The sequence below is a fragment of the Camelus ferus genome, chromosome 9, assembly GCF_009834535.1.
Source record: "Camelus ferus isolate YT-003-E chromosome 9, BCGSAC_Cfer_1.0, whole genome shotgun sequence".
In the NCBI taxonomy this organism is placed as follows: Eukaryota; Metazoa; Chordata; class Mammalia; order Artiodactyla; family Camelidae; genus Camelus; species Camelus ferus.
Window position 1 is genome coordinate 15545729 of NC_045704.1, and position 67519 is coordinate 15613247.

Genomic DNA, 67519 nt, shown 5'->3' on the forward strand with positions numbered 1-67519 from the left:
AAAGACCACATTCACATGTTCCAGGGATTTGGGGGTGGACATCCCTTCAACCTACCACAGTGATCAAATCTCCCCCTGCCTCCTCTCATAAGGATACTTTGGGTTGCATTTATGACCCACAGGGATAATCCAGGATAATTCCTCTTCTCAAGATCGTTAACTTCATCACATCTGCAAAGTCCTTTTTGTCGTATAAAGCAAGTTTCTCGAGATCTGGGGACTGGGATATGGGCACTTTTGGGAGCCACTCTTTAATACACTGCATCCACTTTTTTTTATTCTTCAGTCTTTCACTAGTGATTTGTAGGTGCTTTCAAAGAATCTGCATACTACCCTTTTGTCTGAGATGGGGATACTTTTTGGAAAACTTCTTGTCAGAGCCTCAGGGTAAGAAGACTGGCATGGGGGGGGGGTGTGTGTGATCGTTGCTTCCCTGATGGTCCTGAGTGGGCTCAGCATGTTTTCAGCTGTTTACTGGACATTTGAACTCCTGTGAGAAGTGCCTGCCTTAGTTGTCCTCAGTGCTTGCTTGTGGGGTCTTCTGTCCTTTTCCCAAATTTTTTTGATTTTTAATAAGCCAGATTTTCCCATCTTTTCTCTTATGGCTCTTCCTTTTCCTCCCTTGTCTGGGAAGAGCTTCTTTGCCCCAAATTATAAGCATCCTCACCCTTAGAGGACGGGATGACTATAACCCCCATTTTGCAGAGGAGGAAACTGGGGCACAGAAGAAATTAATCTCTTCCAGTTCACATTTCTTAGGTTCCAGGAGCTGTGAGGAGGATTTTACAAGAATTGTATCTTTTTTTTTTAATGAAGTATAGTTGATTTATAATGTTTTGTTAGTTTCTGGTGTACAGCATAGTGATTCAGTTATACAGATATATATTCTTTTTCATATTCTTTTTCATTATAGGTTATTACAGGCTATTGAATATAGTTCCCTGTGCTATAAAGTAGGGTCTTGTCATTTATCTATTTTATATATAGTAGTTAGTATCTGCAAATCCCAAACTCCCAATTTATCCCTCCCCACCCCCTTCCCCCCGGTAACCATAAGTTTGTTTTCTATGTCTGTGAGTCGGTTTCTGTTTTGTAAATAAGTTCATTTGTGTCCTATTTTTATTTTATTTTTTATTTTTTGCAGGTAAAGCAATTTTATTTCACAGTTGTCTTTAAAACCACAAAGACACTGTGTTCTCCATATAAAAACATTAGTACAGATAGCTATACTTTCTACAAAATGGTTATATAGACTCTCTTAAAGAAAAATGCACCCCATTGTATGGTTTCAGTAAAGTTGCTTGGAAAAAATTCACTTCTGGACTGATTCCTAAAACATACCATTCCACCATTCTGCATCTTTTGGTTCAAAGTATAGATTAGTGTCCTCAGTATGTGTTCCTGCATTCTTACATGTTTGATAATCCACATATAGACTGGTCTATCATTAATGTTCCATTGGTTCAACAGCCTTTTCTGCAGCTTCATCAGCAGGTTGAGAAGGCTGTGCCTTTCTCTGTGGTCTTTCTTGAAGACTTTCCAGGAATGGAGACACATCAACATCACCATAAATCGTAAAGTCTTTACCAACAATTCCAATGGAAACGTTCTTTGTAGTTAGGTCCTATTCTGCAAGAAGTGTCTTCTGTAAGGCACGCAGACCATGCTTAACCAATTCATTCAAATTGTACTCCATAAACTCCGACATGTGTCTCTAAGTAAGTACAAGCTGACTGAGAACAGACTCCAATAGACATAGCTCTGCAGTCAAAATAGTTAGCAGACGGACAGGTTTGGAAAATGTGAGAGCCCATATCATCATAACCAGCAATAAGCAACCCAACACCATATGGTCTCTGGCCATATCGTTGCGTTGGTATCTGAGTTTTGCTTCCGATTAGATATACAAGACGAGACACAGGGAGAGGTCTGTCAAATACAAATCTGGAATCCAAACACTCCTGGCACATAAAATTACATAACAGTCTAGCATCAGCAGTAAGTTCCACAATTGAGATACCAATATGGTTATCAACATGGAGAATTTTTTTCTGATGAGCTGCAAGTTCTGACGTGCTCTCTGCAATGCAACCAACACTGCAAGGGTTTTTTATTTCAGACCAACTGTGGCTGAACCGTGTTTGACAGCTTCCATTGCATATTCAATTTGATGAATCCTGCCCTGAGGACTCCAAACAGTAGCTTCATTGTCTTACTGGTTGCAAAACATGGTTCCATTGTGAGCCTGGCTGCAGCCTTCTGTGAACCTGAACCTGCAGATCAAGGAGCACTCCATTTGTGTCCTATTTTTAGATTCCACATATAAGTCATATCACATAATATTTGTCTTTCTGTTTCTGGCTTATTTCACTTAGTATGACAATCTCCAGGTCCGTCCGTATTGCTGCAAATGGCATTATTTTATTCTTTTTATGGCTGAATAGTATTCCCTTGTATATATATACACTACATCTTCTTTATCCAGTCATCTGTCAATCTGACATTTAGGTTGCTTCCATGTCCTGGCTATTGTAAATAGTGCTGAGGCACTATTGGGGTGCATGTATCTTTTCGAATTAGAGTTTCCTCTGGATATATGCCTAGGACTGGGATTGCTGGATTGTATGGTAAATCTATTTTTAGTTTTTTAAGGAATCTCCAGATTGTTTTTCATAGTGGCTGCACCAAATTACATTCCCATCAACAGTACAGAAGGGTTCTTTCTCTCCACACCCTCTCCAGCATTTATCATTTGTGGACTTTTTCGTGATGGCCATTCTGACCTGTGTGATTTGATGCCTCATTGTGAAGAATCATATCATTGAATCCTTGAATCTGCTTGTGTCGGGGTTCCCCCAAACCACTCTCAGACCTGATGATATGCTAAGAAGGACTCACAGGACTCAAAAGGTGATATACACATGGTTATGTTTCATTTCAGTGAAAGGATACAAGTTAAAGTCAACAAAGGGAAAAGGGGCATGGGGCGAGGTCCTGCAGAAACCAGGTGCAAAGGGAGCAGCATGTGCAAAGGTCCAGAGATGAGAGTGAGGAAGGATGTGAAAAACAAATTTTTTTTAAATGACCTTGTCCTGGAGCTCAAGGTGTACAGCATAGTGGGCAAAATGAAGGGTCAGTGACCAGATCACACAGGGCCTGGGGCCGTGGAAAGGAGGGTATGGCTCCAAGCCTTGCGTGATTGAGAGCCGAGGGCTGACCTGGAATTGGAGAAGTGAGTACAGAAAGGAACTCCATTCCGGTCATTTCTTTATTTTCCACAGATTTCCAAACACAGCAGGCTCTCTAGAGAAATCACAGCAAACACTGAAAAACAAAAAATGGAATGAAAAAAATCGTCTGTGATCCCACTACCCAGAGATGATCATTGTTAACTTTTAGCTGTGTTTCATGATCCTAAGCCTGTGTATGTGAAGAGAAAAAAATTATTAATTGTATACATATTGGTCAATGTACCTGTACGTACAAAGTGGGACTTATCCTCTAAAGTGTTCTGTATCTATTTTAAGTGACCAATAAGAAGTCTCGGAGGAGAAGGCATCAGACCCCCCTGGCCAGGTGAGGGTGGATTTATGAGCCACTCTCTTTCATGAGCAGCAGTTTGGGGGGGAAGGGTGTTCCAGTAAAGGGCAGGGCCTGTGCAAAGCTCTGGCTGCCACCAGGAGTGGTCGGTGTGGCTGGAGCAGGGTGGGGTGGGCTGAGATGAGCTGGTGAGGCTGGACTTGTGCAAGACCTCAAGGGCCAGGCTAATGGCCCCCAAGTGCCCTAGGGGGCTGTGTGGGTTTTTCCTGTTTATTTGCTTTGTTCATTTTGTTTATTGAAGAGAGTGCAAGACAGCAGCGTGGGCAGGTGTGGGCAGGCTGAAGGGAGCCAGGGAGGGGCTGAGGCCCCCAGGAACTGGACATAGCAGAGCTGACACCACCCGGAGATCTCAGAAGGAAATCAGGAGCAGGACCCAGATGGGCAGATGCAAGCTGCAGCCAAGCCATGTAGGAGCCGGGGAAACTACCCCAGCTTTACCTTCTCTTGTCCCCCCCTCTTGAGGGCACTGCCCCAAGTCAGTGCCCACCAGAAATAGAGGACAGTGTCTCGGTGATGCCATCCCACGCACTCAGCTTCCTGGGAGCAGAGAAGGGCAGGCAAGAGTGGAGAAGGGTGTCTGGGGACGGAGGGAAGAATTGCAGCCCCAGTGTTCCCCGGCTTTCCAGGGAGCATGAGACCAGGACCCCCAACACCAACCACTCACCAGAGCCATCCCCACTCAGGGGCAGACCCTCGCCAATCATGCTTGCACTGAATATTTAAGCCCAGTCTCCATGCACTTATCTCTGTGATCTTGCAATTTGGGAGCTAAGGTCCCAGGCTTGGTGAGTCACACACTCAAGACATATGGTTGGTTCCAAGGTTTCTGTCTCCCATCCAAGTGCGGCTCAGGTGGCAACAACCCGCTGGACGGTAGGTGGACGGACTGCCCTGCCACGTGGAATACTGCACGTGACTTCAAGTTAGTGCATGATTTGGGGCGGGTTGGGTGAAGGCTCCTGGAAGAGGCTCACTTTTGGATCGATCCACAGAGGTTCTTATTGGAGGACACATGGTGGGCTGGTGACGTGGGTTGGTAAAAAGAATTTATCAGAAACCAAGAGAAATTGAAGAACAAAGGAAAGCTTTTGATAGGTTCCCTGCTTTAGGGAACAGTGAGTCAAACAGAGAATAGGTGCCTGTGTGAGCGCCCGAGTGTGAACGTGCAGGGTTTTTTATTGAAGAAGGGACCGTGAACACAAAGGGACACGGGAAACATGGACTGAGAGAAGTCAGCCAGAGCTACAGTGAATTCAGGGATTTCCCGGGGCCGTTAGTTTTGCTACTCAAACATCTATCGGGCGTTTATCTTCTGAAGAGGAGCAGGTGGATGCTGCCGATGCCTAGGGGCTAGGAAGTCTTGGAGGGTCACAGGGCCTGGGCAGGCACCAGCTGGCACTGTGGTTCTGCTTCTTAGGAGATTGTTCTTGCCCTTTCCTGTTCTGGAACACCTGCTGATTAAATACAATCAGCCAGTAGGAAAAGAAGAAAGTCCCACACTTCCAGCCAGTTAATAGTATGATTTGCTTTTCATCAAAACCAGATCAGAATGTGTGCCCCTCAGTATCAGGCTCGTTCCATCAAGGATATCCTTGCATGAGAACGCACAAAAATCTCATCATCCGTCTTCATTTTGTTTCGTAACATATGGAGAAGAGAAAACCAAACACCCACGTCACCGCCAGCCCAGGTTCAGAGATGGGGCTTCCCCTGACTTTGGCAGTGTCTGTATCTGTGAGACCCTTGCAGGGGGTCAGCAGGCACCACGGCCACGTGGGGACCCTCAGTGATTTCCACCTGGTCATGACTCCCAACAGCCAGGAGCTGAGCCTCTTTCCTTTGCCCCCACCCCGACCCCCGCCGCTGTGGGACATTCTTGTGGGCCTGGGATGGGGCAGGGGCTCAGAGGAGGGCTGAACACAAGAGGGGCGGCCCCTGAAAGCTTGCAGAGAGAACACCCCCTCCTCAGACACAATAAAACCATTCATTGAAAAAAAAAAAGATTAGAAGGGCACATAATTTGCTTTGTGACATACCTCACATGAGTGCTTAGCCAAACCACCGAACCTCTGAGTCATATGCATATTACTGCAAGCACTTACCCTGCCTAACTGACAAAAGGTGGGAAACTAGTATTTGCTGGGTACCTGCCATGTGCATAGGCACTGTAAACGTGCTGATTATTTATTATTTCTATCTTAATACCCACCACAAAACCTTGGGGTTGATTTTTAAACTTATCTTTAATTTTTTATCAAAGTAATTACTAAGAAAAAAGCACACGTAGTTTTACAGATCAAATACACTGCAAGGTTTATAACAAAGCAGGCATTTTCTGCCTGTTCCATTCGTCTGAGTCCCATACCCGAGACAAGTGTTCATTTTAGCTGTTCCTCTTCCCTTTCCCCTTGTATTTACTTGCATATTTCTTAACAGTGTGATTCTATCTCTATTTTTTGACCTTTTTCTTCAATTACCACTTGTCTCCCACTATGGTTTTTGTATCTTGTTGCTCCCGACTCTCCCTTCATCTTCCTAATATAATTGTATCACAACTTTCTTGGTAAAATCAATATTTATTGCTTACACTATTATGATTATAATATGTAATTCACAACTATTTCTATCATTCCTTTTATTAACTCTCTTCCATTTTCTCTCCTTATGGATTTTATCTTTAAAAAAATTATTTTAGGGGGAGGGTATAGCTCAGTGGTAGAGTACATACCTAGCATGCATGAGGCCCTGGGTTTAATACCCACCACCTCCATTAAATAAATAAGTGAGTGAATGAACCTAATTACCTGCCACCCCCAAAAATGTTTTTTTAAGTAATATTTAAAAACAATTGTCACTTCCAGAACTGTGGGAAGGGATCACTTCTGGAACTGTGGGGAGGGACTACAAAAGCCCCAACCCCACCCTGTTTGGCTGAGAAGTTCTTGTGCATATCTGTCACTTGGTGACAGGTAGACTGGGCCCAAAGAGGGCAGGACAGTTGTCCAAGGTCACACAGTGGGAACTGGAACGCAGCTAAGCTATTGGCACAGACGCCCTGTCTGGAAGCAGACAAACCCCTCCACGGAGGGCAGAGGTCCTGGGAAGGAAGGAGAGAGAAAAGAGTCTCTGAGACCCCCCAGAGCAGAAAGGGAAGCTAGCAATGGGGCCAGGACCTACCTAGAGTTTTCTGGGTGTGTGTCCTGCAGTCTTCAGCCTCTGACTTCTCTGGGTCCATGGGGATGATGATGAACTTCCCCCAGGTTTGGCAGCACCTCTGTGTGGGGCGGTGGAAAGGGTAGAAACCTTTGCAGCAGCTCCACTTTCCATCCTTGGGGTCCAGCGCCACGCTGCCACAGAGCTGCCACTTCTCCTTTCTCACCACCAGCACCTCCCCTGAGGGCCAGACAGGGCTCAGCAGGAGGGCCTAGGCACTTGCCCTTCCCCCGTACCTTATCTCTCTTGCATCCGTTCATTTTTTTTAACTTTAAGACTATCATTGGCATAGAATTCACATACCGTACAATTCACCCATTTAAAGCATATGAGTCAATGGTTTTTAGTACTTTTGTGGGGTTGTGCCATCATCCCCACAATTAATTTTAGAACATGTTCTAAAAGGAAACCCCCAGTCCACTGGCATTTGCTCTCCATTTTCTTCGACCTCCCCGCAGCCCCAACCCCGGGGAACCACCAATCTACTTGCCGTCTCTAGATCTGCCTGTTCCGGACATTGTACCATTTTCCATTCCCATCAGCTATATCAGAGTGCTGATTCCTCCACATCCTGCTAACAGTTGTTATATGACTCTTTGATTCTAGCCATCCCCTAATGGATGGACGTGCTATCTCGCTGTGGTTTTGATTTGTATTTCCCTGCATCCATTCATCTTTTACCCAGCACTTAAGTCCGATGGCCAGTTGGCCTCTGTCCCCAAAGCAGTCATGCCCCTCTGCTCTGGCTGCCTTCTTCTCATCAGCCCTCTTCTTGGCCCAGGGGGTCAAGCTCTCAGGCCCTCAGTGAGCTCCTATCCTGTGGGCAAGGTTGCCAGCCACTCACTTTGGGCACCCCAGTCACAGCCGATGAAGTGCAGATAGCCAGTGGTCACACAAGACGATGATCGGCCTCACTCAGGCTCCAGAAAGAGAACTGGACAGCGAGGTGGCCCCGTCCACACATCAGCCTGACCAAAGGATCAGGCTGATGCTGGGTGGGGTCACTAAGGGTGTGAGGAGCACCAGCCCCAAATGTCTCCCGAGGGAGAGCAGGTTGGGCTGGGTAGGCATGAGGTCAGCATCTTTCAACAAACGTACAATGTCCAAGGTTGGTGGGTGGGGCAGGGAGGCTAGCAAAGCTTCAGGGGCAAGGAGATGCAGGTCCACACCCAGCTGTTCTTGCCTCACATCATCTCAGGTGAATTGTGGCACTACATTCCTCACCACCTTCCTCACATCAGAAGAGTCCTCAGCTGATTGTGCCTCCTATGGCTCCTTTCCCGCATTCTGTCCCTCATGCCATGGCTGCACTTACCTGATTTTAGGGCTGAAACTCACATCACTGGGTCAGGGTTTAAGCCCCACTCTCCCCCTCACCTCAGGTAAGTAACTGTGCCCCTCTGAGCCACACTTTGTCCATCTCTAAAATGGGACTGTCTGCTTCACGGGCATAACACCCAGACAGAATCTGGCTGTCAGGTAGTGAGGTTGAAATAAGGGATGGGGGGAGAGTATAGCTCAATGGCAGAGCATCACACGAGGTCCTGGGTTCAATTCCATTACCTCCTCTAATAAACAAACAAACCTAATTACCTCTCCCCACACTGCCCCAAGAAAAAAAAATAAGGGATAATACAACATCTCCCCAGCTGGGTATGTGGGGGGTGGTACTCAACTTTGGCTCTTGACTTGGCCGATCACTGCCCTTCTTCCCAGCTCAGCAGACGCCCCATTTCTGGCACTCCGCCACCCCCAGCACCCACATTCAGCGCAAGGGGCTGGCATGGGGGATCCTCCAGAGGCCATCTCAGAACCTGGGTGTGGGAGGTGGGTCAGAATTCTGCGCTCATGCTGACATTTAAGCTGAGCAGGAGCGTAGAGGTGGGAGTTGAGCCCCTCACTGCCTCCCGGCCACCCCAGAGGGCTCACAGTGCCCTGTCCCCCATGCTCCAGCTCACCTTTGGAGGCTTGGGGCCATCTGAGCACGAGTGGGAACAGCAGGAGGAAGAGAGCTGCAGGAGAGAGAGACGTGAGGGTTGGGGAGCTGGGCCAGAGGAGGAGGGTGAGGCAAGCCCTGTACCTGGTAAGAGAAGAAATCGGGACTTCCAACTGGCACTGGTCCTGGGTTCCGGCTTGCATTGGCGCATGTCCTGGAGGCCCGCAGCACTTGCAGAAGACTGGACAGGTAGGAGATTGAAACTGACTACCATCTTCAGAGTCAGTCACCAATGAGCGCTAGATGCTGATGTCTCAAGTAACTCCTTTATTGGTTAAGAATATATCTAGGCGTTTTCACAATTTCTAAGGCACTGTCAAAATTCTTTTTTTTTTTTTTTGTCAAAATTCTTCATTCCTAATGGTAGGTGTATCTGTTATTGCTAATGAGATGACTCAGATCGGGCCACTCTGAAAGACCCATACAAGATGTAGAGGGTTGTGATTTTAAATTAGCCAACTTCACAATTTGGGGGGGGGGGTAGGTAGTTGGTTTATTTATTTATTTTTAGAGGAAGTTCTGGGTATTGAACTCAGGACCTTGTGGGTACTAAGCCTGCACTCTACCACTTGAGCTATACCTTCTCCCTAAAAATTGTATATATGTATTTATTTTATTTTGGGGGAGGTAACTGGAGTTTTTTTATTTACTTATTTTTAATGGAGGTGTTGGGGATTGAACAAACCCAGGACCGTATGCTCATTAGGTACGCACTTAAAAACTTTTAACTGAAGAACAATGTACATAAAGAAAGTGTACAAATCCTAAGTGTACAGTTTGATAAGCTCTCACAGAATGAACAGGAGACAGAACATAACCAGTCCCCCAGAAACCCTACCATGCACCCCTTCTGGTCATTGTGCCCCCCAGGGGTAACCACCATCCTGACTTGTAACCCCACGGATTGAATTTGCCTGTTTGGGGACTTTATATATACATTGAATCACACAGCATGTGCCCTTGTCTGGCCTCTTTCACTCAACATTGTGAGATTCATTCAACTTGTTGAATGTAGTTGGGGTTCATTTGTTCTCACTGCTGTTGAGTGTTTCACTGTGTGCATCTTTTTTTTTTTTTTTTAAACCAATCCTACTATTGATGGGCATTTGGGTTGTGGTGAGTCTTTTATTCATATCACTGGGGTGAATATGCCAGGACATGTCTTTTGGAGAACCTGTGACAGGTTTCTGTGGGTGTCCTCCCAGGAGCAGAATTGCCAGCTCATAAAGCATCGAATGTTATGTTCAGTAGGCGCTGCCAACCACCTTCCGGAGTGGGTGTTCTTAATTACCTTTTCTGAGTCTGATCCAACTACATCTTTGCCAGCACTTAGCATGTGTGGGTTGTTTATTTCAGCCATTCTGGTGAGTTTATGGTGCTTTCTCTTTGTGACTTTAATTAGTAGTTTCCTGATACGTAGCAGAGGCCAGCACCTCTTCACAAGTCTAGTGGCCTTGTAGATTTTATCCTCTTAGGGGATTCACGTCCTTCTCATTGGGAGGTCTGCTGTTCTCTTATTGACCCAGGAAGTCTTTGCATATCCTGAATCTGAGTTTTTTTGGTCAGATAGGTGTGTTGCAAATGGCTCCCCACAGTCCAGAACTTGCCTTTTCCTTCTCTTGCTGGGATCTTTTGAGGAATGGAAGTTCTCAATTTCAGTGTATTCCAGCATGTCAAACTTTTTCTTTATTGCTAGTCCTTTTAGTGTTTTGTTTAACAAATATTAACAGAAAAAAGATCAAAAGTGGTTAAGCTTTGAGAAATAGGACTAAAGCTGGAGGTGGAAAGATGGACGTCTGTCTCTCAGTATACCCACCTCTGTGTAGTCTAAGTAATCCCCCCAGGTGTATCTGTTACTCTTCTAACTTAAAGGAAGGTACTTCCGTCAGCCCAGCTGTTGTGGAGGACGGTTGGAAGGGGTCAAGTATCAAATGTTTTCAGAAATTCACCCCTTAATGAGCCCAAGGAGGCAGATTTTTCCCATCAGTTCGTGTATCAGTGGATGAATATTAATTATTACTGCAGTGAATCAGGTTTCACCCTCAGCTCTATGTTTATGCTGTGCCTACAAACGATGACAAACAATGCTGATAATCCTTGTTCTCATGAATAAGTGATTAGGTAAAGAAGGAGTTGGCATCAGAGCAGCAGCGCTCCAGCCCTGTGCTCCTTCCAAAGCCCCAAACCCCACAGTGAACGCACTTGAGGACCGGGCCTGGCTGGTCGGCTGTGAGAGGGGCGAGGGAGCAAGCTTTACACCTGCCCTGGATTGTGACCCTCCCCTCTAGAGGTGCGGTCCCCACACTGGACCTCCCCTCTAGGGCAGTCCTTCTCATCCCTGGCGGCTCACCAGAATTTTCTGGACGTTTTCAAAAGATGCCCTCCGGGCTACCCCTGGCCCAGTAATTAATTCGGCATTCCGCGTGTCAGGCCCGATGCGGGTCTTGGTTATGGCGCCCAGTCCCCAGCGCCCGCGATTCTGGCTGCCGCGTCCCCACTGCTCTGATCCAGACGCCGAGGCGTCGAGGGACTGGGCTTGCAGTCCCCAGCAAAGATCCCTGACCCCTCTCTCCCCCGGCAGTGTACCACTGGATGGAGATGCGGACCAAGATGCGCCTCATGGGCTTCAATGCCGAATCCGTCAAGCCGCTGAACGAGGAGGCGGCCGCTGAGCTGGGCGCCGAGCTGCTGGGCGAGGCCACCATCTTCGTCATGGCCTGCAGCTGCCTGGTGCTGGAGTACTGGCGCCACCAGAAGAACCTGCGTCGTAAGAAGGGGGAAGCGGCGCGCCGCCTGGACCGCGATGCGGGACGAGGTGGACCACTTGGCGCTGGCGCTCGAGGCCCTGCAGGCGCAGGTGCAGGCGGCGCCGCCGCGGGGCGCCCTGGAGGAGCTGCAGGCGCAGATGCGAGAGGTGCGCGCCCAGCTCTGCGCCCTGGATCAGCCGCCCGCGCCGGAGGAATAGGAAGCCGCAGGGCCCTGGTCTTGTGAGTGACTGATGTCTGGGCCGCCATGTGTCCAACACGGCCTTCTGTCCTCAGGGTCCCTACCTGAACCCGCCCAGCTAATACCACTAGGTCCCTTTAGGGGCATTAAGTGATCCTGGACTGGGGCTGATGGAACTAGGCTTATTGGTTACCTCCCTACTAACTTGCCCAGTGAGGGGTACCTTTTGCTGGGACTCCCCCATCCACTTATGGAACCTTCCAGCCCCACCCCAACTGCCCCTCCCCCCCCATCCACTGGTTTAGCACTTTGGAATGGAAAAGCAGTGTCTTTCATTGGACCCCCACCCACCCACCACTGGGAGGGCTAGCAGGACACATGGACCATTTCTCATTTTGTCACTCACACTTCCAACTTATCTGAGGAGTGATCTTTTCCCCGGGACCTCATCCATTACACCAGGACAACTTCCCCCTTCTTCACTGGTACAGACCATTGTAATGAAAATGCAGAAACTTCTGATGTACTTGACCACCCCCACCACCTTCCATCTACTTCACTCTTTTGTTGGGGAGTTGGGGACAGGGAATAGAAGGACGGATCTTGGAGCGCATCAGCTCCAGCGAGTCACCCTGTGGCTCCCATCTGTAGTCCATTGGTACCTTCACTGGGGTCCTCCCCTCCTTAAGTGGATCATTCCAACAGAACCTCCTTCTACACATATACAGGCTTTTAGTACGACAAGCAGTGTCTTCCAGTGTAGTTCCACCAGACTGACACCCCCCCCCCCCAATGTTCTGTGGCCCTTTAGAGTGGGAACATTGGCCCTGTCTTGGGCTGAACCATTTTGTGTTTTGTCTCAGCCCCCTGTTTACCTGTCTGAATGTTCTAAACCTTCCCACCATCCTCCCTTGCTGCCCTCATGGGGACCCAGCTGTCCCCCTGCTACATGGGTCATTGTCACAAGCCCTATCTTCCATCCAAATCTGCTCTTCAGAGTACTCAGGGATTCCCCCTTCTTGCCTTTGGACTGGACACCCAGTACCCACCTCCCTCCTTCATGCAAAGGCTTCCTCTAGTGGGACCACCTGCCCCTCACCCCTGAAGTTTCCTACCTCCAACCAAATGGAGTATTCCACCAGGCAGAGTTACCTACCTCACTTACCCCCTGCCAACCAATTGAACCACGAAGGGGGTTTGTATGAGTTCTATGACTTCTGAATTCTATATGTATATGTTTTAGACTGTAAATGTTTTATAATTAAAGGAGTTCTGGGGGAAAGAAATCATCTTAAGAATGTGTCTGAGAACCATGATATACATGCAAAATGGGTACAAGGCTCACTAGAATTAGGGGAAGCTGGGAGGGTTGTGGTGGAAAGGGGCCAGAGTCACCCTTCGAGCCCTTTCTCAGATAGGGAAACTGAGGCCTGGGGAAAGCCAAGGCTCTTGCCCCTGGCTTTCTCTAGGGTGGCGAAGTGCTTGGGCCAGGGTGAGGAGTGAGGAGGCTGCCTGGTGAGAGGTACTGGGAGGAAGAGAGGGAGGCTGAGAGGGGGCAGAGGCCATCCTGGCTGCCGGAGCCTGAGGAAGGAGGTTCAAGTGCGAGGGAGGAAGATGAGAAGGCAGATTACTGGGGGAGGGAGGGGCCCCCTTCCTCATGAGCACAGCCCATCAAAATCACTCCAGAAATCTTAGCATTTATAAAAACTGGCAGATTTATTCTGCAGGGGCCCATTTTCAAGAAGCTAAAGGTGAAGGTGGGAGAGGGGAGGTCTCCTCCCCCTTTTCCTTTCTCCCTCATCTTATTTTCCCCAGAGGGTAAAAATGGTCTGGACCCCAAAACCTACCCAAATAAAAAAATCAAAAAACTGAGGTTCCAAAAAGTTACAGCATCTTAATTCCTCATAGAAAAAGGGAAGGAGCCAGAGGGAAGGGAAGTCCCAGTGTGGGGGGAGGCGCCCCCAGCCTTGGTGGGACATCCCCCCCATTAAATAGCTGTCTCAAATGGGACAAGCCTGGGGCACAGCATTAAAAACTTCCCACACCCTATTTTATCAAAACCAAAGAGAAAAAAATTTCCTCCCCCCAAACCTAAATATATATATATATTTTTTTTCCTTAAAAAAACAAAACTTCAAAGGCATTAAGCATTAAAGTGAATCTAGAACAAGGGAATGTGAACTTCCCTCCTTTCTTCCCCCTCACTGTGGGGTTAATTGGTACATCCCCAGCAGAGGAACCAGCCCCAAGGGGATGGCACAGGGGAAGGACCAAAGGGAGCAAAGGGTGGGGGCCTCCCCAGCCAATCAGCAGCCAGTATGGGTGTGGGCATGGTGCCAGGGAAGCCACACCCCCTTGGAATTTTCCAGGTGAGATGGGGAGTGGGGAAAATGCATTCCTGTGTAGCCTTCAGCCAATTCCAAGTCAAGTTGAGGCAGGGAAAGCAGGTGACAGGCGAGGGGATGTGCGGAAAGGAGAAACTGGATCTTCTGGGGCCCTGTGGTCAGGGGGAACCCCGCTTCCTCAGCTCCTGGACAAAGGCTGGAAGGAAACAAGGGGCAGAGATCAGGGCAGAGCCTCCTCCCTCTTCTCTTCCAAAACAGGATTCTTTCCGAGGGCCATGATGCCTCCAAAATAAATCAACATTTAAAATAAAAAACAATCTCACCTTCAATTATTTCCTCTTTCACTTTCTGCAATTCCTTCCTCACCTCTTCCAGAAGCTCCTGAAAATAATGCGGTGCAACCAATCAGGAAGGGTACCTGGACTTGCAGAAGCGAATCCCCCCTTTCTTAATGACTGAGGGGCCAGAGGAAGGAGGTTCAAGAACCTCATCACACACAGACCATGACATCACAGGCAAGGCCATAGAGTGACTGAGAATTCTAGGGGAGAATTCTGGATCCTTGGAGCCAGAAGAAAAGTACTGGAGAACACCCAGTACCAGGGTTGGCCAAAGACATTCCAGTCTCCTGTCAACTCCGATTGGTGATAAATGTCTGGGGCCAGTGTGCTGAAAATGATTCTGGGTACTCATCAGGAATGAGTGCAGGGTCACAGGCACTGGATAAGGGAGTTATGGTGTCTGTGTCATCACTGATCTTATCCAATCTCTCCATTTCTTAGACCAGAAAACTGAGGTTTCCAAGGCCTTTTCTAGAATCACATGGCAGAGTTTGGACCCAGATCTCCTTTCTTCCTGTAGCCCCTTTCTATCCCCAGAGACCTCACCTCCAGCCCCCTCTCCCCAAGCTACCTGTTTCACCCTTTCCAGGTCTGACTCATCATTGGAGCTGGGCGTAGAGGGGTGGGCCTCGGAAGTGGTCACTGAAGAAGATGACTTCATCCTGGGAGAGTTGGGGTGGTTTGGGGCAGAAATGAGGTTAAAGAGAGGGTCTGCCTCCCCTACCTCCCATTCCTGGTCACACTGTTCCTCTCTACAGATTTGGCAAATCCAACTATTTCTGGGGGTGGGGCCCCAATATTGATGGCCCACCTTGGCAAGGTTGTGCTGTTCTTCTCCCAGGGTCTCCGCACAGATTCTGGGGGACAGGCAATAAATCAAAAAGATCAGGGACAAGGAATGCTCTGCCTCAATCTTTCTCCCCGAGCCTCATCAGCCCCTGTTCAAAGAACCATCTCAGGAGAGTACAATACCCAGCGTTATTTGTACAGACTCTCCCATGAAAGTGTGCTATATGTGAGAAGAGGGCTGGGACTTGTAGTTCCTGTAACTAGAGTGGGCTTATCACACTTACCACAGTGGGCTGGGACTCTGGCCTCTGGCTCCTCCTGCTGGTGGGAAATAAAACTGTCATGCGCCAGGGACCACTGCACCTCGGCTGACTCCTCTAGCTTCAAACCCAGCCCATCCCTATCAAAGCCCCCTCTCCAATACCCCTACCCAAAGGGTACAGCCTAAGGTGTATATGGCAGGAAGAGCCCCTAACTCACATTGGCGGATTCATCCTTGGCGGGTTTCTCTCCAACTTGTGTGGCTTTCCTTCTGCAAGAGAGAAAGTCAAAAACAGAGGGCTTCAGCCACTCAGCATTTCCCCTCTCCAGAGTTCTGGAAAGGTGGATTCTAGGGTGCAGAGTTCTGGAATTGGTCAAGGTTAAGAAAACTTTAGTTTTAGAAGTTAAAGAGTGTGCTGTTCTCAAATTAGGGTGGGGGTTTTAAGATTTCCACATTTGGGAATCACAAAATTCTAAGGGCAGAGGGCTCTATCTTAGACCGCTGAGATTCAAGGAATCAGAGTTCCCAGATTCTGAGGCAGGATCTCCTCAGGTCCTAGAATTCTGGGTTTTAGAACATTCTAGAGGATACCTAGGTGGTTGCAAATCTCAGCTATCTCAGGAGAATGCAGTCCCCATCATTATATCCCAAACCTGGCTATCAAAGGGGGAATTTTCATCCAAAGAAACCAACTAAATGGAAATGTGAACCCTCCTCCCACCTGGCCCTACAGAACTGGAATCTCCAAATGGTAACTGTAGGCCTGAGGATTTGATCCCAGGGCTTTCTATGACCTTTGAGGACTCCAGGCTCAGGCTCACCTCCGGGCCAGCATGGCGTTCATCTCCTCCATAAGCCCCCCGCCCGTGCTTCGACTGCTCTCAGCTTTGGGAGCCAAGGATGCCCCTGGGGCCTCCTCCTGCTGGAGAAATTACAAAGAGGAGGGGGCTTTATGGTTAGGCCTCCTGGCCTCCCAGCCCTCCTGTGAGGCTTCCAAGCAACTCTGGCCTCAGTCTTGTTATTTCTTCAGGCCCTGTCACCCCACACCAGCCATCCTTGGTCCCCTTACCTTGCTGACCTTCCTGAGTTTGGCTCCGGCAATGGCTGTGGCCAGGCCAGGGGCCCCGGTCCCTCCACCACTGGGACCTTGTGCTGCGGGGAGAGGGGGTGCAGGGGGTGGGCCTGCCCCTGCTCCATGGCCCGCAGCCGAGACCCCTGAGGAGGAGATACCAGGGGGTGGGGGAGGACCTGGAGGAGGGGGAGGTCCAGGAGGTGGGGGCGGTCCCCCAGCCGGGGGAGCAGGTGGGCCTCCTGAAAGAAATACAGAAAAGGAGCGGTGCTGAGAGAGAAGCCTCATTCTTTGTTGTCCGGCTGGCCCCCTCCCTCTGCAGCGGTCCCCAGACCCCTGAGGCCAATCGAGCAATCACCTGCATTAGAGACCCTGCGCTCCATGTGCTCTGCCTGCTGCTGCCTGGGGAGGGATGATGAGCTGCCGTCAGTCAGGGCCCCGAGGATGGCCAGCAACCTGCCAGATCGTCCCTCAGAGGATCGGCCCTCAGAGGTCTCCGGCAAGGCTGGCTCCTAAGCCCCCCTTGTGCCTTCCATCCCCCAGGAGCCCACGAAAGGGTTGCAGGGGAGGCCAGGGACAGGGCAGGACCTAGATGCAAGCATTCTAGTCCTCCGACCTTCACCAACACGTGAGTTACAAAATGCCCAAGATCCTTTAAAGCAAGCAAATTCTGGACTCTGGGATTCTGGGGGACCAGGATTTCAAGGGTCAGAAGGTTCTGCAACTCTGGGCATCAGGAGTTTTTTAAACTCCAGGAGGTGGGAGTTTCTGAAAGTTGTCACTTTCTAGTCCCCTGGGAGTTGGAACATTCTGGAAACTGAAAGTTGAAGAGTTCTGAACTCTAGGAGTCAGGGTTTCTGGAACATCCTAGAATTCTGGCAGGGGTAAGGTTCCCCATCCAGGGACTGGCCCCACCTTTTCTGTTGCTCCACCTCCTCTGCGGAGGGGCCATTCTGGACAGACCAAGTAGGAGGTGCTGTAGGTGGTGGCGGGGGCGGAGGCCCTCCTCCTGGAAGGTAAGAGTGAAGGCCGGTGAGTCACCCCAGAACCCAGCCCTACCCCTCGGTGTGATCCCTCAGCTCCCCCAGGCCTCCCAGGAACCCTGACACCCCAGGCTGGGGTGTGAGGTGGGCACTATGAGGATGCCCAGGTTACAGGGGGGACAGGGAAGGTGCAGAGGGAGCAGTCACTTGTCCCGAGTCCAGCAGACTGGGATTTGCAGGAACAAGACTTGAATTCCAGCTGACTCCAGCATCCAGACTCTTACCCACTGTCACAGAAATTCAGAACCCCCACCTGAGAACCCACAGCCTCCTCCACACCTGCCCTCAGGCCTCTGGCTCCCATGTACTTTTCTGTGCCCCACACAAGCAAGCCCCTCCCCACTGGCAGTGAAATTGCTCTAGGAAGCAAGCACACCCCCACCATTTGGTGATCTGAAATTCTACAGCAGCGACCCCAGACCCCAGATGCACAGTCATCACCTAAAGCCTTGCTCCTCAAAGTTCTGTTTGTGGACCAGCAGCCTCAGCATCACTGGAGAACATGCTAGAAATGCAGAGGCTCAGGCCCCAGCCCAACCCAGCTGAATCAGAATGTGTATTTTTCTCAGATGACTCGTGGGCATGTTCAAGTTTAAGAAATACCAACTGGAGTTTTTTCCCCCTGAATAACGTTGCCTGAAAGCTAATTGATGATGACGTAAGTCAGTACAATGGTTACCTGGAGAAAGGGGACAGAGAGCCTTCTAGGGGCTGGAAATACCTAGATGTTGATCTGGGAGGTGGTCACACAGGAGTGTGCATGTGTAAAAATTCATGGGACAGAGTGTACTCTTAGAAACTGTGCATTTTATATGTGGGTGCACACGGGGGCACACTGGAGCCCACAAAATCCTCATAATAGTTCTTCACGGTAGCAGTGAATTAGCCCCGTTTTCAGATGGGTAAACTGAGGCCCAGGTGGTAAAGTGGTGGCCCCAGGTCACAAGGCAGCGCTCAGTGGTCCCCTCTGTCCACTGTCTCTAACCTTCCAGTGCTTCTAGGGCGCTGGCCATGCCGGCGGCGAACTGTGTTGCGTCTTCCTTGCTGCCGAAGTTGAGGCCCCAGACCTGGCGGGCGTCACGCCACTGGTGGAAGTTGGGGGTGGCCTGGTTATACTTGACACCGCGGACGATGGCACAGTTGATGACCACCTGGCAGGAGGGGAAAGGTGGGTGAGAGGTGGTGGGTGCAGCCCACAGAAGGGGAGGGGAGGGAAGCCTCACCTGCTGGTCCGGCTGCATCTTCCGACCGACCACCCGGAAGGAGTTGGCGGTGGGGTTGTGGTAGATCTGGACGCGGCTGAAGGCCTGGGGGCCCGTGCCAGCAGGCATCCATCGCTTGTTGTTGTCATCGTAAAGCATCACAGTGGCCCGGCTGGAGCAGACGACAGTCTCACTGCCGGGAGGGAGAGAAGCGGAGAGGGGCTGTTAGCAGAGGGGAGCCCGGCACCCTCCCTCCAGGGTCCAGTCACCCTCTCCATACAGGTACCCCTGGGAGATTCAAAGACAAAAGACAGTGTGAGAGGAGGAGGGACCCATGGAGAGGCAGAGGCAGACAGACGGATGAGGAGAGAGGGTTGGAGACAGATCCTCGAGATCAGACAGACGAGGAGAAAGACTGGGAGAGAAAAAGAGGCGGGACAGAGAGACAGACAGACTGGGAGAGAGACAGACAAACAGGGGATGTGAGACAGACGCGGAAAGAGAGAGAGACAGTCAAATGGAGAGAAAGAGACAGGAAGAGGAAGAGTCAGACTGGAAGAGACAAACATACAGAGATGTGAGAATGGGAGTCGAATTGACAGAGTGGAGGTTGACTGAAAGACACACAGACAGAGGAATAGTGGGGGTAACCAGGTGGAAAGGCAGGGAGCAGAGAGAAACAGCAGATGGAGAAAGACAGACTGGGACAGTCAGAGAGAGATGCAGAGTGAGAGCCAGAGGAGGGGGAGCTGGGACGAGACAGAAGGGACAGGTCAGGAGCTCGGGGCAGTGCTGGGAACCAGTCCATGCCTGGTGCTCTTGGAGCCTCAGTTTCCCTATCTCTGATGGGGTGCTTGGACCCCCACCCCACCCCCGCCCCCACTCCTCACTGGGTAGGAGGAAGCTGAAGCTTGGAGAGGGGAAGGGTGAGGCTTGCAACTAGCTGGAGACCGAGGTTAGATCTTACTTAGGCTTTTCCACTTCCTGCCGCCCCCCCATCCATCCACCCCGCCTCTTCCCGGGCACCAATGGCCATCAGCAGACACTCCCTGCTCCATGCCAGGCAGTGACCCAGACAGACCCGGCCCCACCCTCCAGTGCAGGAGAGGTCCAGTCTGCAGACAGTGATAACCCAAGGCAGGCTTGGGGTTTTTTTTTTGAGGTGGGGGGATTGTAGTTTATTGAAACTCAACTCAAAAAATACAAGATGCTGTAGTGTACAGTGTATTACACAAAGCCCCCTCGAGTGCACATCTGAGTCAAGTAAGAACCCCATTACCCTTTCCCTAGCCCTCCCACTCTGCCTGCCCCAGCCTGGGGGTCAGAAAGATCTTCCTAGAGGTGACATCTGACTTAGCCTTTGGGGGAGGGGTCAGTAAACTGGTTCAGGGTTCAGGTTTCAAGATCGGACATCCACAGATCTAGGCACAAATTCCCGCTGGGCCACCTACTCCATGTGAGTCAGGCAAGCAACCTTCCCACATGAGAACTCATCTTCTTTGCCTACAAACTGGGGAGATGGCAGACCCCAACTCCCAGGGCAGTGGGAGAAGGAAATGAGTCTGGGCATGTCAAGCACTTGGTGCGCTGCCTGGCATGTGCTGAGGGCTCAGGAAGTATTGGCATCCCCTCTGCGGGCACCCTGAACAGGCACTACTGGGGCCCTGGACAGCCACTTCCCTCCTGCCCCCCTACCAGTCCTTCTGGGGAGGGTCAATGCCCTCCTCCCCAGATGAGGAAACTCAGGCTCCCAGACGGGAAGTGACTTGCCCAAGGTCACACAGACCAGGGGGAAGCATTAGTCCCTGCCCTACCCCACCCCCACTGGACTTTTTCCTGAAAAGAGGAAGTCGGTCGTCAGAGGTTTCCGGGGAGAGAAATTATACCCCACGAAGGCTCTGTCTCTACCAGGGCTGGGGGCTGGGGCATGACACTGACACTGTAAAAGACAAGGCAGGGAAAGCCCCTCAACAGATCCAGATCTGGGTTCCTAGGCCCGGAAGCTGAGTCCCCTGGACCTCTCCCCGCAAGTTTACTTAATTGGGGCCAGCCCCTCTTATCAGGCATTGCAGCTGGTCAGATGCCCTAAGCCCTTTCCTCATAGTCTCTCATTTTAGTCTCACTGCAGCCCTTCTAGATGGGCAGTTTCATCCTCATTCTGCAAGGACTGCAGAGGCCCAGAGAGGTTTGACTCGCCTGTAATCACACAGCTAGTAAGTAGCAGAGCAAGGAGTTGAACCCAGGCCACCTGGCTCCCAAGTCCACAGTCTTAACCACAGGGGACTGTGTGGGTGCTGTTTGCAGACAAGCACAGCTCCAGGGGCTGTTTCTGGCTTCCACTGCCCCTGGAGGGCAGGGGTAAGGCCTCACCCACACCTGCCACCCACACCCAGGGCAGACTCTGGCCAGGTGCCTGGGGCCTTTGTTGCTACCCCACCCTGGCTGCACTTTGCTCTCCCAAGTGACCCTGCCCTGCTGAGTCTCTGATCTGGCCAGAGAGCTAGCACCTGCTGAGTGAACTCAGACTGGTCTTGTCCCTCTCCAACCCATGGTATCCCCATTACAGCAGAAGGATCCTGTTAAAACACAAGTCAGATCGTGTCCCTCCTCTTCTTGGAAGCTCCCATGGTGGCTCCTGCAGCATAAAAGCCATGTTCTTCCGGGGCCTTCATGATCTGTGAGATCTCTGATCTCATCCCTTCCCTCCCTCCAGCTTGCTGTTCCAACCCCACTGGCCTCTAGGCTGCTCCTTCAGTGTGCTAGATACCTTCCAGCCTCAGGCCTGTGCTCTCGTTCTCCCTCAACGTGGATTTTCACCTCCTTCAGTTCTCTGTTTAGACGTCACCTTTTCTGAGAAGCCCTCCCTGGCTACCCTATCTAGAAAAGCTCCTTTCCTTCTCATTGCATATTGCACATTTCGTATCATGGATCCCTGCCCGACAGATACTTGTCTATCTCTCCTACCAAAACGTCAGGACAGCGACGTTTCTGTTCACTGCTGTGTCCATGGAACCTAGAATGGTGCCTACCTAGCACGTAGTAGGTATTCAACTGTTGTTAAATTAGCCACCGGTTAAAAAAAGGGAAAAGATTTTAAAATGGTAGCTGACATTTACTGGTTAGCCTTCCTCCCAGACACTGTTCTAGGTACTAAGCTCTAATTTCTACAATAAACCTTGCAATGACCTCCTGAGATGGACTCCGGTGCTTACCCTTTTTACAGATGGGGTACTGTGGCCACAGAGAGGTGAAGACAGCTATCTCAGGTCACACAGCAAATAAGCCAAGGGGCTCATAATTGAATACAAGTCCCCCCCACGTTCTTAACCTCATTTAAAGAGGAGGAAGCAGCTAAGCTGAATGTTTTTTTAAGGCAGGGTATAAAGTAGTGTGTATCAGAGGTTTATTAAAAAAAAAAAAAGGTGGGGAGGCTATAAATACCTCTGCACACAGAGTGGTGATATATGCAGAGGCTGCTTCTCAGGCGACTAACTGTGGCTGCCTGAGAGGCACTGGGGCACTGGGGGCCTGAAGAAGGAGGGAGGGAGGAAATGGACATTTCATACTGTTTACCCTTTTGAATTGCTTATGTCTTCTCTTTTCATTTTGTTTTGTTTTACCAGGGGCTGGTAAACTAATGCATTACTTAAGTTAAAAAAAATAAATAAATAAGCCAGGGCAAAAGCTGGCACGGGAAATCCCACCACCAGGAAGCAGGGAGTGAGACTGAAATGGGGTCTACCTAATTCCAATGGTCTCTGGGGTCTCATCCCCTCAGTGTGACATGAGAGCCTTAATTTACCCCAGCCAGCCCACAACTCCCCCCCTCCCCCCACGAGTCCACCCATTCTGGAAAACTCTAGCATGTGATAGATAAACAAACGTTCAAGTCACCCTCCTTGCTGTGCAGCTTCCCCTCTCTGAGCCTTAGTTTCTAGCCCTGGAAACCAAAACTCAACAGGTTTGGTAAGAATTGAAAGAGATAAGAAAAGCCCTAAGGGCAGGACCTGGAATTTGGCACAGGCCCACTCCAAGGGTGCCGAGGGGCAAAACAGGAGGGTGAGAGCTCCTCATCACTGGATGCAATCAACATAGTCTCTCTGGTTTACTCAAGGCCTCCAAGATTAGAGGTTTGCCCTTCCCTTTACCCCTTTGTCCTATAGCCCCTTACACCGTAAAACTTGTCATCCAACCTCCGCCCCCCAGCCCCCAGGCACACGCAACCTTTCCAAACTACAAATCTTCTTTGAAGCAACCCTTAATAGAGATCAAATCTAGGGTCCGTGGGGCTTGTGTGGGTTCACTTTAGTCCCTCCTCCCTGAAGGGCCTCAGTTCCCCCTAAGTGAACAGGAAGGTAACTGGGTTTCTTCTTCCTTATCGGCATCATCTTCAGTGTTTGTACAGTGAAAGCACGTTACTAGTTTTTGGTTTTTAAAGACCACTGAAGGTTTAATTTTCCATTTTCTCTAATAGCATAAGAGTCCGGAAAGAGCCCTGGGTTCAAATTCTGGCTTGCCCACTTCCAAACTGACTTTTAATAGGCAATTTGCTTAATTTTTCTGGGCCTACATTTTCCCATCTGGGGAAGGGGGACAGTCATAATAGTATCAATCTCTTAGAATTACTTTGAGAATTAAATTTAATCAGGCACCTAGTACAATGCCTGGTACAAAGTAGATGCTTGATCAAATGGTCTCTCATTATTAAAAAAGAAAATAAAACAACAACAATTACTACTATTGGAAGAGGAAAGAAATGGACCAAATTCTTCTCCAGTCCCTTCTGCCCTGAGATTCTCAGACCTCTGCCCCACTTCCCAGCCTTCCCAGAATCCCAGCTCAGAGTCCTGGACACAGCAGACATTCAACAAATATTTGTTAAACTAGGAGAAAAAGAATTATATCTTGTAATTTTCCATCTTAACATCCTCTCTTCCAACTGCCCCTAGCCAAACCAGCCAGAAATCAGAGGATCCCAGTTCCCTTCCCTCCCTCAACACTGCTTAGGAATGTCTGAGGGGTCTTGGGTCAGGCCATTCTCTCTTTGAGCCTCAGTTTCCCCAGCTGCCACCATACAGAGGTGTGGGTCTTTTTGAGTCCTAGCTGTCCTGGGAGAAGGGGCACAGCCATTTGGGGTCGGGTGTGGCCTTCCTCAGGGAAAACCCCGTCAGGAGGTGGGAGTGGCCCTCTGGTGGGACAGGCATAGGCACGACTTCTGCCACCCCCCAGGAGGTGGGAGGTCTGGCCCGGCCAGCAATAGGGGGGCCTGTGGGAGGGCCAGGGCCTCCGGGATGGGGGGGGCGGGGGGCGGAGGCCGGCTGAGACATTGCTCCTGCCCTTTTACGGTCTCAGTGAGTGAGGCAGCACTAACTCGGACATCCGCCATCCGCCTTCCACCATGCCTGGGACCGGAAACGCAAGGGGGGGGGGGCGGGGCGGGGGGGGCAGTGGGAGAGAAGAGTCCCCCGGGAAGAAGGTGAACGGAGAGAGCCTGACTCCCTGAAACTGACCCCTCTCCAGGACAGGGATGTTGCTATAATGGGGGAAAGGGTAGGCAGGAAGTCTTGTGGGTGCCCCCATGCTCCAAATTTCCCAACAGTCCCTTTACATCAGAAAGAACAAATGTGGGAGACGGATTCTCTAACGGTTGTAAAAAGGAATGCCACACATGTCAGAGGGCAGGGGTAGGAACGTGGGGGAAGTGGGAGTATGTGAGCACCAGGGGGTTAATCCCCAGACGTCCCCAGGGGCCTCCCCCTCAAGCTGGGGGCTTTGGGGCAGGAAGTCCCAGAGAGAGTAGAGGAAGGGAGATAGTATTGTCAGGCTCAGGCCTCAAGGGAGAGATTATGGGGGGCCAAGGGGAGGGGAGTTGGGGGGGCTAGTCGGATCCCCCAGCCCGCACTGGCCCCGCCCTCAGGTGAGCCCCAGGAAAAGACAAAATCCCTGGGTCCCTTGGGCCCCCTTCCCCCAGGATTAAATTCCTGGGAAGATAGCTGGAACTCTCTGGGAAGCCTAGGTCCCAGGGGGAGAGGGCTATGACCTTGAAGCTTTCCAACGCCCCCTCCTCCAACCGCACAACTCCGGACGGCCGGGGAAGGTGGGGGGCGGTGTTGAGAGAAGGCGGAGGCGCCGTGGTGGGGAAAGCTGCCTGTCCACAGTGCTCCTTGCCCGCCCCCCACACCAGCTGTCTCGACAGGTGAGTCAGGAAGACAAAGGCCCCCCTTCCCCCAGCTGCCGCGCCCCCTCCCTCCCTAGGGCCGCGCAGGTGGGGGAGAGGGGCCGCCCTTCTGGCCAGGGGCCGGGGAGCCGCCCTCGGCTCGTAGCGCTCGCTCGGTCCTAGGCACAGCCTGTTTCAAGCAAATTGTAGGTAGGGAGCGGCGGGGGAGGGGAGTCCCAAGCAGACCCTCAAGGCTGCGTCTGGGTCCGTAGATCCGTCCGCACCAACCTCCTCCACAGGATGAGCCCCCCAAATTTAGGTGGTTAAGTACCCCCGAAGTTAAGGAGAAGATCCCTCTTGGGAAGACTTCTTACAGCGCCACGTAAAAGGGGACCCAGAAAACCAAGATCTACGTCTTAATCTCTCCTCCAGGTCCCAGGGACCCCCAAACTGGCCCCCTACAATCCCTCTCGGGGCCAGGTTGAGATTTGGGGAAGTCCGAGCCCTGCCTAAATTCTGGCCTCCTTGCGGGCAGTATCTACCAACTTGGAGGTTCTCTGAAAAAGTCTTTTAAAAATTCGGGAGTCCTCGGAGCGCCCCCAAATCTGAGGGATCCTAGAAGAACCTCACCGGCACCACCTGGAGCCTTGGGACTCAAGGGGAAAGTGGTCAATACCTGGAGCTCGTCCAAGGGGGCTCGGCCTCAAATCCGAGGCTCCCAGTGTCCTGTCCCCAAATTCCAGCCTGGAGCAAGCTGGGGGGAGGGGGACAAAGGCGGGGCGGGAGCCCGCGCCGGGCGGGGAAGGATCTGGAGGCAGTTCGTGGCTCACCTCATGGCTGCTGGGCGGGCGGGCGGAGCGCCCACGGGGTAGGTGCTCCCGGGGCGCCCCTAGCTCGAGGTTCAGGGGTTCAGGGCTGGCTCCAGGTTCTGCTCAGTCTCCCCCGGGGTCCCGCCCCATAGAGTCCGGCTTCCTGGGGGGAACGTGGACAGGGCCGGGGCGGGTCCTCAGGCGCCTCCTCCCTCTGGGGTTGTGATCCGGGGTCCCTGCTGCAGAAAGGGGGTGCAGCGTCCACTCCCCGGCGCGCCCCCTCGGCCGGCGGCGGCTACAATGTTACTCTTACTACTGTACTTCTCTTCGCTACATTTCGTTCCAAAATTCCACTCCCCACACCCACAATGCCCCGCGCCTTAAAGGGGCAGCGGACATCTCCAGGAGGTAGGGTTGGGAGGTGGAGGGTGCTTAACAGGGCAACGCGGAACCTTAGACTTCCGCTATTTCCCTCTTCCCCAATGTTATTGCATAGCTATGCACTCTGGGGGGGGTCACCCCCAAATTAGGGGGGAAGCTTGGTGGAGGGGAAGGGATCCTTCCTTGATCCTTAGTTTACTCCCACGATGGAAATTCTTATGGGAATCTGAATGGGGGTACGATTTCTTCTCACTTTCCCCGTCATCTTCTCCATTTCTTTACATTCTACTCAATTTGGGGGGCGAGGAGGACCCTCTGGTTAAGCATAGATTCTCTCAAATGTTCTCCCTTAAATCCTCCTGCCTTCGGACCCCGTAACGTCTCTCTTCTCTGCCAATTTATGAAGTGTTACTAAAGGGTGAATTCCCTCACCCCCTGCAGAGGAGGGGGATGGGTGGGGAGGGGCCCCACCCCTCTCACTGTCCTCCCCCCGCCCGCCCTGGGAAGGTGAGGAGGAAGTGGGCCGAGGGGGTGCGGCCGGCCGCTGACTCACAGCCGCAGGGTGTGTGTGTGTGGCGAGGGGGGAACGGGTGCGTCGCTGGACCTGGGTGGAAATGGGACTCCCGGTCCCCGAAAGGGTAAGGTCCCTGGCCCCTTCCCGATGCACGCTCCGCCGTGACTCAGTTTCGTCTGAGGAGGATGGCGGGATCATCCAGCAATCGGAGGACACGGAGGCGGGGAGCCCCCTCCCCCACGCGCCGGGGACTCGACTGAGTCCCTACACCCTCCCAGGCTTCCGCAGCGGGTCCTGCCGGCTCCGCCCCACGTGACGTCACTAATATGGTCACGCCCCTCCCGTAGAGCGCCACCTGGCCAGGATAAGATGCCGAAGGCAGGGGCAGGAGTCTGGGAAATCATCAGTTCGACGTTTAGAAATGGGTAAACTGAGGCCTGCCTCGTGCCTGAGCCACCAGAACTCCAGTGGTGCTTGGGTGCAAAGTATGAGTGTAAAACCAACTACTCTCAGGGTTCAACCTTCCCAGCCTTTTTCCAAGCGGAATCCGCTGCCTGCGTGCCGTCCTGAGCTCCTTCACCTCATTTTCCTAGGCCATGCTCTGACATTGTTTTCACAAGAGCTGAGTTATCCTCACCCCTTCTCCACCCCACTCTGGGAGACCTTGAACCGTTGATTTACAGTAGGTTATAATTGTTTCTCTATATGTCTCCTCAGGTAGTGAGGTCTTTGGGGGCAGAGGTAGATTTGATTGATTTTTGGGTCTTACTAACCCAGCCAGGCCCAGAACAGCAGCTCAACACACATTTATCTAGCTGTATGAGAACCCCTGTTCTGTGTAATCATGGGCAAGTCCTTACTCCTCTCTGGGTCTCAGCTTTCCCATCTGTGAAATAGGAGGGGAGGACTTCTGTGTGCCTTTAAAAATGTAAAACTCATTCTTAGCTCAAGTGCTGCACAAAAGATGTAGCAGACCCTTGTACTAGAGAAACTCTTGCATATGGACACAGGAGCCTGATCAAGGATCTTTATGGCAGCAGTGACGTAAGGGCAAGAAATTGAAAACAGCTTAAATGTCCATCAAGAGGATGATGAACGGTGAAACCATTGCACATCTCTTGTCTGAAGTGCTACGCAGCAGCTAAAAAGAATGAGATGTGCAAGTGGCATGAAGAATTCTCCAACACATTACTGAGTAAAAACAAACAAAGAACCCAGACTGCCAAATGATACATAGGGTATGAAAAAAATCAAGGAAACACCTAAGGTACCATATATATGTGTGTGTACATGCCCGATAAAAGATCTGAAAAAAAAAATCACTCCGACTCATTGCAGGGGTGTCCACTGGGGACAGGGGATGGGATCATGGAGTTTGATGGTTGTAATCTCAAGCCTCACCTTGAAAATGCCAAATTCAGTCCTGCCTCTAGGCTTTCACACTGACTGTTCCTTTCACCTTGGGACACTCTTCCCTGGGGTTTTGCATGGTTGGCTACTTCTGTGTTAGGTTCCTGCTCAGTGGTCCCCTCTTCATCCCCAGGTGGAAAATTGAGTGGCTGTTGGATGGGGGATCGAGAGGGACTTTTCATTTTATACCATTTTGTGCCCTTTGAATTTCAAACCAAGTGAACTTATTACCCATTCAAAAAATAAATAATGTAAAAAAACCAAAGTAGCTCCCCTAGACATTGGCTTATCACGTCCTCCAGTTTCATTTTCTTTGAGACATTTGTCAGTGTCTGAAATTACCTTATTTATGGGTTCCCTTGTTTACTGTCCCCCCACCCCACCCCTCACACTAGGAGGTTTTGGGGGTAAGAAACCTCAGTGGGTCTCCTTAGCTGACGGCTATGAGCAGGGCCTTGCAGACAGCAGGTGCCCAATACATAGTTGCCAAAGGACTGGGCAAATAATGTTTGTGTTTCCCCCACCTCCGCAAGAAAAATGTATTTTGAATTATGTAATGAAAATTTAATCAAACTTCCCCCTACCTACCCCCAAACAGATAAAAAATGGAAAGGGAAGAGAAGGTTATTGAACTGTATGATTTCTCAGGGTCCATTCAGCTCTAAATATTTCAGAAACATTTGGTTTGGGGGGTGTTGTGCTTGGGTTTTTTTTGGGGGGGGGGCAGTCTAGCTGACGGGTGCAATTTCCCCTATCTCATAAGACTTCATTTGAGAGGGAAGTAGGAGAAAGGGAAATAAACATTCTGGGATTCCTCCATTGGCTTGCCTTCCTTCCGCTGGTCTACACAGCCGAGGAAGGGGAGTTTTCTTCCTTTATTCTGTTGAGGCCCCAGTGGGGCAGAGGGTCCCCAAAGGATGACAGCTGTGTACATGTCAGGCCTCCAAGTCCAAGGCAGAGCTTGAAAGGGTGCCAGCGGGTGGCCCAGCCCCATTGTGCCCCTTCTGTAACATAAAATGTGGGAATAGGAACCCCTTACATCTTTGCACTTACTCCCCTGTATTCTGGAAGCATCACTCCTATTTTCCTTTTGAGGAACCAGGATTCCCCATCTCTTAGTCCCTCAGTTTTGCCTGGTGTGAACCCCAAGCCCGAGCGAGGGGGGATGGGCCTGTGATCCTAGCCTAGCCAATCAGAGACAGTGACTGGTCAGGCACGTGATCTGGTGTGGCCAATGGGAACCAGCTCTGGAACCACAGCTGCAACTACCGGGAAACTGGCGCGCCCTCTCCACTGGGGATTGTAGGCTCCTGGGATATGAGCCTGAAGGTGCAACTCTGCTATCTCAAGCGGAGACCCTGCCTGGGAATGAAGCCAACTCAGAGAAACTAAAACTAAGAGACGATTCCTGATGACATCATCCGACAACTGGAGCAGTCATGCCTTAAGTCTCTGAACTCTTCAGTTTCATGGCCCAGGAAATCCCCTGGTTTGTTTTCTCAGGTTGAATGGGGGCTTCTGCCTTTCACAACACGAAAGAATCCTGACAAACACCTCCTTTAACTCTTGAGAAACTATCAACAATCCCCCTACCCCCCACCGCCTTCCTCCAATTGGTAATAACCAAACTCCCTTCTCTGCCCTGCAAAGGCTTTCAGGTTTCCTACTTCACATTTCCTCCCTGACTCCCACCCCATACCTCAGTTTATGTGGTTTCGTCCACCACTTCTTTGGACATCTCCAAATAGGCTGTCTGTGCCCAACCTCTCTCATCTAAGACCTGGACCACCCTCAGAGATGTTATGGTGGTCTCTGCAGCGCAATCAGCCTTTGGTATGGGTCATCAACATTCCTTGAATTTTTTTGCCTTATTCTGGGATAGAGTGGGTGGTGCTTGGGATGATAGGGCTTCACAGAGCAATGTAGGGGGTACATTTCTTGGAGGGCAAGCATAGTCTCTTCTCTGCTTCAGCATCCCCCCACCCCCATCATGCCTAGCACAATTTTCAGGACCAGGAGTGAGAATTTATTAATGTATCAGGCAAGGCCCTTCTCCCCCTGGCCTCAATTTCCCCCTCACTTAAGGAGGTGGGGCAGTGTGAGGGGGCTGGATTACATGTTTCTAAGAGAAAGATTATGGAACACAGGGTCCTTACCACCCAGCGCTCTGCTGAGGCCTGGCAGAACTCAGAATAAGCTTCAGCAATGACTGTGGCCCTGCAGAGCAAAGGAAGGCCCTCAGGAGGAGACCCTCCTCCCATTCCACCCTACCACCCCTCCTCCCATTCCACCCTACCCCACCCCAACCTACTTGCAGTAGAGCCCTCCCCCAGGAGGCAAATCTGGGATGTCCTCAGAGGCCAGAGTCCTGAAAACTGTGTTCAGGCTGGGAGGCTCCTGGGTAGAGGTACATAGCTCTGAGAAGGAAGCAAGAGTTATGGGGGTGCCCCTCCTTGGCGACCACCCCTTCTGCTGGGCTCCTGGCACCTGCTCACCTGCAACCCTGTGTCCCAGAGCTGCGTCCAGTGCTAGCTCCTTCCTGATGGCCTCCTCACAAGGCCTGGGGGCCCCCGGGAAGCAGACCAGGATGCAGGTCATGTTGTCCAGGCTGCCCTGGAGAAGGTGGAGAAAAGAGGGCCTGGTGGGACACGGTTGGATGCCCTTGGAAATAGAGTTTCCCAACATTCCCTGGGTTCTAGTGCCTCTTCCCAATCTGGTTACATCCATTTCTCTCAAATCCCAACTTTCTGCCAGTCTAAACCAGGCCTCTCACAAGGACCAGTCCCTGAGACTATGCCCTCTCACTGTCCTAGCCCCACTCTATTAAAGAGAACCACTTCCCTTCACCAAAGCTCCTCCCACTTTGCTGTTTAGCTGCTCCTCTTTCAGCCACTGATCATACCTTAGGGCCCACTCCTAAGTCTAAGGGCTGTCCCATTCCAAAAAACCCAGGCCCTTTCTCTTAAACCCCACCCACTTGCCTATCTAACACTACTACTCTCCCATCTTGCCACAAGTCTTCCCTCAGTCTCCGCCCTCTGCATATTTTGGCCCTGCCCCTTAGTGGAGCTCCACTCCTTTTCTAGTTTTATTCCTGCCTCTCCATCAAAGCTCCTCCTCCGCTAAAATCCCTTAGGTTCTTTCTTCAAAGATCTCAAGCCCCGCCCTCAGGACCTTACATAGACACGTGTCCAACAGCTGCGCGCAGAGAAGCTCTGGAGCCAAGTCCAAGCAGAGGCGCGATGCCACCAGTCCCGCCAGGGCAGTGCCAGACATCGCGTCCCACACTCCATCAGAGGCCAGGAGCATGAACTCATCCTCGGCCTGGCGTGCCAGGGCAGTCACCTCAGGCTCCGCGGAAACGAGCTGCAGTTCAGGGGGCCTTCCTGGAGCCTCTTTGTAAGCAAAGTCTCCTAGTGCTCGCGATACTGCTAGAGAACCCTCGAGGCGCCGGCGGAGGATGGTGCCGCCTGCGTCGTGGATGCGCTCGCGTTCCCTGGGATGGAGAGGCCGGTGGTCCTCGGTGCTGAAGGCCACGGCGCCGGCGCGACTCAGCACCGCGCGGGAGTCACCACAGTGCGTCAGGTACAGAAAGCACGGGGAAATCAGCAATGCCACAGCGGTGGAGCCGCCGAGCTCGCCGCGGGGCCAGAGCGCGTGCAGGCGTGCGTCTGCGCTCAGGAAGGCGTGGCGCAGCGCTTTGCACACGCCCTCCGGCTCGTGGGGCGCGGGGCCCAGAGCATCGAGCACGTGGCCCGGCAGGTGGCGCGCGCCAAAGAGGGCGGCTCGCGCCCCGCCGTGGCCGTCAAGGACTGCGAAGAAAGACCAGCCTGGGGGCACCCCAGGTAGCGCGAGCCAAGCGCAATGAGCGTCCTCCATGTGTGCTCGCCAGCCTTGCACTGAGCTCGCCCCGAAGCTCAGGGCACACGACGCCGCCACACCCCCATGAGGCCGCTGGGCGCAGCGCGGCGCGTCCAGAAGGGATTGAGGCCCGTCCGGAGACCTCCCCTCCTCTTCCTCCTCCTCCTCCGCCTCTTCTTCCTTGCGAGATGGCCAGAGAAGACGCTCCAGCAGGCGGGCAAGGGCCTCCATCCTTCGGCCTGGGGATCGGGAAGACTCCACCCTCTGCACCTGCTAACCGCTCCCTCACCCTCGTCACCTCCACTAATCCCCTCCACCGTTGAGATTTTAAACCACCTAAATCTTCCTATGCCCTTGACTTACACTCAAGTCGAGTCACTAGAAGGGATTGAACTCCTCGTTCTCCTCTCTCGCACCTTCAAAGCGAGATTTGAAGTTTGGGTCAGGGAAAAATAATAACACACTAGCACTTATCATGAGCTACACACTATTTTATATCATCTTCTCCAGTTTACTGAAGAGGAAACTGGGTCACAGAAGTAAACAAGGGTTACAGAGAAACGATCTCTAGAATTCGTATTCTCAGTACAACCCTAGGCTTCGGGTCCTCAGCCCTGCTTTGTCCAAGCTCCGCTCATAATCAGTGGTCCCGTCCCCGGTTTCAAAAGCTTTAAATCCTTAATTGTTTTAGTTCGTCCCCTCCCTTCTTGGTTTCAGTTGCTTCTCTTCCAGGTTCCGCCCATTCATTCAAACCCACAGCCTCACAAGCTTCTAATATTGGGACAGTCCTGGACCCGCCTCTAGCTCCGCCTCTTAACTGCAGGCCCAGCCCCCTACTCCAGGTTACGCCCATCTTCTGTGCCGCGCCTCCTCCCTTGCCTGTTCTGCGCTACTCTCGATAAGGTTGCGCCTCTACCTTCTCTGTCTCTAACTGACCCCGCCCAACCTGAATAAGTCTAAATTGGCTTAAGCCCCACTCATGTCTGAGCTCTTCCCCTTGTCTCAAACTTTGAGTAGTTTCCTCCCGCCCCATTTCTCACTCCCTTTGAGAATCTAGGCTCATACTCTACCTCTCAGCAGTAGAATCTTTATACCGTCCCCTCAGTGCCACCTCTAGCTCCACCCCAAACCACTCTGAGATCCACGGCCCCATCTTCTCTACCTAGGCTGTTTCATCATTCTCTCCCTGAGCCCCTCACCCTACCCTAGGCCTGGCGCCTCTTCCATAAAGGCCCCACCCTCTTCTCTTTAGACCCCGCCCTTCAGGCCGCCTTCCATGCCTTCTTGGCCCAGCAGCCTACGGTCCTAGCTCAGCCCCTCTATTAGAAAGGCCACGCCCCCTCCATCCTCTCGGGTTTCCCCGCCCCCTCGCCATCCCTCAGGTTCCGCCCCTCCGTTCTCTGGCCCCGCCCCCGGCCCTCGCGCTGCAGTGCCCTCCCCCCACCAGCGGCCCCGCCCGCCTCCGCCAAGCCGAGCTGAGGGCGGCGGCAGCAGCGGCGGCGGTGGCTGCTGGAGCGGCCCGGGAGGAGGAGTCGGCGAGGATGGCGGCGGCGGCGTCCTGGGCGCGGCGGAGATGAGCGCCCGCGGCCCCAGGCCCAGGGCGGCGTGGCCGGAGTGGGCGGGGGTCCCGATGCAGGCCCGAGGTGGGCCATGGGGCAGGTCCTGCCGGTCTTCGCCCACTGCAGTGAGTAGGGGGAGGCTCAGGCCTGGTGTGGGGCCCAGAGGCCCGGGTGGGCTCCTCCCGGGTTTCTCCTCAGCCTCTGGCCGGGGGAGAGAAGAGATGGGGGAGGAGGCGAAGGAGACAAAGGAAGCTCTCCCTTCCCCCCCCCCCGTGTTCTAGAGGCGATGGGGGCCACTTGACCAGGAGAACCTGAATGAGACAGGGCAGAAGTGGGGGGCACGGAGATAGCAGGCGGTGGGCGCGCTGGGCGCTGGGATGTGCCGCAGGGCTCCGCCGGGGGTTGAGAATGTTCTCCGGGAGCTGTCCCCTCGCCCTGGTGCTGGCCGCCGCCGGCGGGGAGGGGATTTGAATGGAGGGGTAGAGCCAGGGTGGAGAAGAGGGGTCTGAATCCCCCACTCCCACATCACCCATCTTTGCATCCCACCTCCGTTTTCTGCCCACACTCAGAGGAAGCTCCGACCTCGCCCAAAATGCCCAATGCCCTGTCCCCGGGAAACAGCCATCCCTGGTTTAGGGCTAGGACACCTGGGTCCTTAGCGGGCTTTAATACCATTGATTAGCAGTGGCTTTACCTAGGAGGAGACCCACTCCGCTCCCTGCCTCTGATTCCTGGCCTCCTATTTCCCAGCTGAAGAAACGAAGTGGGGGTGGGGGACATCTGATTTCACTTTCCAAGGGGTATTGAGCATCTCCTGTAGGCAAAGCTAGCTCCAAGGAGCGGGATTCCACAAATGAAAATGTCTTATCTGATCCTCATGATCTCCGAGCCCAGGGCTATAACAGTCCTTGTCTAACATTCTCTGTCTCACACCCTCACAGCCGGGGATTTCAACGCTGACTAGGCCACTTGCATGTCTTGAGAGTCCAGATGCCAAAATCCTGAGAATTTGTTACTTCAACATTTTAGAGTATCATCCCAACATTCTAAGATATTTTCCTTACCTGGGCTTACAAAGGAAGGCCCTACTTGATCTCGCTACCTGCCTCTGCCACCCTGGCCTTACTTCTCTGTCCTCATGTCCCATCCCTCTCTCCCTCAGTCACTCTGCTTCACTCACATCTGCACACTTCTCTGTTCCTCAAATATGCAAAACATAGTGCTTGCAGTAGCTTTTCCTTCTGCCTGGAAGACGGTTCTCTTGACATCCTGCGGCTTCCCCACATGATTCAGGTTTCTACTCAAGTGTTATCAGAGAAGACTTCCTCACCACCCTGACTGAAATAACACCCGCTTACTTTCTCCTCCCTTGTCTTGATTTTTCTCCCCAAGCTTAGCACCCAGTACCATAAATTGGTTGTTTATTGTCTGTCTTTCCTATAGAGTATAAGCTCTATGGGAGTAGGGATTTTGTCTGTTTTATTCACAGTTGTATCCTCAGGATCTAAAACAGTGCCTGCCATATAGTAGGCACTTAATTAATGGTTGTTGAAATAATTAATTAATTGAAACCTCCTAAAATCCCTAATTTGAAGATCGAGATTCCTGGACTGGAACATCTAAGACTGAGCTTCTTGATAGCAAGGATACTAAAGTTTTACAGTCTGTATGCAGAATGTTCTAAGGGTCCTATGATTAAAATTTTAAGATTCCTTATTTTGGACAAGTTTCCACGACTGGCACACTACTTCTGTAATTCGGGCAGTCTAAGCTTCTAAGAGTCCTTGATTCTTTCCTTCTCGCAGAAGAAGCTCCATCTACAGCGTCCTCTACCCCTGACTCTACAGAAGGTAAGTAGAGAGGGAGGATGTGAGAGTGGGACTTGAGGAGGCTCAAAGCTGGGTAAACGGATTAAGGGGAATGGGTCAGGGTCTTGGTCAGAGGAGTTCATGCCCTCCTTTGCTCACGGCAGGAGGGAATGACGACTCGGATTTTCGTGAGCTGCACACAGCCCGGGAATTCTCAGAGGATGACGAGGAAGAGACCACATCGCAGGACTGGGGCACTCCCCGGGAGCTGACCTTCTCCTACATTGCCTTTGATGGCGTGGTGGGCTCTGCGGCCCGCAGGGATTCAGCTGCCCGCCGCCCAAGGCCCCAGGGCCGCTCAGTCTCGGAGCCGCGAGACCCACCCCCTCAGCCTGGCCTGGGCGATAGCTTGGAGAGCATCCCCAGCCTGAGCCAATCCCCGGAGCCTGGGCGCCGTGGTGACCCCAATTCTGCCCCTCCGGCGGAGCGTCCCCTGGAGGACCTGGGTCTCAAGCTGGACCAGCTGGGCTGGGCGGCCCGGGGAGCAGGGTCCGGGGAGGACTCTGCCACAAGTAGCTCCACCCCACTAGAAGACGAGGAGCCGGATGGATCGGAGGCTGGAGAGGCTAGGAAAGGTGAGATGTCCCAGGTGCTGGAACCGAAGCCACAAGGGGTGGGTGGTCTATCCTTCGGGCACCTCCAAGGTGAAAGCTTACAGCCTTCTCTCTCTAACGCACCAGAACTGGACCTACAAATTGGACTCGCTCAGTCTTCACCGCCCGAAGTCTTGACTCCGCAGCCCAGCCCTGGCTCTGGGACCCCTCAGGCCCGCACTCCATCCCCTCCCCGATCCCGGGATTCAAACTCTTGGCCGGATGAGTCCTCGCTGGTCGAGAAGGAAGAGCTGTGGGGGCAGCTGGAGCGGGAGCCAATCACGGGGCAGTGCCTCCATAGCACGGACCAATCAGAATTCACATTGGAACCATACCTTCTAGGTAAACTGCGTCAGGGAAAGTGCTCCTTTGGACTACAGCGAGGGTGGAGGATTGGAATTTTAAGGGACCAGCCTCGCGAAGGAACGGAGGAGAGTGGAGAAGGGAGGAGGTATTGCTATTGGCAAGACATCATAAACTCCGCCCTTAAATTTTTTTCCTGTTACCTAAGATTACCATTGGCTCTTTTTATACAGTTCCCCCGCCCATTTGAGAAGTTAGCCCTCCTTGGAGTATTAGCATTGGCTGATTGCTGAAAAAAAAAAAAAAAATCCCTCTTTTGGAGTGCTCCCCCTAGAGGCTGATTTTGGAGAGGCCAAATCCCTGGGGGAGGAAAAAAAAGGCTCTCTTCTGAATGTGGCCATGGGGCATTTAAAGGTAAACTCTACACTTTTTAAAAACTCTCCTCTTTCCTAACCACATGCATTGGCCAGTTGTAAATAGACCCCGCCTTATTTTAAAGTATGCTCAGCCTCCACAAACGGTTCCTGTAGGTTAGTTGTAGACATCACTGATTTTGGCTGTTTACAAAGACAGCCATCCCATTTTGGAATTGTTCCCACCTCTGTGGAGAGCCATTGGCTGGGTACAGAGGGGCCCCGCCCCCTTACTCCCTCCCTCTGGTTCCACTGAAGTGGGCAAAATCCCTGAGAAGCAGCGGTGTCCGTAGCCTCTCATTCGGAGCCGAGATGGGGAGTAAAGGTGGGCCTTCGGGGCGGGCCGGGACGGGGGTGCTGGGGGATCGCGGAAAGGGGTCCAGATTAGGTCTTATCTCCCTCAAGTCTGGGGGATGTTTCCTATTGGTCCCAAATTCCCCAGAGCTGCAGGCTGGGGCTGAGGGGCTGCAGGGGTGTCTAAGGAGTGCGTGGAGAGGGTGTGGGGTCCCCTCCCTCTCGAGCTGGAGCTTTGGGACCGAAGAGCGGGGAGGCCCCCTCCCCCAGCCTCAGGCCCAGGCGGCGCTGTCACTCAGGAGCTAGACGAGCCAGCACAGCTGCGGGTGAGGCTCCCTCCCCCCAGCTGCCTAAACTTAGCCCCCGCCTCGGGCGACCCCGTCCCTCCCCCATTCACTGGCTCTAGGTGTTGTAGGGGAGCCTGTAGGGAAGGGGTTACGGGGGAGGTCTGCCCTAGTTAGAGGCAGGTGGGAGGATGTGATAGGGAGGATACAAAAGTGAGGGGAGTCAGACTCTAAGGGGGACTGGCTGGGATGGATCAGTTTGATTGGAGTAAGGGTCGGAGGATGGAGACTAGAAGTAGATGGAAGAATACTGGGCTCTCAGTTCAGGTCTCAAAGGGGAGTGGATTACAGGGAGGGCTGTTCAAAGTTTAGATGAGTGAGATGAAAAACTTTGGGGTCCCCAGGTCACTGGTCAGGGGTTAGGCTGGGCTTGGGAGAATTTAATTTAAACGTGCATGAATACAAAAAGAAAAAAAAGGGAGATGAGTCTCAGAAAGATATCAAAAATTTGAGTTAAGGCCTAGGAAGGAGGATAGTGTTATTAACATATTTTAGACTTAGATAAATGTGTTGGTAGGAGTATCAAGGAGCTAACTACACTGGTCAGGGTGCAAAAAATAAAAAGAACAATAACACCCATTGCTGGGCAGGATGCTGGGAAAAAATCACTTTCATGTTACTCATGAAAATAAGGATTGTTAGAGTCTTTCTAGTAAGCGATCTGGTAATATTTATGACATTTGAAAATACATAATTAGTCCACCCAGTGATGATTCCACCCTTTGGATTCTATCTCAGAAATAGAACCTCTTGGAGGTAAGAATATCTGTAGGAGGCTGGTATTTGCAATACTGCTGGGGAAGGGGATGGGGGGAGGAAACAAAGTAAATGACCCAGCAATAGATACGTGGTTGAATAAAATGAATGATGGTGAAGTCACACCATGGAATAGCATGTAGCCTTTAAAAAGAATGAATTAAAAGCTAGTCCATATAAAATAGATAAACAACAAGGCCCTACTGTATAGCACAGGGAACTATATTCAATATCTTGTAATAACTTACAATGAAAAAGGATTTGAAAAGGAATGTATATATAATTAAATCACTATGCTGTCCATCAGAAACTAATACAACATTGTAAACCAATTATACTTCAATTATATACAAAGAATAGAACAGGAAAAAAAAGAGCTATTCCAGTTGACCAAGAGGGAATTCTAGGAGAAAAAGTAGAGTGAGATATGCAGGATGTAGAAGAGTATATATATGGTACCATCTTAACCCCCAAATTGTGCCCACACATAATCTATGGGCAGAAGTAAGCTTAAGGGGACTTACTAGACAGTTAACTTGGGTTTTCCAGGAGGAGAAGAGAGGAGGCAAGAATGGAATAAAAGACGACAAATAAAAATCGGGTAATTGGATTAAGGCTCAGACAGGTGCATCAAGAGGTCATGGTTTAGCCCTGAGACAGGAAATAGGTCAAGAGGTCAGCCAGACAAGCTCCAAACCCCAGCCTGATCGCCACCCCCTCCCTCCACAGTGGCGGACCTGCTGTACTGGAAGGACACGAGGACGTCGGGAGTGGTCTTCACGGGCCTCATGGTCTCCCTGCTCTGCCTCCTGCATTTTAGCATCGTGTCCGTGGCCGCCCACGTGGCCCTGTTGCTGCTCTGCAGCACCATCTCTCTCAGGGTTTACCGAAAAGTGCTGCAGGCCGTGCACCGGGGGGACGGCGCCAACCCTTTCCAGTGAGAACCCCCGGCCCAGACCCTAGCACTGGACCTAAGTCAGGACCCATGACCTCAAGTCAGGCTCTGACTTCTCACCCTGGCCCTGACGCATCCCATCTCCGCTTCTATCTCCCACATGATCCCTGACTTCCAGCCCTAACCTCTGACCCTTAATCCTTGATCCTGTCTCTTGACCCCCAACTCCATCTAGGCCTGGCCTTCTCCCCAACCCTCATTTCTTGCCCTTGTCCCAGCCACCCGCTGAGTCACCTCCCACACCTTGGTTATCTCAGGGCCTACCTGGATGTGGATCTGACCCTGACTCGGGAGCAGACAGAACGTTTGTCCCAGCAGATGGCCTCCCACGTGGTCTCTGTGGCCATGCAGCTGCGGCATTTCTTCCTGGTAGAAGACCTCGTGGACTCCCTCAAGGTGCCTGGAAGCCCCTGCTCCCTCCTGGGTTCCCAATATTCACGTCCCTGCCCCTGGTGGGTAGGAGGGCCATTGCTGGGGAAGTTCCCAGCCTGGGGAGCACCCCGTCGGCTCTGCTGACCCTGCCCCTCACCCTCAGCTGGCCCTTCTCTTCTACATCTTGACCTTCGTGGGTGCCGTCTTCAATGGTTTGACTCTCCTCATTCTGGGTGAGCTGGGAAGGCTGTGGCGGGGGTGGGGGTGGGTGCGTGGGTCACTGAGGGGTTGGTGGGGGACAGGGCTCTGGATGGAGCTATTAAACTCCTGGGAGAACCCTGATCCCTATTACTGTGCCCACAGGAGTGATTGGCTTATTCACAGTTCCTCTGCTGTACCGACAGCACCAGGTGAGTGTGACAGGCCCTCAGCTGGTAGCATCCTAGCCAAACATGAGTGGTCTGACTGCCCCTCGCTACAGCCAGGATCCCATGATAGATGTCCCAGCCAGAGACAGGAGGATAAGCCGATGTGCCCCCTCCGTGACAGAGTCAGGGTCTGATGGACACATGCCCCAGCTGGGCACAGGTGGTCTGCCTGCTGCCCCTCCTCGATACAACTGGAGTCAAAATAAGATATTTCAACAGCCAGAGACAGGCAATTCGATTGGTGTCCTGTGGCAGAGCCAGGATCTGACTGACATGTCCCAGCACAAGGCAGGTGGTCTATCTGATACTCCTCCCTGACAGTGACCCAAGGTCCAATGTGACATATTCTAGACGCAGCCTGACTGGTGTCTTCTCTCCCTGACACAGTGTGAGACTGAGTAACACTCATCCTAGCCAGAAACAGGCAGACAGATGAATGCCTTCTCCTGATACCCTGATACCCCTGGAGACTGACAAACACATATTCCATTTGCAGACAGACAGACAGACTGATGCCATTTATCCCTACACATAGTCTGGGTCTGACACCCATCCCAGCCAATCAGGTGGACTGACTGATGCCCTCACTCCCTGAAACTGCAAGGGACTGACATTTCAGTTAAATCAGGTGGGATGTCTGTTACCCAGAACACTGGCGGAAACAGGGCCAACTGACATATATCCTATCCAGAGACAGGCAGATGGACTGGGATTCCATTTATGACATTCTCCAGCACAGCTGAGAGCCAAATGTTACACGTCTCTGCCAAAGAGATTGTCTTAACTAACTCCCTCACATGCCAGAATCACTGAGACTCACAGAGTCAACTAACACTGTGTATTAAACTAGTATTTAAATTCAATCCACCCAGGGACTCAATACCAATGTCCTCTAAATACACACACAGGCAACTCACTCAAAAAGTAACAATAATGTCCAGGACACAAACTCACTTGCAGATTCCTGTGTCTCTACCTGACATTGCTTCCTACACAGTGTGGTCAAATGAACTTCTGACTTCAACTTGATCTTCTGACTTCCAAGGGTATTTTATTAGGTTTAGAGTTGAAGACTGTGTGGTGGGCCACTCCCTCAACTCCTGATTTGAGGATGGGGAAGGGAAAAGCCTCCTGAATGAATTAGGGAGAAGAACCCCTTCCAATCTCTCCCTTCACCCCTTCTTGGTCTCCCCAGGCCCAGATTGACCAGTATGTGGGATTGGTGACCAATCAGTTGAGCCACATCAAAGCTAAGTAAGGGCATGTGGTGGAGATGGATGGGATGGGGAATGGAATGGGGAAACTTGGGAATGCTCTCCAACCCCCAATATTTCCTGTCCCTAAACCTCCTGGGGCTGAATGCCTCCTTCTTAAAGGGTGAGAGACAATTCCATCTCAGGCCAGTAGGTGGAGAGCAGGAGCTGGCTTGGGCACTCAGTTCCTCCATCCCGTTTCCCCCTTAGTTCTCACAGACTTATCCTATTTCTTGCCCCACCCTTTGACTCCACCTGTTTCTCCCTCAGGATCCGAGCTAAGATCCCAGGGACCGGAGCCCTTGCCTCGGCAGCAGCCGCAGTCTCCGGATCCAAAGCCAAAGCCGAATGAAAGCGGTGTCTCTGCCCGCGGGACGCCTGCCCCCACCCTCTGTACCCCTCTGTCCCTCTCCATCTCCCTTCCATCCCCACCCTCTCCCCGCCTCAGCCGGAGCGGTTTCCGGGTGGATGTCAGGATCACTCACACCTGGGAGTTTGCGCAAATTGCCTGAGCGGCCAGGACTACATTTCCCAAGAGGCTCTGCTCTAGGAGCCTGGGAAAGGCGAGGCACCTTGGCCGCGGGGCCTGCTGGGACTTGTAGTTGCCTAGATAGGGCACCCGCCCTACACTTCCGTGACCCCGCCGCTGGAGGCGCCGTGAGGGATTGGTGTCTCCTGGACGCCAGTAGCCCCAACGCCGGGGCTTTGCATGGGGCCCAGGGGAGGCCTGAGCTTGGATTTACACTGTAATAAAGACTTCTGTGGAAAACGCAAGGCCTCCTGTGCTTCCAGCCCCCTCCAGCTTTCACTTTCCCGCACTGAAAAGCAGCTGAGTGATACTCAGGGAGTAAACTTACCCTCTACTACCTAAGAGATGGCCAATCCCAGGGCTAGCCAACCTTCACAGCCACTTTCCATGCCTGTGCTCAAGACAGACATCACTAGTCGATCCCCACACTCTGCCTGCTGTCCCTCCATCTCACCTGAGTCCCAGACCCGTGTATCCAGCTGTCTTTTGGACTACTCCCCCGACAAACTCACTCAAACCTCTTCCTTGTCCTACCTGATTTCCAACTCAGGGATGTCCTCTCTGCCCACGTCGTCACCCGGCCAGAGACCCAGGTATGGCCCTGGACTCCTCCTGCACCCCCTTATATCTAACCATGTCTATCTTCTCACCCACGCACTTCTTTCCATTTCAGCTGCTTTGGGAGTAAGCACAGGCCCTCATGGCCTCTTTGGGCTTCAGGTTCTAAAACTGTAAGCTGGAGGAGGAGGAGGCAGGGAATTGGAGTCTAAAGACTCCTAGGCCTTGATTTGAATCAACTTCACTAATTTTTAGCTGCGTGACCTTGAGCAAGTGACTTCATCTCTTACAGCCTCAGTTTCCTCAAATGGAAAATATTCACCATAAGCTGCCTACATGTAAAGCCCCTGTCACTGGCATAGAATAAATGTCCAATAAACAGAAGTTGCTATTCTTAGCTGTGACACCATTTCCCAAACCTCAGTCATCTCCTCACGACCTGGTTGATCTTTATATCACCTATTCCGCTATTTATCTAATTTTTTTTTCTTTAAGTTGGCTTATTAAAAAATAATAAAACAAATTTCTTTTAAAAGAAAATGTCACTTCACCACCAGGGAAGTCAGCATCGCTTGCCAGAAATAGAATGTAACAGTTAAAATAAACACAAAACCATTACCATTTAATCTGTTTGTGCATCACCTAAAATCTTGCCTCTAATGATGGATGTCACATTTTAGAAGATAGATAATGATGTTACAGGAGTAATAGTTACAGCCCCAGACTTTGTATACAAGAGTTGTCTAGCAGCAGCAAGCTAACTAACAGAGGGAGGACTTAAGGGGGCTTCTCTTGAATCCAGATTTGCCAAGCAGGATTTGCTTGTTATGATTCCTCCTAGTGGGGCTAGTCTTGTTTTCCGGATGGGGAAACTGAGGCTCAGAGAAGGATACTGATAATATTCTTGCATTCATCCTAAAACATTTAGTGAACATCTGCTAAGTGCGCAAGCACTGTTTAGGTCAGAGACACAGAAATGAACCAAAACAAAATCTATGCTTTCATGGAGCTGATATTCTAGTGGGAGCAGCGAGACAATAAGCAAATACACATAGAATATGGCAGGTGGTGATCAGGGTGATGGAGAAAAGTCCATCAGGGAAAGGGGACACGGTGACAGGGCTTGCTATTTTAAACTGGGTGGTCAGGGAAGGCCTCGTTAAGTGGTGATATTTAAGCAGAAGCCAGAGGTAAGGGAAGCAGTGAGTCATGTAAACATGTAGATGAAATGAGATTCAGGCACGGGGAAGAATAAACGCCATGGCCTCGAGAAGGGAGCATGCCTAGTGTGTGCAGGAAGGAATCTATCTGCCTGAAGCCAAGTATATGAGGAGAGAGGAGTAGGAGATAGGGTCAGAGGAGTGAAAGGGACTAGACCATAGGGACTGTAAGGCTGTCGTGAGAATTTTGACTCTGAGATGGAGCCATGGGAGATTTCCGGGGAATGATATTGTCATCAAAGGGTCACTTGCTTGGGTTATGAAAAGATCACCTTTTTTTTGTAATAATAATTATGACACAGGTATGAGTCTCCCAAGTGGATGGGCTGTGTGAACTACGGTACAGTACTCTCCGTTCCTACGCCTCACTTTCCTCAGTATAAAATTCAGGTGCAAAAATCGATGATCCCTAGTGTCTAAGATCAATGGGGACAGAAATCCTGTCATCCATTGACAGTACCTATGGCAGTGCCTGGGATTCAATAGGTGCTCACTGAACTTTTGCATGAACATAGGGCTCCGTAGGTAGCTGAAGTTCCCAAAAAAGAGCAGCAGGTGTCGCACCAGCCCTATAACCGCCAGCCCGGAGCCTACGGGGCTGGGCTAAGTCAGACTCTAGCAGGCACCTACTCACTCGAATTCGGATTTTTCAAGGAAGGGGCTTCTGAATGCCGAAGTATGAGTCTCTTCTGTTAAAAACATTGGCTTCTCGCTTGGAAAAGGTGGCTCTTCTCTTTAAGAGCTAGAAGCTAGGGCGCTGGTCCTCCGGCGCGCCGTTTCCCAGAATACGAGGCGCTATGCAAATGAAGAGGTTTCCAAATTGACAATGATTCAATCAATATAAAGCAAAGACAACATTTGAAAGACATACTACGTAATAAATAGCTAGAGAGAATTTATATATATTGATTTCGACAGTCTTATATCCCACCAAATTATGCAGCCATGAGTATAAAAAGATAGAATTTTTGGCTTTTATATAGCTGTAGAGGGGACCTGTTTCTCTGCCCGGATGATCCTCAGTGGTCTGGGGTGCAGGCTTCAAACCTGTAGCTGTCTAGCGACAGAGTGGTTCAATTCCACCTTTCGGGCGTGCAACGCTTCTCTTTTCTCCAAACTTAATATTAGAATGCGGTTTATCCCGAAGGACCTCGGACCCGTCCCTAGAGATGTCGCCGTACTCCTCTGCATCACAATTTATCCTACGCCACGCGTATCTCTTCCTGTGGTTACATTTTCCCCCCCGGCAATATCGAAGAACTCCAAAAGATGAACAACTCATCTACACTCTCAGTTCTAGGATATTTACAGCTTGAGAGTGATCCTGGATTCCTCCTCTTCGTTTGCTTACTCACTTACTCAGTCATTTACTCACTCGTGTACTTAACCACGCATGCACTTATTAATCAGTTAAATATTCATTTGATCACTCATTCATTTACTCATTCAACAAGCATCTGCTCAGTGGTTGCTGGGTGCCCAGCCCGACACCGAGCTGCGTTGGGGGTAGAGTCGTGACGATAAAACCTTGACTCTGGCCTCGTGGTTCTCCCAGTCCAGTGAAGGAGACAAACATTAAACCACCACTAATTACACATTTAATTAACCACTACAAAAGTGATAACTACTGGGAAAGCAGGTACAAAACCTATGAGGACATCTTATAAGGAGAACTGAGTTCAGGTAGGGTGTCAGCAACACTTGAGCTTGCACCTGAAGGATGAGCGTGGATAAGCCAGCAGAAGGGGAGAATATTCCAGGCGAAGAATCAGTCTGGCCCCAGTAACAGCGATGAGGATGGTGATAACTGCAACTTTACTCTGTGCTCAGCGCTACCAGGTAGGAGCTCACTGCTTCCCTTAGCCCCATTCTACAGCTGAGGAAACGGGTTCAGAAAGGTGAAGTCTCTTCTCCAAGGTCACCCAGCTTTGGTACGCTTCAGCCGCTCGGCTCTCAGACTTCTGGCTTATGCTATTTACCACTGCCCTGTGCTGTCGTTACCAAGCCAGCTACTCACGAAGTTCTGCCTGTCCTGCCTTCTAAATGTCTTTTTTTTTTTTAATTGAAGTATAGGTGATTTACGATGTATTAGTTTCTGGTGTAAAGCATAGAGATTCACATATATATATATATATATATATTTTTATATATATTTAATATATATGTATAAATTTTCATGTTCCTTTTCATTATAGGTTACTACAAGATATTGAATATAGTTCCCTGTGCTATACAGCAGGACACTGTTGTCTATTTATTTTATATATAGCAGTGTGTATTTGCTAATCCCAAACTCCCAATTTACCCCTTCCCACCCTCCTTCCCCCCTGGTAACCATAAGTTTGTTTTCTAAGTCTGTGAGTCTCTTTCTATTTTGTAAATAAGTTCATTTGTGTCATTTTTGTAGATGACACATATAAGAGATACCATATGATATTTGTCTTTCTCTGACTTACTTCACTTAGTACGATAATCTCCAGGTCCACTTATGTTGCTGCAAATGGTATTATTTTATTCTTTTTTTTTTATAACTGAGTAGTATTTCATTGTGTCTTTTTCCATTTTAATTTATTTTTTTATTGCAGTATAGTCAGTTTACAATGTTGTATTAATTTCTGGTATACAGCATAGTGATTCAGTTACACATATATGTGTGTATGTATATTCCTTTTCATATTCTTTTTCATTATAGGCTATTACAAGGTATTGAATATAGTTCTCTGTGCTAGACAGTAGGACCTTGTAGATAAGCTATTTTATATATAGTAGCTAGTATATGCAAATCCCAGAATCCCACTTTATCCCTTCCTCATCTTTCCCCCCGGTAACCATACATTTGTTTTCTATGTCTGTGAGTCTCTTTCTGTTTTGTAAATAAATTCATTTGTGTCCTTTTTTTAGGTTCCACATATGAGTGATATCATATGGTATTTTTCTTTCTCTGTCTGGCTTACTTCACTTAGTATGATGATTTCCAGATCATTCCCATGTTGCTGCAAATGACATTATTTTATTCTTTTTTATGGCTGAGTAGTATGCCATTATATATATACCACAACTCTTTTTTTTTTTTAACACTTTTTATTGATTTATAATCATTTTACAATGTTGGGTCAAATTCCAGTGTAGAGCACAATTTTTCAGTTATACATGAACATATATATATTCATTGTCACATTTTTTTTCTCTGTGAGCTACCATAAGATCTTGTATATATTTCCCTGTGCTATACAGTATAATCTTGTTTATCTATTCTACAATTTTGAAATCCCAGTCTATCTGTTCCCACCCCCCACCCCCTTGGCAACCACAAGTTTGTGTTCTATGTCTGTGAGTCTATTTCTGTTTTGTATTTATGCTTTTTTTTTTTTTTTTTTTTTTTTTAGATTCCACATATGAGTGATCTCATATGGTATTTTTCTTTCTCTTTCTGGCTTACTTCACTTCGAATGACATTCTCCAGGAGCATCCATGTTGCTGCAAATGGCGTTATGTTGTCGGTTCTTATGGCTGAGTAGTATTCCATTGTATAAATATATCACATCTTCTTTATCCAGTCATCTGTTGATGGACATTTAGGCTGTTTCCATGTCTTGGCTATTGTAAATAGTGCTGCTATGAACACTGGGGTGCATGTATCTTTCTGAATTGGAGTTTTCTCCAGATATATGAACAGGAATGAGATTGCTGGATCATATAGTAAGTCTACTTTCAGTTTTTTCAGGAATCTCAATACTGCTTTTCATAATGGCTGGACCAAATTACATTGCCACCAACAGTGTAGGAGGGTTCCCTTTTCTCCACACCCTCTCTAGTATTTATCGTTTGTGAACTTTTTAATGATGGCCATTCTGACTGGTGTAAGGTGATACCTCATTGTCATTTTTTTTCCTCATTGTAGTTTTGATTTGCATTTCTTTGATAATTAGTGATACTGAGCATTTCTTCATGTGCCTCTTGGCCATTTGTATGTCTTCATTGCAGAAATGTCTGTTTAGGTCTTCTGCCCATTTTTGGATTGGGTTGTTTGCTGTTGTTGTTGCTGGTACTGAGTTGTATGAGCTGTTTGTATATTCTGCAAGGTAAGCCCTTGTCAGTTTCATTGTTTACCAATATTTTCTCCCAGTCCATAGGTTGTCTTTTCATTTTGTTTATAGTTTTCTTTGCTGTGCAAAAGCTTATAAGTTTAACTAGGTCCCATTTGTTTATTTTTGCTTTTATTTCTATTGCTTGGGAGACAGACCTAGGAGAACATTGCTACAATTTATGTCAGAAAATGTTTTGCCTATGTTCTCTTCTAGGAGATTTGTGGTTTCTTGTCTTATGTTTAAGTCTTTAAGCCTTTTGGGGTTTTGTGTATGGTATGAGGGAGTGTTCTAACTTCGTTGATGTACATGGAGCTGTCCAGCTTTCTCAATACCACTTGCCTAAGAGACTGTCTTTTCTCCATTGTATATTCTTGCCTCCTTGGTCAAAGATTAATTGACTGTAAGTGTGTGGGTTTATTTCTGGGCTCTGTTTCTGTTCCTTTGATCCATATGTCTGTTTTTGTGCCAATGCCATGCCGTTTTGATTACTGTAGCTCTGTAGTATTGTCTGAAGTCTGGGAGGATTATGCTTCCAGCTTCATTCTTTTTTCTTCAGTATTGCTTTTGCAATTCTGAGTCTTTTATGATTCCATATAAATTTTAGGGTTATCCTAGTTCTGTGAAAAATGTCCTGGGTATTTTGATAGGGATTACTTTAAATCTGTAGATTACTTTGGGTTGTAGGGCCATTTTAACAATGTTATTCCAATCTAAGAGCATGGGATATCTTTTTATTTCTTTAACTCATCTTTAATTTCCTTTAACAGTGTTTTATAGTTCTCGGTATATAAATCTTTCACCTCCTTAGTCAAGTTTATTGCTAAGTATTTTTCTGATGCAATTTAAAAAGGGATTGTTTTCTTTCCTATTCTGATATTTCATTGTTAGTGTAAAGAAATGCCATGCATTTATGTATGTTAATCTTGTAACCTGCTACCTTGCTGAATTCGTTTATGAGCTCTAGTAGTTTTTATGTGGAATCTTTAGGGTTTTCTGTATATAGTATCATATCATCTGCATATAGTGACAACTTTACTTCTTCCCTTCCAATCTGGATCCCTTATATTTCTTTTTCTTTTCTGATTGCTATGGCTAGGACTTCCAATATTATGTTGAATTGAAGTGGGGAGAGTGGGCATCCTTGTCTTGTTTCAGATTTTAGCGGGAAGGCTTTCAACTTTTCACTATTGAGCATTATGTTGGCTGTGTGTTTGTCATAAACAGCTTTTATTATGTTGCTATATGTTCCCTCCATATCCACTTTGGTAAGAGTTTTTTTTTTTTTTTTTTTTATCACGAATTGATACTGAATATTATCCAATGCCTTTTCTGCATCTATTGAGATGATCATCAAAAGAAGGTTTTGGTCATTCCTTTTATTGATGTGGTGTATCACATTGATTGATTTGCATGAGTTGAACCCTATTTGTGATACTGGGATGAATCCAACTTGATCATAGTGTATGATCTTTTTTAATGTGTTGTTGGATTTGGCTTGCTAATATTTTGTTGAGCATTTTTGCATCTATGTTCATTGAAGATATTTGTCTGTAATTTTCTTTTTTGATAGTCTGGTTTTGGTATCAGGGTAATGGTGGCTTCATAGAATGAGTTTAAGAGTGTTCCCTCCTCTTCAATCTTTTGGAAGAGTTTGAGAAGAATTACTATAAAGTCTTCTTTGTATGTTTGGTAGAATTCCCCAGAGAAGCCATCCAATCCTGGACTTTTTTTTTTTTGCAAGGAGGTTCTGTTTTGTTTCATTTTTTTGTTTTGTTTACGGATTCTGTTTCACTTCTCGTGATCAGTCTGTTCAAATTATCTGTTTCTTCCCCTTTTTTCCCTATTTCTCTTTGTTTTTTTTTTTTTAACATTTTTTATTGATTTATAATAATTTTACAATGTTTTGTCAAATTCCAGCATAGAGCACAATTTTTCAGTTATACATGAACATATATATATTCATTGTCACATTTTTTTCTCTGTGAGCTACCATAAGATCGTGTATATAATTCCCTGTGCTATACAGTATAATCTTGTTTATCTATTCTACATTTTGAAATCCCAGTTTATCCCTTCCCACCCCCTATCTGTTTCTTCTTGATTCTGTTTTGGTGGACTGTATGTTTCTAGAAACCTGTCCATTTCTTCTAGGTTGTCCAGTTTGTTGGCATATAATTTTTCATAGTACTCTCTTATGTTTTTTTTTTTTTTTTGTATTTCTGTGGTATTGGTTGTAATTTCTCCCCTTTCGTTTCTTATCTTGTTTATTTGGGTCCTCTCTCTTTTATTTTTGGTGAGCACAGCCAGAGTTGTGTGTGTGTGTGTGTGTGTGTGTGTGTGTGTGTGTGTGTGTGTTTTAAGGACCCTGAATCTGTGACTAATTTGACAGCATGGAAATAACAGGTTTAGGTTATTTTACAAAAAGAGCTCAGCTGCTCATACATAGCAACAGGGCTTGCTTGGGGGGGGGGGACAATTCTTCAGACTACTGCACAGTGACCCAAGGACTCTTATCCTACACAAAAGTCAGTACGAAAGGGCACACAGACAAGCTTTTTGTAAGACAGAAAACAGAGACATTCACTTACTAAATAACGTGTCCACAATGACTATAAGGCGTCCCTTAGGGGATAAGCATGTATTTGTAGGAAGCAAAAGAAAGCTTTCACGGGATGACTCAGTGAACCGGCAATGAAGAAAATACATTTCAAAAGATGGCTTCAGACCTACACGAAGTTTTCACTGAAGTACTTCAAAAATAAATAGAAGACTTTCCTCTGTATTAAAATAATTTTTAAAAAATACATCATGGATAAAATAAACTTCAGCAGAAATCCAAGCCCCATCCAGAAACATACGTTTGCAAATAACATAAGTAAAACCCAGAAAGTGTTTCAACAAAAATATTGTTGGAACTGCCTAGAATATAGCCAGAGGTTTGTCGATTTCATTTACTCTTTCAAAAAACCAGCTCTTGGTTTTATTGATTTTTTTCTATTTTTTAAAATTTCCCTTTTATTTATTTCCTCCCTGATCTTTATCATTTCTTTCCTTCTGCTGACTTTAGGTTTTGTTTGTTCCTCTTTTTCTAATTCTTTTAGGTGGTCTAAATGTCTTTTGAACCCTTCCCCTCCTCTCTGTCCCACAGCCCTGGTCCTGTTCCTGGCTCCCCCTCACACCTCAGTTTCCTCACCTGAGCCTCCTCCCTGCTCTTCCGCCTTATCCTTGCCCTTTTCTGTCCCAGCTACTCTCAACTTGGCAGCTAGAGGAGTCTTCCTACAGCACACACCCGTTCCTGACTTTCTTTTTAAAAAAAATTTTTTTTATTGAAGTCTAGTCAGTTTACAATGTCGTGCCAATTTCTGCTGTATGGCATCATGTTTCAGTCATACATATACATACATATATTCCTTTTCATATTCTTTTTCATTATAGGTTTCATACAAGATATTGAATATATTTTCCTGTGCTATACAATAGAACACTGCTGTTTATCTATTTTGTATAGTTAGTATCTGCAAATCCCGAACTCCCACTTCATCCCTTCCCACCCCCTTCCCCCCAGTAGCCATAAGTTTGTTTTCTAAATCTGTCTCTTTCTGTTTTGTAAATAAGTTCATTTGTGTCCTTTTTTTTAGATTCCACATATAAGTGGTATCACATGGTATTTTTCTTTCTCTGGCTTACTTCACTTAGTATGATGATCTCCAGATCAATCCCATGTTGCTGCAAATGGCATTATTTTATTTTTTATGGCTGAGTAGTATTCCATTGTATATATACACCACATCTCTTTATTCAGTCATCTGTTGATGGACATTTAGGTTGCTTCCATGTCTTGCCTATTGTAAATGTGGCTGCTATGAACATTGAGGTGCATGTATCTTTTTGAATTAGAGCTTCCTTTGGATATATACCCAGGAATGGGATTGCTGGATCATATAGTAAGTCTACTTTCAATTTTTTCAGGAATCTCCGTACTGTTTTCCATAATGGCTGCACCAAACTACACTCCCACCAACAGTATAGAGGGTTCCCTTTTCTCCACACCCTCTCCAGCATTTATTGTTTGTGAACTTTTTAATGATGGCCATTCTGGCTGGTGTGAGGTGATACCTCATTGTAGTTTTGATTTGCATTTCTCTGATAATTAGTGATACTGAGCATTTTTTCATGTGCCTCTTGGCCATTTGTATGTCTTCATTGGAGAAATGTCTGTTTAGGTCTTCTGCCCATTTTTGGATTAGACTGGTTTTTTTGTTATTAAGGTGTATGAGCTGTATATATATTCCGGAAATTAAACCTTTATCAGTCGCATCATTTTTGCAAATATTTTATTCCATTCTTTCGGTTGTCATTTTATTTTGCTTATGGTTTCCTTTGCTGTGCCAAAGCTTATAAGTTTAATTTGGTCCCATTTGTTTATTTTTGCTCTTATTTCTATTGCCTGGGTAGACTGCCCTAGGAGAACATCGCTATGATTTGTCAGAGAATCTTTTGCCTGTGTTTTCTTCTAGGAGGCTTATGGTGTCTTGTCTTATGTTTAAGTCTTTAAGCCATTTTGAGTTTATTTTTGTGTATGGTGCAAGTGTGTGTTCTGACATCACTGATTTATATGCAGCTGTCCAGCTCTCCCAACAACACTTGCTGAAGAGACTGTCCTATCTGCATTGTATATTCTTGCCTCCTTTGCCAAAGATTAACTGACTGTCCCTGACCTTCTATGGCTCATAACTTGCCATAGCTCCCCAGTGCCCTCAAGAGAAGATCTAAATTCTTAGTCTGGGATTTTGGCATGCAGAATCTGGTTCCTGCTAACCCCTCTGTTCACACCTTTTGCCCTAGCCACGGTGAACCTCTAACTCCCTCAATGTATCAAGCTCTCTTTCTACTTAACAGCTCTTCAGACTCCCTATTTCATTAGACTCAGCCTTTTTCTAGTCCTTTTTCTACCCTCTATCCTCTAGGACTCAGTTTAGCTATCCCCTCCTCTAGGAAGTCTTTCCTGACTCCCAGACCAGGTTAGGTTTCTTCTTGGGCCCCCCAAGTCCCATGGACTTCCCCAACGCTGCCCACTTTGGATGTCCCTGACAGGGAACAAGTCTGTGTCCCCCAGTTGACCATGAACCCTAGGAGAGGGGAGCCTGGGGCTGTCTCAGTCTCGGCAGTGTCCCTAACAATGCCCAGCATGGGGGTGGGCACACAGTAGGTACTTAGCAAAAATTTTGAATTAAGTAAGTAATTCATTCCATCATGATGAATTCCCATGCTTATTCATCTACTAAGACTTCTGACCTCTGGACCATTACTTCAATTCCCAGAATGCTTGCTCCTTTGCAAAGGAGTGGGCTTGGAGCTTGCCATGGGGATGGCTCAGCTGTATCTTTGGACAAAGTGGCAATATTTTTGGCTTAGTCAGCCTCGGGTTGTCTCCAGTATGTTCCTAATTCAGAAGAAGTGATCATGTGAAAAGCAAAAGGAAATGCATCTTTACTGAAACATGATCCATGCTTTTTTTGCTTCATATAAGCCTGAGGACTCCTGGGACCATCTCAAAATAGTCCTCTGTAGTTCAATTTCTTTTTCTAACCTTTGCTCAGGCCATCCCCATAGCATTACAGGGTCAAGCATAAGTTCTTCCCTCACCAGGAAGCCTTCCTGACCCTTTAGCACTTCAGTATCACCCACCTTCTGCCTCCTTACTTCTTCTAGGAGGAGGCACAGCCTGTGTGTATGGGAAGTCCTCCTGACTGTCTAGCGTTCCTCCATCCTGCTGTAGGCTGATTCACCGGTAGGAGTTCCTGTGTGTGTGTGTGTGTGCACGTGTGTGTGCGTGTAGTCCCAAAGCAATCTAACCTCACTCCTTCATGCTGAAAGGAAGGCAGGTAATGGGTTTCAGGAGTAAACAGAACCTGAATCTTGATGGATGCATTTTTAAGAGCTTTTTATTGGCGACAGTGCAGAACCACGAGGGGGAGGGTAGCAGCCCAGTGCCAGCCAGCCCCAGCACCCCCCGGGGGTCAGGTGCAAAATACAAAGAAAATCACAAATACAGCATGGGGGGTGGGGGTTGGGGAGTCAATAAATGGTGGTCTGCAGGGGCAGGCCCTGCTCACAGTCTCACACTCACACCCAGAATTCTCAAAGATACAGATTGTGAAAATCTATAATCCCTCAGTCTTACTCACAAAAATAAAATCTCAGGTCCCCAACGAACCCAGAGTTGGGAGACGGCTGGAGGATCAGGGACCTCAGGACGGAGACAGATGGAAAAGGTCTGGCAAAAACAGGACAAGAAAAGACGGAGCGGGAAGGAGGCAGCCAGAGACGGCTAGAAACAACCAGAAGGGCCGAGACAGTTAGAAAAGAGACAGCTACAGAGAGAGACAGCCAGAGACAAGCAGTCTCAAAGTCTCCAGAAGCAGTGTTTCCAATTCAATGGCATGGCTTTGAGGGCCAACGTGACCTAGGCCAAGGTTGCAGAAGCGCTCACACACTCGCACTCACGCACACACACACCCATATATAATATATTTATTTATACATAATAGATATAAGTGCCTTTCGGAAACCAGGAAATGGATAAATAGGCACAGGAGTGGGGCTGGGTTCAGGGCGGGAGCCGCGGGACGGGGCGGTGGAATGTTTTCCATGCAGCACGGAGGGCGGCGTGACCCACCCGATATTCAAAAAAAAAATCCATTGGCCTCATGATAAAATTCTCATGAGGTGAAGCACAAGGGAAGGCGGGGTGCAGGAGCCAAAACCAAGAATCGGGGCTGGGGCTGGGGGAGGGGAAGCTGGGGTGGCGGGAGCCCAGCCCCTTCGAGTTTGCCAGTCCAAAAATATGGAGGGTGGGGGCCAAAGCCTCAGCCTTTCAATCTCCAGACAAATGTCGGGCCCTCTGGCAATCTCCCCTTGCTTCCTTTCTAGAAAGGATGTGGGGTGCCGAGGGGAGGGAGAAGTTGGCGTCCTAGGCTGGGTTGGGGTTCCAGGCCTTGCAGAAAAAGGCCAGGGATTGGTCTGGGGGGAGAAGAGGGGCCACGCGGATGGATAACGGTCACACCCCTCTCCATTCTGTCGCCCCCTTGAGTCTAAATCATTCTGAGGGGAGGAAGGAGGCATATGGTGGGAGGGTAGGGGAAACCACGGAAAGGCTTTGGGGAGTGGGGGTACAATCCCTCCGCAAGAGTTCTCTCCCCCCACGATCCGGCCAACTCATTTCACAGTATAAAACTCTCCAGCAGGTCAGGCGTCACATCGCCCCCTGCTGCCTGAATCAGAGAGGCCCAACAAGGAAGGCCAGGAGGGGAGGCTGAAGGTGGGAGAAGGGAATAATACTGTAATCAGACCGGAGGGCTGGGGTTTGAACGTGCGGCATCCTTAGGAGGCGGGAGTTTTAAACCAGAGCCAGTTTTGCTGGGAAGAGCAGCTGGACGGTCAGGGAGGGAGGTTCACATTTCAGACTAAGTCTGGGTGAGGGGAAGGAGATTATCATAGGGGAGCATCAGCTTCCCTTTAAAGGGGGGCTCAATTCAGAGGAAGCTCTAACCACATGGAAATGTTGGATACATAGGCTTAGGTCGGGGGAGCAGGGAGAACCAGCCTGGTGACCCCTTGAAGGGTGGGTGTGGGCGACCCTGGGTGGGGGAGCTCTGTGGCGTTTCCTTGTTAGGCTTCTCTGGAAAGGACTCCAGCCCACCCCACCGCCCACCGCCTGCACCCCCTTCCCTCTTGCCCGAAGGTGGGCATCACCCCCCACCCCCCACCCCATCCCCAGAGCTTGGGTTGAAGTGAGTGAGCCAACCGGCAGCTGGGGGTGTCCATCCCCTCCCTACCCCCTGTCCCCAAAGTCACCAGCTCTCTGGCCTCGCCAGGCCACAGAAACAAGAGGCAGCACAAAGCACAAGGAAGTCCTCCTGTCCGATGGCAGTGGTAGCAGAGGGTCCGACAGGAGAGGCAGGGAGCCCACACACCGGCTTTGTCTCTTTCCCTCTCTCTCCTCCTCCTCCTCCTCTTCCAAATCTCTCTCCCTTGTGTGTTTGTTTGTTTTGTGTCTAAAGAGTTCACAGAGCAAGAAGGGAGGGCGAGTTCAGGGGGTCGGAAGGCTGGTCACTGCCGCTGGTGCGTTGGGTGCCGGCGAACGCGGAGACCTCCGGGCAGGTGAGGACAAACGAGGAAGTGTACGAAGGGTTAACAACGGGGAAAGGGTCGCCGAGGACTTGAACTTCACTGTGTGTAAAGAGAGAAGCTGTCAGGTTGGGGGGTGCGTCTTGGCTGGTCTGGAAGGGCAGGGGCGGTGGTGGCGGGGGCGGCAGCAGCCAGCTGAAACCATCTTCCTTAGTGGATGCTGACCCCGGCAAATCTCTCACCTCCGCCAGCGGGCCCGGCCCAGGCCCCTCTTCGTAGGGGATCTTGCAGCCCGGTTTGTGGGCCACGAGCACAAACTCCAGACGTTCCTTCTCCTTTTGGAGCTCGGCGATCTCCGACTCCAGCTCCGCCTTTTCTTCCTCCAACTGGTCTGTCTCCTGAGGTCCCCGGTGGCCGGGTTGCGGAGGAGAGTGAGGAAGGAAAAAAAGGCAGTGAGCGACTAGAGAAGGTGGGTCATGGCTGAAACGGTCTCCCCTAGACTGGCTGCCGAGGCCCAGGGCTGGAAGGCAGCTCTGGCCTGAAAGACCCCCTGAGATGGAGGCCTGGTGTGCTCTGGAACTTGGGCCAAGGGTCTTGTCTCCTAGAAGCCTCAGTTTCCCTCTCTGTCAAGTGGATGGTTGGGAAAGGACCAGGTGTACATGGGAAGTCTCTGGTTGCAAGACGCACTCAGAGGTTTGTTGAATGAATCAACGATTGTTATCTAAGGCCACCTATTCCCCTCTGTGACCCTTCCCCCTCTGCCTCCCAGGATAAAGACCAGATAGCCCAGGAAAGTAGCTTTCCCTGATTTCCTTTAATGGTAACAGGTCACCCTGCAAGCATAAGGTAGAAAACTCTCTGGCTGAGGTTGGGCATAAAATTAGAGGAGGACCTGGGTGGAGACCATCAGCTCAAGACCTGAGAACTACAGGTGGCTGGGGCAGGTGATGGGGAATTGATGTAGGATTAAAGGATTTCATTTCACAGACTCTCCAGGATGTGAAAGCTACAAGGAACCTGGGAGATTCCAAGAGGGGCTGAAGAGATGGAGAAACTGAGGCAAAAATGGGTTCTTGCTTTCCCAAGACCGAAAAAGAGGAAATGACTGGAGCTGTCCTCTATTAAAGGTCACTCATATGTCCCCTCAGGATGAAATGAAGACCAGGAGACTGGTAGGGGGGCGAGGCGAGGAGGTCATAAACCAGGACAGGGAGTGGCCAGGAGTGAGGGTCTGTGTGTGTGAGATGGGTGACCCTGTCTGTATCTAGTTCCACATGTGGAACCTCTGGTTCTCCGTCCAGGATAAGGGCACAGGTGGTGCTGGATACCAGATGATGGGGGGATAGCACCCCACTTCAGCATTCTCCCACCCCGCACCAGGGACTATCCTCACCGCCTGGAGTCGGTCAGTCAGCTCCCTCCGCCGGTTCCTACACTTCGCTGCTGCCAGTTTGTTTCGTTCTCGGCGAACCCTTCTCTTCTCCTCCTCCTCTGGGGTGAGCTGAGTAGGGGAGAAAGAGGCCATGAGGTCTGGGGACACAGCATACCTCCCAATCCATCCTAAACCTCCTCTTCTCCAAGAGCCCCCAGGAGTGAGAAAAGGACCCTCTGGTCCTCCTGACTGTGGCAAGGATGATAGGGTTTCTGCAGCATTTAGGCTGCAGGTGATCCCTCCCCCCAGTACTGAGAAAGTTCCTGCCTCTCTCCCTTCATCCCCACTCCCACCCCAGACCAAGTTCAGATGCCCCTTACTCACCGTCTCCTCTCGGGGTCTCCTAGGCCGGGCTCGGGCTGGGCGGGCAGGCCCAGGTCCACTGGTGGTTCCGCTGGTGGAAGGCCCACCACTGCCACTTGCTCCGCCACTGCTGTAGCCACTCATGCCCGGCGTGGAGTAACTGGTTCCTGGCATGTCGTAGGGATCGACGGCCGGGGGCTGGGAGGCCAGTGGCTGCCCCTGGGACTGGGCCATGGAAGAGATGAGGGTGGGTTGCACGAGCCACTGGAGGTCCTGGCTGGTTGTGATCGCGGTGACCGTGGGCACGAAGGAACCGGGCATTTCCCCAAGACCGGCGCACTCCTACGGGGTGACACATACACACACAGGCGTAGACACACAAACAGAGACACCGACACACACACACCCAACACACATACACACACCGACCCCGTGAGTGAGCACAGGGCGAGCGGGTGTGGATGTGTGTGTCACAGGCAAAAAGCCACAACACCCACCCTTCCACTACACCGTGACGCAGTGGTTAATGAGAGGATTTCTGTGCAACTGGCTTCTACCTCCTCCTTCTTCCTCGGGGAAAGGTTGCACGGTTCCAGCGGGTGGTGAATCACACCCCGGGTTGGTGACTCTTAGGTGTGGGGGGTGGGGAGGAGGCTGGACACAGCCGGTGACAGAACCCCCGGGATGGAGTCACAGCCACACACACAGCCACAACACCCCACCCCCACCCCAGAGGCAAGGGGAGGGAGAGGGAGAGGCCTTAGGCCAAGCCTTCCTCTACACTCACACACAGATACACACCCCTCTGAGCAAAGGGATGAGGGATTGGGGGGGATCATGAGACCCCATGCAGGGGCGGGGGTCCCAGTTAAAAGGGTGTAGGGGGACGGGCCTAGGAGTTTAGAACAACGTTTCAAGTAACTGTCTCTCCCCAGAGTGAGACTGATAAGTGACAGGTTACGATGAGCAGACAAGTAGAGAAAGTGAGGAGCCGGGCTCCCGTAGACTGTAGCGGAGGGGGAACGGTGTAGGTCCTGAGACCCCAAGCCCAGGCAGCGCTCATCTCCCCCCACCCCCCAAATGAAATCCTAGAACTGCTCGGAAGGCTTAACTACTCTCCCAGGGGGCGTGGTGAGGGATGGGCTGGCTCGCTGGCCAATCAACGTCCTGGAAATCCAGAGGGGGCGGGGCTCCAGGAGACCACCTGGGGGGTTCCTCTAGGGTTAGCGGTTCTAGTCCCGTCTTCAGACACGCCGGAGGCACCGGGCGTCCGGAAGTAGAGGGAGTGGGAATATGCCTGTGTATGCCTGGAGAAGCGGGTGACGGTCACCATGTCTCCCAAAGAAACCCCGACACACAGACACCCTCTGACCCAGAGAGCGGAGGGACAGGATCTTTGCAAGGTCCTTGCGGACTCATTGTTTCGCAGCGGATCGCTCCTTTCGCGATTGGAATCCTCTCGCTCAGCCTCTAGAAGCCCATAAAAGAGACCCTAACGCTGAAGAACCACGGGTTCCGGGGACGAACTGGGGGAAGGAAACTGCGCCCTACAAATAGGAAGGGAAAGTTGATTGGCCGAAGCTCATGCCGCGGCGGCCAATCGGAACGCCGGACTGCCCCCTCCCTTAGCAACGTGGCCCCGGCGTTCCAAAATAGAACGCTCCCGGGACGTCAGGGGCGGGGCGGACGAAGGGGGCGCCACGCGCCGTGCGTGCCCCGCGTCAGACGGAGGATTCCAGCGCGTCAGCCGTTACGCACGGGTCCCCCGTTACGTCTCCGCGCAGGAGGCGGAGGCTGCGTGACCAAGGGTTCGAGGCCCGCCTTCCCGCTGGGTAGAGGGTGACCTGGCGCCGGAGTAGGCGCTCGGATGGAGGAGGAAAAGAGAGGAGGCTACTGAAAGCTTCTCCGGGATTTCCCCCACCTGCTTAACCGCGCTAGCTTCAGGTTGGTGACCTGAGTAGGGAGCCGTCCCCGAGCTGGCTTAAAGTTCTTACCCCTGCTACCGCATACACGTTGCATGAAACAGCTCACTCTCCCCACCCCCAAAGCCTACCCCTCTGTGTTCCCTCCCTGCGCTCCACGCACACAACCAATTGCGAGTACGTCTGGACTCAGCAGTTTGCAAAGTGCGCCGTGAGCCTATTCCCTCTCAGATCTTGGGTTTTGACGCTACTTTATTTTGGGTGGGGGTATTACTCGCTCCCCACCTTGCCTTTAAAAACTGTATAAACACAAAGCAGCACCCCGACCCTCTGGACCTTACCTGGGAGGCGGCGGCGGTGGGTGGACTGCCGAAGGAGTCCACCGAAGACAGATACTGAGACTCGGCGGAGGGTGAGGAGCTGCACCGGGAGCCGGAGTCGTAGTCTCCGGGGAAAGCTTGAAACATTTCCCTGGGCACAGGGGGACCCCTGTGACCACGCTGAGGTCGCCGGGAAGCCAAGGCTATGGCCGGGTGGGAGAAGAAAGGTGCGAGTCCGGGGTGAGCCGAGCGCGTCCCCAGAGTACGCTGTCCGGGGAAACTCGGGGTGAAGGTAGCGTCCCGCTCCAACAATGGCAAAGTTTCTGTGTAATTCCTTTGCGGTGCCCAGGCCCCCACAAGATGCCGCTGTGCCTCCTGGAAGTCCAGGCTCCGTAGGACCAGGGGCGAGGGGGGATCGCTCCCCCAGAGGTGGAAAGCTTTGTCCCGCTGTACAGAATCTGCTTCGGGTGCGGTCCCCTCCACGCGTCCGGCGGGTCCCACGGGGGGAGGGGAGTAATAAAGAAGAAGAAAAAAAGTAAGTCGATCTTCCAAAATAAAATGTAGAATTATCTAGAAGAAGCCTTCCAAAAACTTTCCGGAAAAAAATAATAAACCGAATTTCACAGCCTCAAGAAGAACAACCACAACAATCAAGTCCCAGCTCCGCGTGTCCCTGCCTTGGCCGTAGCTTTCAGTCTTATGAATGAAGCTCAGAACCGCCAGCCTGTATTTATATACCCAGGGCCCGGCCCCCCTGCTTACGTCATCCGGCCGGCGCGCCACAAACTTCTCAATATCTCCGGCCCTAGTGAACCCGGCCCCTCGCCGTCCGGCAAGAGGTCTGCCCTAGCATCGATCTGATCACCTGCATCCCCCTCACAGCCTTGGGGGTCTTGGGGGCTGCGTTCTGGAGCATTCGGCGGGAGGGGATCCCGGCTTGGTCTCCCCGGAGTTCCTGTGACGCAATTAGCCATATAAGGAGCTCGGCCGGCGCGGCTGAGTGTTTGTTTGGTATCCTAGCAATTACGTCAGAGGGAATCCCTCGCTCGCTCGCGCGCTCGCCCCGCGCGCCTGCGGAACCTGCCTGCGCCTGCGCAGCGCGGCGCCTCCCCGGGGGCTGGTATTAATAGGCAATTAGCCTGGCCCAGGGGAGGACCCCAGCGGGGAAGACCCCAGTAGAGGTTCCCTCTCACCTCTGGCAATTCCCCCCGCCCCCCATTTCTCCTGGTGGTGCAGCGCCCTCTCTCGAGAGGAAGGTCAAATCTCCAAAAGGAGACCCTGGCTTGTGTCGTGTAGTCACATAGGCGGGGAAACTGAGTCCTGAGCCGGATGGGAGGGGCTCTGATGCTCCAGGTGAAAGTGGAAGTGGGGGTGGAGTCCCGAGGTTTATACCAGCTTCTACCCTGACTCGCTGTTCGAGCTTTAAAAATGTTTACCTCTCACTTTTCCCAGATGGACAAAGGATGTGTGTCTTGGACCCTAATGCCTCCCCAGGTCCAGCGTTTGGGAGGTACGTGGGTTTGGAGGGGCTAGGGAATGAAACTTAGGGTGAAGGGTCCCAGTTGCTGATGGTGTTGGTAGCCTCTCCTTTCCGCTCCTTATCCGTAGTCAGAAATAATGTTTGCGGGGGGCGGGGGATAAATAATAATAGTAATAATGATAACGATGATAATAGTAGTAGTAATAATAAAAATAGATGCCATGTATTTAACACTTACTGTATATCAGCTCTTGTACTAGGCCTTTCAATACAAGATCTGCAATCCTTAAAACAGCTGTGGAAGGTTAAAGGAGGAAAAATCTTCATTTTATAAGAGGAAAATGATAGATTGTGAGTTGCCCAAGATTCCTTCGCAAGAAATGCAAACCCAGAATTCCCTTCTCTTCCTGACTTCTGAGAGCTGCCTGTTTAGGTGAAACTCCCTGAAAAACCTTGGTGTTGTTTAAATGACAACTTCCATTGGTGGGGAGCTCTAAGCTTTGCAAACCTATCCCTACCTGCTCAACAGTGTACAATATTATAACCTAGGCTCAGAGGGGTAAGCTGCTTACCTGGCCGCCCAGTTAGGAAATGTAGTTCAAGAGTCTAATTAGGGTATTTTGGGCACCACAGCCTCCAACTCTTAAGCACCCACTGGTAAGATTTCCCCCAGCTGCTTCCTAAACCTGAGTTCCTGGCACTTCCCTCCCAATGCAGAGCCTGGCCCCTTCGGGGCACAGAGGGAGAAGCTCTTGAAAGTCCTCGAATCCCACAGGTCTAGAGAGGGGGAGGGCCTGGCTCGTGGTCACACAGCAGGTCTCCAGCAGAGCAGGAGGGTCTGAGTGGTTCCTGATTCCCTGTCCCAATCGAGGGGAGTGGGTAGGGAGGTGAAAGCCTGGAGGGACATGGGGGCAATACAGGGAGGCTGAGGTTTCTAGACAAAAGCCCAGCCTCAAGCACCTCGTTCCCCCACGCCCCCTCTGTCTGCCACCAGTCTGGCAGTAAGGACAGGGACTAGGAGATGACACAGCAACCACCACCAAGCAGTGACTCGGCCCCAGCATCAGACAGGGAGTGACCCCTCATTCCTGTTCTGTCCAAGCCCCTCATCTCCTCTCCCACGGAATAAAGAAGACACACAAATACCTACCCTGGCTGCCCAAAGACCTTCACACCCTGACACAGGTGGCCCACACTTCCACACAGCTGCCAGTACGTACTCACACTCGGGTCACACTCAGGCATTCAGACATTCACCCACAAGCCACAACACACACGGCCACACCGAGAAACAGCATGCATGTGCACACACACACACACCTGCACACCCAAACACACCTTCACCCGGTTACCAATACACATACCTTCGCAACAGATGCTCGTGGATGCTCTTTACATACAAGAACAAGAATTAATTCCTCTGAGCATTCACATTAATGGGCTTAATTCTCACAACATTCCTACAAAGTAGGTACTATCATTTTACAGGCAAGAAAACGGAGGCCCAGAGAGGTGAAGTCAGTTGCCTAGAGTCACACAGCCAATTAGTGGCCGAGCTGGGATAGGAATGTAGCACATGGGGCTTCAGAGCCTGTGCTTTAAATTATTAAGTGAGTTATGTATGTCACACTCATGTGGATACTGGGTATTTACCCCACCAGACAGGCAGACCCAGAACCTAGGTAGCCTAAGCTTACATTCTGGCCCCACCACTGAGTGGCTGGGTGAACTTGAGCTGTTGATGTCTGGAGCCTCCGCTTCCTTGCCTGGGAAAGGAGGTCAGAGTAGCCCCGAGTTCATGAGGCTGGTGGGAGAATTATGTAAAATGAATATCAGTAAAACTCCTGGAACAAGCTTGGCATGTTGTAGGGGCTTATTTTGTTCTAAAAACAAAGCCACCTTGACCTTTGCAAATGTAGACCCTCCTACGGACATCACCAGGAGCAGAGACACACAGGATCACGTTAGAGCTTTCATGGGTCCTGGGAAATTTTGCGTTCATCAGCCTCTTTCTCCATAAAGGCATTTTAAAAATTACATTTCATGACTGCATTGGTAAAAGGCATATATCATATATTAAAACATTTTATTTGACCTAGAAGTTCATTTTTTCTTTCATCTAAAAAAAAATTAAATATTTTCATGGGCCTCTAAAATTAGACTGGGCCCTGGCACCATGCCCTCTGTGACTAAGGGAAAAATCGGTCCTGGAGACAGACAGACACACATGCACACACAAAGACACACAGAGTCTCACTCAAACACACACAGAGATGTGCGTGCCTTGCTCGCAGAGCTTAGTGTGGGCAAGACAAGTCTTTCTCCATGGGGCTCAATCCCAGGGGGCTTCCAGGAGGAGGAGGACCTCTGCTCTGGCTCCCGAGTGCTTGGCTCTGCATGGGGAGGAGGCGGGGGGAGCCCTCAGCCTTCTGCCCTGAAGATTGGGACTGGGCCAGCTTTGCTTGCTCAGAGCATCCTGTAAACAGCCCCAGGGTTGGCCAACGCTACCAAAAGGAGCCCTCAGCACATTTGAACATTCTTCCTTTGGCAAAATCCTTGCTGCTCTGTTCTTGCATCCACAGAGAAAGGTTGGATGACGGTGGGCTCTGAAAGTCCTTTCGGGTTCTGAAATGTAATTATAAAAATGAGGAGGAGGAGACTGAAAGTCAATGCTTAGTAAGCTCTGCTCAGTGCTTTCACATGCATTATCTCAGTCAATCCTCATACCACATCAGCCCCATACATAAGTTCGGTTGTTATCCCTGTTGTACAGAGAAGGAAACCGAGGCACAAGGTGGTTAAGCCCGAGAACAGTGCTTCTCAGCTGTTAATGTGATCGCGAACCACCTAGGGAGTCTGGTGCACATCTGATGTAGTCTTTTGCATTTCCAGGAGCCCCTGGGTGATGCCAAGGCTCTGGCTCCAAAAGAAAGGCCTGTGAAAGTTTCTGAGGCACGAGAGGAGAGGGGTGTGTATGTGTGGGTGTGTGTCCTGCTGCCATGACTGTGATCTCCCTGAGGGTAGAGCCTGGCTGGTTTGTGACTGCCCAGGATTGAATAGTGAGTGTGACTGGGTGCTCCCCACTGAGCAATCCTAGAGGTCTCCTGGAGGGGGTGTCTGTGGAGTTTTGGGAAAGCAGGGTAGTCCAGGTTGGGGACGCTTAGCTTGACACCCCCCCCATCCTGCATCCGAACTCCTCACTCAGCACAGCCCACAAGGTCGGACATGACCTGGCCTGGTCCAGTTACGCCAGTCTCTCCCCTCCCTAGTCTCCTTTGTGTTCCATATGCTGTGGTCTCTCCGCCTCATCTTCAGGTCTTTGTGCGTGCTCTTTCCTCTGCCTGGGGCACACCCCTGCCCCTTCCACTAGCTGTTACTCTCTTCCTCCAGGTCTCAGGTCCTGTACCGACTCCTCCAGGAAGCCCTCCGTGGGTCAGTACCTGTCTCCTGGGAGCCCCGCTCCCTGCTCTGCCTGTCTGGGTTCATCACTGAACTTCCTCACTGGGCTGTATTATTACTCAGGCCCCAGGCTGATACTGTCTTGGTCATGGCCGTGTCCCCAGTGCCATGTGCTCAGCAGGTACACAATAAATATCTGTTAATTAAGTGAATCTTCACCATTCACTCACTGATTCATTCATAAGCTCTGACAGACTTCCTGGTGCAGGAACATATCTGGGCTTCTGTTCCTTTGCCATCTCGTTGTTTGAAGGGGAAAGATGTTATAGACCAGTTGACAGGCAGCAAGGCTGTCCATGGGTGTTGGGGCCTGACTCCAGGTGTTCATAAACAGTCCTCCGGCCTGTCCCTCCTGCCTGTTCCCAGGGAGGAAGTGAGTTGAGCTGATGACTGTGGGTCCTCCCAGGGGTAGGGTAGACACGTTTGTCAGGGGTGGGAAGAAGAAGGCTTGGTTTATAGAATCCAAACCATGGAGACAGAAATACAGATGCACAGGTGGGCAACACAGGTGTACACGCACACATCTCTGACCCTTGTCTGCACAGACACACAGTTAACTAAGTAAACATGCAATCACATGCAGAGCTAAACGCACACTGTCACGCATGCACATCATGGGTGTGCACACACCAAACTACACAGATGCCGACAGGCACATTCCTTTGTCTGTCTGCACAGATACACAAATCCACACATACAAACTGGCAGAGCCAGACACCCCCATCTGCCACTGTGAGGACCCCCAGAGCTGTGGGCTCACGGAATCTCTTGGCTATCTATGTTAGTGTGGTGGTCCCCCCACAGTCATACAGGCACAGAGATGCTCCACAGACTTGGTCAGAGTTGCATAAAAACCTACAGAACAAGGCACACAGATACACTGATCACACACCTAGCTCCTGTCACTGTCTATGATCTTTCCCATGCACTCTCACAACTACACACACACACACACTCACGCACAATTTCACATATGCAGACACAGCACGCAGAGGCCACTCTCTGATGCTGGTTTATCTCAGGCCCTGGTCCAGGGGTGTTGTGGACTCACTGTAGGGGCCAACCTCCTAGCCACCCCTAATCCAAATCCACACAGTGTGATGGTGTGTCACTGGCTATAAGCCCCCTAGGCATTGGGTGGCAGGAGTGCTCAGTGAGGTCTGAGCAAACCAGGAGGACTTCCTGGTGGAGGTGGGTGTGGCCAACTACTGGAAAGAATCCCCGAAAGCACTCTCTCCCCACAGTAGACATGCAAGACCAAAGAAGAGGAAGTAGGAGAGACTGTGGGAAGCTAAAAGGAAGGACCAGACCAAGGTGGTGAGGATGACAGTTTTGAAGACCTTTCTGGCTGGACTTTGAATGAACATAATGAGTAGTATTAATAATATAGCTGTCAGTCATTTGAGAAAACTAATTTTCTTGTTTAATTCCTCCAATAACACTATAAGCTGTGTGATGCTGGGCAAGTAACTTAACTTCTCTGGGCCTCAATTTCCTCATCTGTGAAGTGGGGATACTAACAGCACCTCCCTCTTACCGTTGTTTTGAAAAGTAAACAAATGTATATGTAAAATGCCTAGAACAGTACCTGGCAGAAAGCATGTTCCCTGTAAGTGTAAGCTGTCACGGCAATAATTATTATTATCCCCACTCAACAGATAAGGAAACTGAGGCCCAGAGTGCTTAGGGAACTTGTCCTACCTGCAGGTTTGCGTGGAGTGAGGGCCGGTGCCAACCGAGGTGGTGAGGCTCCCCGGTCCTAGGGTGAGTGGAGGCAGGGGCTCGCCGAGCTGGGGTGTGTGCGTGCCTGAGCTCACGGCATGGTGATTCCATTGTTCTCTGCGCAAACACCCAGACCCCATTTCCACCCCCGCAGGTCATCCAGCTGCTGGCCGCAGCCCACAGCCTCCCAGTCACACCCACACATGCTTCCTCTTCACTGCCCAGGGGCCTCCCCACCGGCTCTCACCCTCACACACTTCCCTTTCTGCACCTTGAGGACGCCTGCGGCTGGGTGGTCTCTGGCTGGAGCTGCCCTGTCCCTGACTCAGGCTCCCTGCCCCCTCATTGACCCGAATGTGGCCTGCCGGCCCCCGCAGCCAGACAGCCACGCGGGGGTGTCGTAGGGTGGGGGGGTCACAGCGGGCCACGTGCCCGCACCCGGGGTGGCTGAATTCCGCCTGTGATTCAGTCAGCTTGTCTGGGCCGCTGGGGGGTGCCCTGGCCCGTGATGTCAGCGGCCAGGTATGCGGCCGGCCAGCCGGGGTTTCTCCGAGGTGACTCAGGCGCCTGAGCTACCCTCTCCCTCCTGCAGACACTCCGGGCACCTATCCAGGGCGGGCAGGCGGCCGGCAGCCTGACGCTCCCTTCCCGGCCCCCTCCACGCCCTCCGCAGCCCTGAGCTGTGGGAACAATGGCCCAGGGGACAGGCATGAGGCAGGTCCCAGAGGCTAAGGCCCCAGGCCAGCCCTGGCAGCCCACCTGGCCCTCCCCACCTTCCCTGGAGATCCATAAGTGGGATGAAGTTCATTCATTCATTTATTCATCCAGTCAGCCATTCAGACACATTTTCTCAGCACCTCGCCTGTGTCAGGCTCTCTAGGCACTGGGGACAGAGCTGAGGACAAGACAGAAATTCCTCACCCACCCCCTATCAGAGCCTGAACACTGTACAATATTATTATTGCTGTTGTTACCCCTCCCCAAATTCCACCAGCCTGCAAGACTCAGGCTGATTTCTGTTCCTCCAACAGCCCTCCTAACAGTTCCAGCTTCTTTTCATTGTAAACCTCCAAACAGTCCCTTGGAGGATGTCCTTCCAGGACCCTGACCTTCAGCCAACCTGCTGCAGCAGGTGCTTTTTTGTCCCTCTTCAACTTTCCTCATTCTCAGTCCCACAGAATGATTTGAACCTTTAATCTCCCCACCCCCAAACTCCACCCCGCCACTGCCTTTCCTGAGCTTCACAGTCATGATCGTGATTGGGCCTTGCAGACACTGAG

The 67519-nt window shown here is 50.5% G+C and overlaps 5 protein-coding genes, 1 long non-coding RNA gene and 1 pseudogene across 15 annotated transcripts; 2 read left to right on the forward strand and 5 right to left on the reverse strand.

The window, feature by feature from the left end:
* Positions 1 to 1164: 1164 nt before the first annotated feature.
* Positions 1165 to 2230, reverse strand: LOC102508252 (annotated as a pseudogene).
* A 613-nt stretch (positions 2231 to 2843) lies between these two features.
* On the reverse strand, positions 2844 to 11379 carry LOC116665673. Of its 4 annotated transcripts, XM_032485793.1 has the most exons (5): positions 8894 to 11379; positions 8772 to 8825; positions 8490 to 8627; positions 6778 to 6993; positions 2844 to 3324 (listed from the first exon to the last, which is right to left on the reverse strand). In XM_032485793.1, exons 1-5 carry the CDS (start codon positions 9021 to 9023, stop codon positions 3269 to 3271), a joined length of 594 nt encoding a protein of 197 aa, XP_032341684.1. In that variant the 5' UTR covers positions 9024 to 11379; the 3' UTR covers positions 2844 to 3268. The 4 variants fall into 4 exon arrangements, 3 of the variants coding, with proteins under 3 accessions (XP_032341684.1, XP_032341683.1, XP_032341682.1); XM_032485792.1 differs by lacking the exon at positions 2844 to 3324 and adding an exon at positions 4609 to 5051 and having other exon boundaries at positions 8490 to 8825; XM_032485791.1 differs by lacking the exon at positions 2844 to 3324 and adding an exon at positions 4609 to 5054 and having other exon boundaries at positions 8490 to 8825.
* A 2067-nt stretch (positions 11380 to 13446) lies between these two features.
* Positions 13447 to 26117, reverse strand: VASP (vasodilator stimulated phosphoprotein). Of its 4 annotated transcripts, none has more exons than XM_032485789.1 (13): positions 25794 to 26116; positions 18828 to 18999; positions 18590 to 18755; positions 17477 to 17570; positions 16920 to 16963; positions 16562 to 16803; positions 16314 to 16414; positions 15711 to 15762; positions 15515 to 15548; positions 15253 to 15298; positions 15013 to 15103; positions 14424 to 14481; positions 13447 to 14296 (listed from the first exon to the last, which is right to left on the reverse strand). In XM_032485789.1, exons 1-13 carry the CDS (start codon positions 25796 to 25798, stop codon positions 14259 to 14261), a joined length of 1143 nt encoding a protein of 380 aa, XP_032341680.1. In that variant the 5' UTR covers positions 25799 to 26116; the 3' UTR covers positions 13447 to 14258. The 4 variants fall into 4 exon arrangements, 3 of the variants coding, with proteins under 3 accessions (XP_032341680.1, XP_032341679.1, XP_032341681.1); XM_032485788.1 differs by having other exon boundaries at positions 15515 to 15551; XR_004322301.1 differs by lacking the exons at positions 15253 to 15298; positions 15515 to 15548 and having other exon boundaries at positions 25794 to 26117.
* Positions 26118 to 29714: 3597 nt separating this feature from the next.
* PPM1N (protein phosphatase, Mg2+/Mn2+ dependent 1N (putative)) lies at positions 29715 to 32493 on the reverse strand. The gene is made up of 4 exons (XM_032485794.1): positions 31252 to 32493; positions 30573 to 30690; positions 30389 to 30494; positions 29715 to 30294 (listed from the first exon to the last, which is right to left on the reverse strand). Exons 1-4 carry the CDS (start codon positions 32167 to 32169, stop codon positions 30084 to 30086), a joined length of 1353 nt encoding a protein of 450 aa, XP_032341685.1. The 5' UTR covers positions 32170 to 32493; the 3' UTR covers positions 29715 to 30083.
* Positions 32494 to 33401: 908 nt separating this feature from the next.
* On the forward strand, positions 33402 to 41850 carry RTN2 (reticulon 2). Of its 2 annotated transcripts, XM_032485796.1 has the most exons (10): positions 33402 to 33622; positions 35303 to 35347; positions 35470 to 35940; positions 36046 to 36300; positions 38798 to 39005; positions 39281 to 39419; positions 39559 to 39628; positions 39759 to 39805; positions 41019 to 41077; positions 41347 to 41850. In XM_032485796.1, the coding sequence occupies exons 1-10, from the start codon at positions 33589 to 33591 to the stop codon at positions 41426 to 41428; spliced, it is 1410 nt and encodes a 469-aa protein (XP_032341687.1). In that variant the 5' UTR covers positions 33402 to 33588; the 3' UTR covers positions 41429 to 41850. The 2 variants fall into 2 exon arrangements, with proteins under 2 accessions (XP_032341687.1, XP_014410321.1); XM_014554835.2 differs by lacking the exons at positions 33402 to 33622; positions 35303 to 35347; positions 35470 to 35940; positions 36046 to 36300 and adding an exon at positions 36863 to 36999.
* A 2860-nt stretch (positions 41851 to 44710) lies between these two features.
* LOC116665675 lies at positions 44711 to 53503 on the forward strand. Its single transcript, XR_004322305.1, has 2 exons — positions 44711 to 45222; positions 53184 to 53503. It is a non-coding gene; the product is annotated as an uncharacterized LOC116665675 (long non-coding RNA).
* On the reverse strand, positions 53401 to 60290 carry FOSB (FosB proto-oncogene, AP-1 transcription factor subunit). Of its 3 annotated transcripts, XM_032485799.1 has the most exons (5): positions 59600 to 60290; positions 57358 to 57678; positions 56995 to 57102; positions 55844 to 55999; positions 53401 to 55703 (listed from the first exon to the last, which is right to left on the reverse strand). In XM_032485799.1, exons 1-5 carry the CDS (start codon positions 59723 to 59725, stop codon positions 55701 to 55703), a joined length of 714 nt encoding a protein of 237 aa, XP_032341690.1. In that variant the 5' UTR covers positions 59726 to 60290; the 3' UTR covers positions 53401 to 55700. The 3 variants fall into 3 exon arrangements, with proteins under 3 accessions (XP_032341690.1, XP_032341688.1, XP_032341689.1); XM_032485797.1 differs by having other exon boundaries at positions 53401 to 55999; XM_032485798.1 differs by having other exon boundaries at positions 53401 to 55999; positions 57358 to 58883; positions 59600 to 59723.
* Between the last annotated feature and the right edge of the window lie 7229 nt (positions 60291 to 67519).

Bases quoted from the DNA above. Each gene is read 5' to 3' on its own strand.
- VASP (XM_032485788.1), bottom strand. The intron at 17,571-18,589 runs GTTAGAGACAGT...CTTACCTTCCAG, and splicing joins CGCCCTAGAAGCACTGGAAG to GAGGAGGGCCTCCGCCCCCG. The intron at 16,804-16,919 runs GTGATTGCTCGA...TATTTCTTTCAG, and splicing joins GCGCAGGGTCTCTAATGCAG to GAGGCCCACCTGCTCCCCCG.
- RTN2 (XM_032485796.1), top strand. From the start codon at position 33,589: ATGGGGCAGGTCCTGCCGGTCTTCGCCCACTGCA. The intron at 39,420-39,558 runs GTGCCTGGAAGC...CCTCACCCTCAG, and splicing joins ACCTCGTGGACTCCCTCAAG to CTGGCCCTTCTCTTCTACAT. The intron at 39,806-41,018 runs GTGAGTGTGACA...TGGTCTCCCCAG, and splicing joins TGCTGTACCGACAGCACCAG to GCCCAGATTGACCAGTATGT.
- LOC116665673 (XM_032485791.1), bottom strand. From the start codon at position 9,023: ATGGTAGTCAGTTTCAATCTCCTACCTGTCCAGTCTTCTGCAAGTGCT. The intron at 6,994-8,489 runs GTTGAGTACCAC...TCTGGCCCTCAG, and splicing joins CGGCCAAGTCAAGAGCCAAA to GGGAGGTGCTGGTGGTGAGA. The intron at 5,055-6,777 runs GTAGGTCCTGGC...GTATTTAATCAG, and splicing joins ACACACCCAGAAAACTCTAG to CAGGTGTTCCAGAACAGGAA.
- FOSB (XM_032485797.1), bottom strand. From the start codon at position 59,725: ATGTTTCAAGCTTTCCCCGGAGACTACGACTCCGGCTCCCGGTGCAGC. The intron at 57,679-59,599 runs GTAAGGTCCAGA...GTCACCCCGTAG, and splicing joins CCACCGCCGCCGCCTCCCAG to GAGTGCGCCGGTCTTGGGGA. The intron at 56,000-56,994 runs GTGAGGATAGTC...CGGGGACCTCAG, and splicing joins TGACTGACCGACTCCAGGCG to GAGACAGACCAGTTGGAGGA.
- PPM1N (XM_032485794.1), bottom strand. From the start codon at position 32,169: ATGGAGGCCCTTGCCCGCCTGCTGGAGCGTCTTCTCTGGCCATCTCGC. The intron at 30,691-31,251 runs GTCCTGAGGGCG...CACCTTCTCCAG, and splicing joins TGGACACGTGTCTATGTAAG to GGCAGCCTGGACAACATGAC. The intron at 30,295-30,388 runs GTAGGTTGGGGT...TTTGCTCTGCAG, and splicing joins GGGGGAGGGCTCTACTGCAA to GGCCACAGTCATTGCTGAAG.